A 60,948-nucleotide genomic window follows, 5' to 3' on the forward strand; every position below is an offset into this window, starting at 1 on the left:
TCAATGGCAGCATTTGGGTCAGCAAACTTGGTCTTGTACAGCAGAGTACAAGTGAATTGATTTTTACTCTTTCAGTTTCCTACTGGTTTCAGCAAGTTGTATCACTAAAAGCATTGTGTTCAGCACAGTTGTGTCAGAAGTAAGGGTTGTATCTACCCAACTCCTATGAGGTTTTTTCACTCAATGCCAGAGTGGGATAATAGTGAAGCAATTCTCTCCAACCCTTGCTAAAGACAAACATAGTACACTTGAGTAAACATAATGCAAATAAATATGATTTAACCTATGATATACTAAAAACTGAGCAAATACCCGTGACAATGGCTAGGCAGTCTAGTCCTGCTCTCTTGTTTCATGAGACAACTAATGTAGAAGTTTTTTTGCATTGCTTCAATGCAGTGTCAAAACACAATCAGTGAGGTAAAGGAGAAAAAAAGACTGTGATTAACAATAGTATTGGAATGCCCCACCACCCGAAGTGTTGATGACGAAACAAATGAATAAATTTGCAATAGGCTTGGGCATAATATGGTCTCAGTACAAAACGGTTAGAGCCATATCAAAATTAATGAACTTAAAACCAAGAGATGATGTGTATCAATACGCTGGAAAATGTGGAAGCTAGTTCAAAAAGCTTTTTACAACCTAGATAGCAATTGAGATGAGCAAAAGGCTAAGCGTGAGTGTATAACAGCTCTTCGGCTTAGCTCACAGTTGGCCTGGACAGAGCCCTTATCTCCCTCCTTTCAGGACCATGTTTTTTCATTTATACAAGAGCTTGGTCTTGAATCATCAAGTTCCTTTAGTTTCTACAAATATACCACTTTGATGTCTGTCAGAAAAATTTGCCATTTTGGGACAGAATCAAATCTCAGGCAAGAATGGGGTACTAAACCTAAAAACAATAGTGAATGCTAGTCTAGCATGCAAACCCTTTGAATATAGTGATGTTCCTGAACAAAAAGACTACGTGGAACCTTCCATGAGCATTCATTTCTAATGGACTCATGAAAAGATGAGGTGACCAGGTCGACATATATATATATATATATATATATATATATATAATTTTTTCCTCACGCCGGATACCCCGTATGGGTGGTAAATTCTGCTCTAACTCGGGTCTCCTACCAGAGACCTGGGAGTTTGAGCACTCGCCTCAAGATCTTAGCTGTTCCCAATAGCGCACTTTTTTGCAACTCACCTGAGTTGATTGCTGTTGGTATTTGGACAAGCCTCATTTTATGCGCCGGTGTTATTGCGTCCAGTGCCCCAATGACTACTGGGATTACAGTTGTTCTTACATTCCAGCATTTTTCAATTTCTTCTCCAAGAGGGAGATATTTCTCTACCTTTTCTTTTTCTTTGCTGGCTATATTGCAGTCATTGGGTACTGCTATATCTATTATAGTAGCCCTCTTGTTCTCCTTGTCTACCACCACTATATCTGGTTGGTTTGCTAGGACATGCTTGTCAGTCCTGATGTAGAAGTCCCAGAGGATCTTAGCGCGGTCATTTTCATTGACCTTACCAGGATCTTCCCACCAGTGTTGTGGTTTATTAAGGCCATACTCATCACATAGACTTTTATATGCAACACCTGCGACATGATTATGCCGCTCAGTGTATGCGTTTCCTGCTAGCTGCTTGCATCCACTGATGATGTGTTGGATGGTCTCAGGTGCATCTTTGCACAGTCTGCATCTAGGATCGTCTCTAGTGTGATAGATTTTTGTTTGGAGTTGCCTTGTTGGGAGCACTTGCTCCTGGGCTGCCATGATTAGCGACTCTGTATTGGCCGTTAAGTTTCCTTTGTTCAGCCACATATATGTCTGGTGAAGATCGCCAACCTTAGATATTTGTTAGTGGTAAGCACCGTGAAGAGGTTTCGTGTGCCAGTCAATTTCCTCATCATCAGAGCGTAGGTCCGTTGTAAAAGCAGCCGATTGGAATACAGCTAGCAACTTATCTGAGATGGCCATGGAGGCTGCATATGCTTTGATGCTTTGCTCCTCCTCTTTCACTGTCTGCTGTACACTTTTGAGTCCCCTACCGCCATCTTTCCTATCAAGATACAATCTAGTAGTATCAGATTTTGGGTGGAGTGCTCCATGCATGGTCAGCAGTTCACGAGTTGCTATATCTGTTTCTTTGATGGCTTCCTCAGTCCACTTTATTATGCCTGCTGGATATCTTATTACTGGCAGTGCGTAAGTATTTATTGCCATGACTCGGTTCTTGGCATTGAGCTGGCTCCGTAAGACCTGCCGAAGGCGTTTCTTGTATTCGGTAATGGCTTTGTGATGTACCTCGGCTTCGTGGTTGATGTTGCTTTGCATAATCCCCAAGTACTTGTACCCTTCTTTTATATCTTTGATGGTACCATTTGGCATTCTTAGGCCATCTGTGAGCATAGAATGGCCTTTCTTAAGAATTAGCCTTCCACATTTCTCAATACCGAATGTCATTCCGATGTCCTTGCTGTATACCTGAGTGAGGTGTATTAGCGAATCAATGTCTCTTTCTTTGTTAGCGTACAGCTTGATGTCATCCATGTAGAAGAGGTGGTTTATCTTGGTGCCACTCTTAAACTGGTACCCATATTGAGTCTCCTCCAGCATATTGCTTAGAGGGTTTAGGCATATGCAGAAGAGCAGCGGTGATAAAGAGTTACCTTGATAGATGCCTCGTTTAATTTGTACACTTGCCAGCTTTTTGCCATTAGCCTCCAGTTCTGTCTTCCATTTGGTCATTGACATCTTAATGAATGCCACAAGAGCAGGGTGAACATTGTACATACTGAGGCACTCAAGTATCCTACCATGGAGAATTGAGTCATAGGCCTTTTTGTAGTCAATCCAAGCCATGGTAAGATTGGTTTGCCTTCTCCTGCTGTCTTGACAGACTGTCCGATCCACCAGTAACTGATGTTTAGCTTCTCGGGTGTTGCGCCCAATTCCTTTCTGAGCACTGGTTACATGGTGACTCATGTGCTCTTCCAGTTTGTCTGCAACTATTCCTGAGAGCAGTTTCCAAGTGGTGGGCAAGCACATTATTGGTCGATAGTTTTTGGGAATCAGCCCCTGCTTTGGATCTTTTATCAGAAGTACAGTTCGTCTTTTGGTCAGCCATTCTGGATGGTCACCTTGTTCTACTAAGCATTCCATCTGCTTAGCCATTCTAGTGTGAAGTGATGTCAATTTCTTTAACCAGAAGGCTTGAATCATGTCATGGCCAGGTGCTGCCCAGTTCTTCATATGCTGCACTCTGCCCTTGATGTCCTCTTTGCTGATGGTGAGTTCTTGCTGGGCCACAGTGTGTTGATGGCTCTCTTTAAGCCTCTTCAGCCAATTTGCAGTGGTGTTATGAGTAGTCTCTTTCTCCCAGATGTCCTTCCAGAACTTTGAAGTGCTAGATCGGGGAGGCTCAGACATTGGCCTCTGCAGTTCACCTTTGAACTGAGAATACACTCTAGATGGATTATTGATGAACAGTTTGTTCATTTTCTTGTTATCCCGCTCTTTGGTGTACCGCTTCAGTCATGCCGAGAGTGCTACTAGCTGCTATTTGGCAGATTCTAAAGCTTCTATTGTGGCTTCCCTTTTTGGATGCTCCAAACTGTAGTTAGATCTCTCACTGAGCCTACTAACTTTCTTGCGCAAATCCTTGATCTTATTTTGTAGCCTCAGCTGGCAGGATGGAATGGCTTGAAGCCTTGCTGCCATTGGCCTAATATTCATCTTCTCCAAGATGACGGTTGCTGTACTGTAGATTAAGGCATTAGTCTCACTGATTGATCCAGTTGAGATTGACTCCAGTGCCATGTTAATGTCTTCTAACAGTTTCTTAGGTATGGCCTTGCTAACTCTTCGTAGTGGTACCCTGCTTCCATAATCATTAGCAGCTGACATCTTGTTGATGATATTTTTCGCAAGCTCTCTCACCCTTGGATCAAGGTCCAAGTGCATGTCTTCTTCAACCCGTGAGTCAACACATGATGGTGTATGTGTGACAGTGTGTGATGATATGCACTCCTCGTTGGTTGAGGTTACTTGGGTGAACTGTTCCCTAATTTCATCAACCTCAAGTTCCGATATGAGGTGCCGCTTGATTATGTTACACCTCTGAGCCACAAGTTGCTTAGCGGTTAGTGGCAATTCAGGGTGCATGTTTATCCACAGTTGACGCATCCTTCCCATATAGCCCCACTTTTGAGGTTCACTCATAAAGTAGCACTGCATGAGGTCTGTGTTATCAGTCCAAGTCCATTTCATCCGTTTTGAACCAGTAGCCCATTTTTCACTGCCTTGTCCTGGTTCAGCTACAGGCAGCGCGGACCTTGTTTGACCGGGCGACGTTCGAGCCGGCATGGCTTTGGTTATTGCACTCATCATAGAGATCGCACTCATCATAGATATACACTCATCATCATATATATATATATATATATATATATATATATATATATATACATTTTGGGAACTAAAGGAATTAGTAAACAATATTTAACCAACTTATTTTTGCTGTTGACATGTTCAAATAATTTATTTAGGTTTATAATTGCCTAGCAGAATAGTCTATCTGTTCCAATTTATTTTTCCCTGTTTGTTTATACATTTTCTCAAGATAAGACTTGCTATTTATTTTTTTTCGGTACCAAGAAGTGCACTACTGTTTATCAAGAGCTTTGTTTTCTACATGGTATATGTAATGTTTTATGGGCTTTTTGCAATTGTCTATTTTACAACACCGCAATGGCTACTTTTCAATCAATTATTTTTTATTATTACGAATGTAAAAAATTTACAAAGTCAGCAATCGGCAAGGTGATGTGATTGGCCAGTTTTAACAATAACTGTTAATCTTTAGGCCATCTGTTTAATGATATTTTGCCATTTTTTACGTAAATCAGTTAGTGGTTTGCTTTTGGAAAAGACCCATGATATTATTACTATGATAAACTGGTTTATTCATTGGAGAAATATTATTTCTGGTCATTATTAAAAGAATAGCATCCAGCTTGTACAATATTTCAATAATAAGGAGATAGCTAAATAGTTACTGTTCTTACAAGAGTTGAGATCCCTCCTGCTGGTTTAAGCATGTTGTATCACACAAAACGTTAGGTCCAGCGCAGATGTGTTTGAAAAAAGGTTGTCCCCAACCAACTCTTACAAGTTTGCCTCCAAAACGCATTTGTACTATCGTGGGAAATTTTTTTTACATTTTTTACCACAAAGCTATTTAAAGATATGTAAATGTAATCTAAAGGAACATATATTTTATTCCATTGATCTCACCAATTAGATGACATATATGATAGCTCAAAGACTTAGGAGTAGCAGTGATCTCTAGTTTAGGGCTTTAGTTTGTGATCTTTCAGTTTGCATATATGCACTGATTTTAAAAAGAAAACCAACAATTAAGTTATATTAAAATGTGTTATTTATTTAGTAGGTAAAACCAAACTATAAATACTAACCAGTGATTTAGCTATGAAAAAACTGGAGTAAAAATTTATCGCGACAGAATAAATGGTAAGAATATTGATATAAACATATATCACAGAGATATAAAATACTATGTTGTTATTGCTTACCAAACAAATTTTACGCAGCAAACACAAACATTTCAGGAAACGCCAGTGTTTAAAAATCAATGATTTGTTGCTAGACAACTATTGTTTGATTTAGCGAGTAAAGTGAAACCATTCAGCTTTTTTCTACAACACTTTTGGATTACTGAAAGGTAATAGCTCTCACATGCTGCATATAAGCAAAAAGCATTCACTCATGCGTTCAGTTGTGCTTACACGCGCAAACATTCATCTTGAGCACCTTGGCTACAATGAAACCAACAAGGTAAGCTTTATTCTTTATAAAAAGATAGTACGAACATACAGCCTTTTATTAGTTAGCCAGCTTAATGCTCGACGTTGCATGGGTAATGAATGTACTATTTGCGCAAGAAACTTACTGTTATTCAACGTATAACAACTTTTACATTTCAACTTCATATCATAAGAAAACTGTTTTGTTAGTTTAAACGAATTAGAAGAAAAAATAAAACAACAGTTAAAATGTTCCTACTTTGTCAAACAGCTGTAACTTTTAAACTTCATATCATAGAAAAATGTTTTGTGGAAGTCAAATAAATTAAGAAACAAAATAAAGCAGCTATAAAAACATTTAAATGTAAAACAATTAGCAAGTAATATGCTAAATTAGGTTTATTTTGCTATGATTTCAATAAAAGATGATTTGGTGATGATATAATCAATACAAACTAAAAAAAACAGAATAAAAAAGCTTGAACATGTTGACTTAATAATAAAAATTTGTGCATAAAAATGTTTGTATAAAAATATTACTGTTCCACCGGAAGCTATCTATCAAAAGTTTGAATATGATGATGCTGGTACCTCTCGATACTAGTACAAATGTAGAAATGAGATATTGAACTGTCTTTGTGTGGTACTTAGTTTGAATAAACAGAGAGAGAATGTAGAGGCTATTCCTATCCAAAATAATACAATTGTACATTTGAAAAGTGTTAGCCTCTACCGTTTTAACAATCAAACTTCATGAAAAAAACTGGAAATAGAAGTGTAACACACATTTGAAACTAAAACCGCACTTTGAAAAATTACAAATTAAAAAATAGGTCACGGTAGCAAAAAGTTAGTTTTTTAAACAATTTTAAAGAGTAACAAATATAAAAAAATTAAAATTAGTTAATAGCCAAAAGTAAACACTTGGCAGTTAACTAATGCATCATATGTGTGTACATACAATATACGCTATATGATAAAAGCGATTGAATGATAAGGACTGTACAGTTCAGCAAATAAACGCGTGGTTTGAACCTTGAAGTTTCAATCTTTGTGAGTTTGAATTTAGAACAAGCCAAAGCTTTTTGTTCCAAAAATTTCTAGCTATAACTCTACATGAGGATATCTGGTCAGACAATGACAAAGACAGACGACGAAAACGACAGACGACGACAACAACAGATGGCGGCAACGACAGATGGCGGCAAACTTTAGGATATACAGTGATAGCTAAAAAACCTCGAAACAAAAAGCTTGCTGTGTGCTAGATTTGAACTGACAAAGATTGCAACCGCCAGGTTCAAACCAAGTTTTTATCCTCTGAACTGTACATTCTTTATAATTCAATTGTTTTATCATATAGAGTATATTGTATGTACACGCATACATTGCAAAAGAGATATATATATATGTACATGTATATGTATGTATACATATACATATAAATATATATATATGTATACATATATATATGTATACATATATATATATATATATATATATATATATATATATATATATATATATATATATATATATATATATATATATATATATATATATATATATATATATATATATATATATATATATATATACTTATAAAGAGGACTCTGTTAGGGTTAGGATACTCTTAAACCATATGGCTTCAGATTCTGATGAGCTGTACATTATTAACGCGCGTTGCTTCTGCCAACACAGGTTTATAAAAGCCACAAAACTTTCAATTATGGACATGCAATGGAAATCTTTAATAAAAATGCTAAAAGACGGTCTGATATCATAAAACCTAACTACGTATAAACATCCCTGTTTTTACATAAATTAAAATTCTGACGTATTGGGTGGTTTTAGGTTGGTTATCTATTGAACTTTTTCACATTGATAAAAATTACAAATATGGTTGGGAAAATCAAAAAAATTAGCATTAGCAAATACCTGATATGCTGTTAGTAATAGCAACTAGCCTAAAACTATTATACATACAGCTGAAGTAAACATCATGAAAGACAAAGCTCCTTGATGGCCGCTTGAGTCACTACTGGAAATTAGGAATAATGTAAAATATTTATGTTCCTATTAAAATAAACGGTGTACATCAGGGTTTAACCGATATCTATGATAATTATACGTAAGTTTTGAGTAACTAACATAGTTCTAAAAATGCAGGTATACCTACCTAAAGATGCACTGTGTATGCGGTAGTTGCACTGCTGCATGTGCTAATATAAAGGCAAATAATGTACTAATATCTTTTTAGTTTCGAAATAATCTGCCCAAAAATAAAAATAGCGCGAATCATAAAAAACTCACGCATTTTTTACAGGTCAGTGTTCATTCTCTTTCTTTATATCGTAACCCTCCTAACCAAACCCTCTCAAGCAAAGAGTACCTGGAAGTGCAGTGGTAAACAGTCAGAGTACACGTACCTTGATTGTCAGACGAACAGGAGTCTTACTGATGGTTGTTACTACCTGATCCACTTTGCGCAGTACAGACCTTGTAGTGAGGTATGTGATGGAGTAGAAGTTGGGTCCAGAGATGAGGAGAGATGCAATGCTGACTGTCCAAGTAAGAAAAGAAAAAAACAATAATAACATTCTCATGTACGTCTAGGAGCAATAATCACCATGTACATGATCAATTTGCAAAGTGTGTCTAAAGATCATATGTGGTATCTAAATTAATTTAGAGTGCAAACCACTCACCACATTATTATCAGTATTGTAGCATATAGGAGCCACTGCTTAGTTATATTCAATAGTTTCTCATGTTATTCTGATTAAAAAGTTTTTATATTTGATTCATATTTTTATACAGTGTTTAGCTAGTTTTATTGTTGTTAAATTTCTCAATTATATTTTCGATTTGGAAAAAAATAATGGAAATTGTATCATTATTTTGCTTCACATCATGTTTTTTCATATTCATTTCTTATGATAACTCATTTGCCTCTGATATTAATTAACATTATCTTTTTGTTACCTAATTTGTTTTAGCAATTTATTTTGGTAGAAAATTAACTAAAAAGTAGTTTGTTAATAATATGCAATTATATGTTTCATTTTGATAAACCATTTTAATTGTATAGCAAAATATACATCTTCTCGAGATAATAAACGCCCATGTAAAACAAACAATATGTTTCAGGTTACCTTACTAGCTACTGTACAAAAAATAGCCCTAAATCTTCAACTGCAAGTTGGATAGTGCCAACTCTGAGCATGAGCATGGCTGACCAAGAAGTTACATCAACTACCCAGACAATCGACTTTGAAAACTTTCTGATTCAGCTTACGATTGGCGCACTGTCGTTTTTTTTTGTTCTGTTCCTAATAGTGACTATTGTCTCATTTGTTCTGTATAAACAGCGCAAGAGACAAAGACTCCGAAACCCTTGTCAGCATTTTGAAACTCATAAAAATGAAAGTGGATGTGTGTATAATAGTTTATTATTGTTAATGTGTTTGTCTAAAAACTAAGCTAATAATGCTCAATAAAATGGCAATATTAGTTTTTGCTTTTCCCAATATGAAATGTTAAGGAAAAGCTAGGACCCAGTAAGTTGATCAAAAAGTCACATTTGATAGAAAAATAATATAATTTGCATTGGTCAACTATGACAAGACTTTATTTGGGGTTTTCTAACTGAACCAGAAAACTCTCAAGTCATTACTATAATCAAAATCAGGGCTGGTAAAAATGCAAAAATAAACATTTGTTCACTTTAACTTTGCCCGAGATTTATGTTCAATTCTTTTTTCACATTTTAGCCATTCAGACGAAACGTGAAAGTGATGACCTCTCGTCGCCGATGTTTTCAATGGGTATGTAAAAATATGAACAGTGTTTTTTCACATTGCTGTATATTTTTCTATTTACTTTACTGGCATGCAATGCATACTAAAATTTGACACTGTTTTGTGAAAGCCCAACAAAGTTTGCAAATAAAATGTTTCTCCAAAACTGAGAAATTGTTCTCCAATTTTGGAAGCAAAAATTGTCAAACAGCTAATGATTTTTATAGCATTTTTAATATATTAACATTGCAATAGTTGCTCATTTATATTATAACTCGGACTTTAGCAGAACTCAAACTTTTTTCGTTGATTAAAATTCCTAATGTTTATTTTACCAAGACAGATAATGCAAAAAGATAAAAAATATTAGTTCTTTTATGGACCAACAGCCTAGTATTATAGGTAATGAATCTAACAAGCAAGTACACTAGTTGATACAAAATTAACTCTCCTAATAATATTACAAGTAAATATCACTTGCGGTGTTACCTATGTTTCAACCAGTATACTTGCTTTTTGATGCACAATTATATTATATGTTAGCTTATAAATTCTATAGGCTAACATATGAGGTTTGTGTATTAACGAGCAGCAGACACCAAAATCAAAAATGATACTGTCATGAAACTATAAACCTTGTGTCTTTATATAATGAATAGAGGTGTGCTAGCAATAGATGTTTATCAAAACCTATATAAATTGGTTTTATTGAAATAGTAGGTTATGAATTGTTTCACAATATTGGTAATGTATAACATATAAACTTTTACAGAGCTATCCAGATTGTATTAATTTACTTTCCTTATATTCTAAACTTTTCATTCTTCAAAGTACTAATGAGCAAAACAGTATATTATAGCAACAACTCCACAGAGTATCAATATTATTACAATAGTATTGCTTCTGGAACACGGTGACTTATTTTTAATAAAATAGACAAGCGTGTTAAGCAATTGTTTTGTCAAAAAAATGCTAAATATTTGGTAGAAGAGCAACTATTTTTTTATACATTTTAAAGAAAAGTCATTTACACAACTCAGACTAGAAAGTGTTTACCTCGTACGGTAATTTGGTAGTTCAGGTAGTTAGTGATCAATCTTAGGTAAATTTCTACAATGCAGTTATAACTAGAATGGTCAGTGTGAGGTAGTACAATTGGTTATGTTAACATAACCAAGTTTGTTAACATGTTAACAAACTTGAGCATTATGAATAAAAATATTTTTGGGGCAACATTTACCTCAAAGGGCAATATGTGTGTTAGCTTAGGTTATTGGCACAATATAAAGTCACTTTGAACCTTATTTATTACCTAAAGTGCAATCGCGGCAAAATTATATATGCTGAGATCAGCTATAACTTCTCATTAAATGACAGATTAGTGTCATAATTGCTAATGGGCAATTTTTTAGTGTGAAACCATTAGTATGTAGAGGCAATAACAAGTAGCAAAAGTATGTTGAAAAAATTGTACGGATTTCATATATTTTTTGTCACATGACCTGATTATTTAATGATTAGGAGAATAAAAATAATCTCATTCCTCAAAGTTTTTAATTAAATATTAATTTTTTATTCTTTAGGCTACCCAGTTCAGGCAGTTGGAGATGATGACACCAATCTTAAAAATGAGCAACTAGCAGAAGAGTTCAAAGCCATAATGATTGGTTAATTAAATTGAAGCAGAGACTTTTCTAAAATTTCTGTTAATAGCAAAGTAGGCTTGACAGCTTAAACCGCTAAGTTTACTTGTAACCTTATTGTCAAGCAACAAAAACTAAAATCTTTTACGCTTAATACAATCCATTTAATATGTTATGTTCAATCATGTTACTACTAATATTTCTGCATTGTGTTATTTATTCATAAAATATAAGAAAAGTAAAACATCGATACAAATATTATAATTGTACTTACAGGTGTATTATATTGTTATCTTGTGTTTACGTTACATTACAATATGATACAACATATTAGCTATATTTCAGACTAGAAATTTTGAAGAATTGTTTTGGAAAGTTCATGACTTTAAACAAAACACCCCAAATTGTTAACAAAATACCAAAACGTACATTTTTGATCTGCAAATCATCAGTGTTGTAGCGAGTGAATAGCTAAAATGTTCAACATTAGCTGCATTTTCATTTTCACAAATTATATAGTATTGAAGATCTTTATAATTTTATCTTAGACGCCTCCTGGCAACTAAAAGCAAGTAACTGTAAGAATAAACTTGGGATCCGATTGTTTAAAAAGTTCTGTCCGTACAGATACATAAAAGTGTATAGTCTGAAATTCAATTACTTACTTTATGCAATATGGCTAAGGAAAATGTGAGTAGGCCTATGTAAGAGCTTTTGACTAGTTCAATTTTATTAGTTGGGTTGACAAATATATGGCAACATCAACCTGTTTCTTGAATAAAAATTCAGCATTCTTCATGAAAGTGTTACGTTGAGACTATGCATCATTTTGCTGCATTTTCTAATATGGCAATACATTTTGGCATGTGTTTGGTTCTATATGTAAATACTCTTAAAGAAAAGAACATTTTTTGAGTGAAAGGCATTTTTTGAAAACACTCTGTAAGACCTTTGCAAAATTTAAGCAATTTATATTAAAAAGGGGCTAAACTACCAATTCATTTCGGGTTAAAACCTAGATTAACAGTTTCGTGCTACATCCAGATCTACAAAATTTTTACTCAAGAATGACATCTGTCCATCGCTGGCTGACACAATGAGCAACGCTATTGTCAAACAGCGCTGATTGTACATTTTTTACTTACCCTTTGTGTTGCCAAATTAGTATTGTAGTCCTTTCAATCAGAGCTGCACATTATTAATTCAGACTGAGTAGAACAACTTGTGGAAGAAAAGCTTGCAATATGAGCAATTTTTAAATTTCTATTAGCTATGGACTATCCTTGACAGCAAAGGTACACATGCATTATGAAAACTTTGTAACCTTTTTAAAAACGAGTACTTCTTTTGCATTTCTAAACACTATTTGATTCAGAGCCTCTGAAGCAATGTTTGTGATATTTAAAAATCACAATTACAATTATTTAAAAATCGCAATGTACATAAAGCTGCTAAAGTTTACAGAGCTTAAAATGTTGCAACTAATAAACTGTGGCTAAGCTTGCTTTATTAAGTTGGGTGTAACCAAAGGTTGTGTTGGATTAGACAGAAAGCCTATAACAAATGTATGCTAGACATTACTACCTTACTATTACGTAATCCTTCATCCTAACAATTTAAGCATGAAGGGCAAATGAACCATAAAAGGCATTGACATAAAACATAACACGTTGACATGAAACACCATTGAAAGACCAAACCATGAACTATTAACACAAGTTTAGGTTTTCAGAAAACAAGTTGATTTCCTTAATGCAATTCTAAATTATTTGGTGCTTTGATGCAAGCTTTAGTTGTTTCAGTTAAAGATTTTGAGTCTTGTTTGGAGTGCCGTGAAGTCATACCTTTCCTCAGTACTAATCTCACCATGCTCCAACTCCGTTAGGTTCTTCCTTTGTCAAATACTCCCTTTGTGGGAGTATTTGTAATACTGCTGTAAGCGCAGAACTATTTGTAAGCGCAGCTAGTAATACAAAAGTAGATATGAAAAGTAAGAAGAGCTGTTCATTAAATAATGTGATATAACTACACAGCATTTCGATACATTTCGCTGTTAATAAAAAAATAAAAAAGGAGTGATAAAATAAAACAGGAGCTGTGACTCATTTTTGGCTCCTTTTACCTTGAATGATGTAGTCTAACTGTGGAAAATGAGCTACAGTATTACTCAGCCCATAGTTACGCATAGTAATTCCTAAGCTAGTTTGTAGTGGAGTAGTGTAATATCTGGCTATTCATGTAATATTAGACACTCTAGATTCTCAAAAGCAAGATATCAATTTGCCTATAATACTTCGAATCAGTTTCTACTGCACTGACCCGTCAGTTTTTGTTAGTGTTTATAAGTTAAAATTGCTTGTATCAACTTGTTCAAATGATCTTAGTGTACCAAATTGCCTGTTCGTGCATCATAATGATAACGGCTTTGTACGCCATTAATTTTGGCAAATGCCACATACTGAAGAACTGAAAAGTCATGTTTGTATTGCTCTGTGCATCAGTGACACATCACTTTAGATACATTTATGAACTCACCTTGATGATACAGAAAGTTTGCAGACATGATAATAGAGCTTTTTCAACATCTTGTCTTAACGCAAAGGTGGACTTCCAAAAGTAAACTTCTAAAACGTACTACTGAAAAGAACAAACAAATAACATGCTCTTCCCAAAATTATCATGTGCTTATGAAATTGAAGTCCGTCTGTTATCTTGGTTTTGGTTAAAAATTAGCTGCAGTTTTTGAAATTGAAACCTGTTTACACAATTGTATCAAGATGGAAAAAACAGCAATCAAAGGAAATTATTATTGCTAAACCAAAAGAGATGCGAAACTATTGATCAAACATGGATAACTTGATTTTCCATTAAATAAAATTAAAGTTTATTTAATGGAAAGCCATCATATAAACACAATCATTAGCTTTAGAAAACATATCATACTCTTTCACCTATTTATATATTGGCCTGATGTCAGTTTGCTCTAAAACCTGTAGTCAATGAGAACTAGTGAGAGTTTTTATAAAGTGCCAATACAAAGTTACCCACTGCAGCTGCTGCCTAGTTGAAGCGTTGAGAGATTTCAAACCCAGCATAGATCAGACTTTTAGTAGGGAGTTCAATTTAAGTTTATGCGATCAAATACATTGCGGGTAAAATTGAAAGTAAAAAAGCTAATGACCTACATGAGAGTGTGAGTAACATGGAACCAGTATTACATAAATAAACTTTGATATTGATGTTGATTATAAAGCAGCAAATTTCTTGACTAAGCGTAGACATAAAAGCATTAGTACAAACATACATATAAATTTTTAAATACCCACTCTGTTTCCATGACACGTTTGATGCACATTTGGAGTCAGGCGCAACATAAGACACCCTGCAGTTAAGGGTTTTATTAGGCATTTTCACAATATGCATTTAAAGCCAGCACTTTGGTAAAAAGACTAGACTAATTTGCTAATTAATGATCCCACAGGCCAATGAATACCGACACAGTCTTGTTACGCTTGACAGCATTTAAAAATTTAACTAATTTTCAGCTGCCAATATTGAGCCACAAACAACAGAAGTATGGAAATGTTTATAACGTAATAGTTCGCATGATATTGTAACATGCAGCATTTACAACTCCAATTTTCATCATTCGCAAGCATGAAGCATTTGATATATAATTTTGTCTAGCAAAACTTGCCTAACTTCCGCATTTTTGCCATCTCAATAATGCAAATCTCTTAAGGACTTGCTCAAACTTGCGCTTCGTCTCCATAGTAGAAACATATCGACAGATAGCTATGGTCACTATATGGTCGCTATGGTCGCTATGATCGCTATATCAACAGATAGCTATGGTCAAATAGCTATGGAGCTGAGCAATAAGTGGCTATAAAATATGACTGCTTGATGGCTCTGAACTGAACAAGTTTTAAAATTGAACTAGTAATATAACAATAGATTAAGTGCAAAACATGACCTTGCCTTTTACTGCTGCTGTGGTTCATTGCCATTCGAAGTAAAAATTAAAAAATATATTTACACATCTACAAGCCCAAATACACTAACTGGCAATCAGTAGATTACAATACCTACCCACAAAAAGGTTTAATGATGAAATACTAGAATTAAAGATGAGCTAATATTCCACTTATTGGTACCAGAGTTAAATTTTTATAAACAAAAAGTTACTGTTAACAGATATTTTTATTCCGTGGTTTAATATTCTTTTGTCCCTGCGATGCTTAGGTTAAAACCATAGATATAGTAAACCCTATATAGGGTTTACTATATCTATGGTTAAAACTATAAAACGTGTCTGTGTACAGCGTCATAAAAATGCTTACAAATGTTGCGTCATATTTTCATACATATGTATATACTAAAGATTCCCCATTCATACAGCCCACGACCAAAGTTATAATGGAAAAAAGAAAGGGTAATGCTGGTTGAAAAATGCAATATTAGCAGTCAAATGGCACTGCAGTGCAATAGGAGAACTGCAATAGTAGCTGCAATGGTAGCTGTAATGTACTGGGTTTTATTAAGTACAACAAACAGCAATAATGAAAGGAAATAATTAAATATTTATATCTTACCGCTGCAATAGGACAAGTGCAATATTAGAAGTGAAATGCACTGATATTATTTGAATAACCAATGTTATTAATATAGTAATACAGTAATAATAGAAAACCAATGCACAAAGTTGGTTACATTTCAAAACCTCATAGCAACCAATAACAAGTAGTTGTGATATTTATCTAGATTTTTAGAAAATCTATTTAATAAAATTATTTAGAAAAAAATAATAACAGTAACATATTGCCTAACATCGGTCACTATAATTTTACTTGGATCTAGTAAATTCAAATGACTATTCTTAAAATTAAACCTTCTAAAATCGAATTGTTATTCTTATTATTAAACTTTGTAATAATCTTATAAAAATGGTTAAAAAATATCATCGTCATTTCCTTTACTTTCACTGCTTTGGACATCAGTTTGAATACCAAAGTACTCATTATAAGTGTCTAAAATGTCAGTTACTTTGAAATCTGCAAAAAAGAAACGATTACTTTTGAGTACTTCTATGTTAGTTACGGAAACCTTCGGCAATTCGAAAAAACTACAGAATGGTTAAATGTGTACTTTTTTCTCATGAAATGCACATGACTTAATAGTTCTACTCTCTCTCTCTCTCATGGTCTTAATTTTGATTAAAAAAGGCTTGCCAAAGTTTTAGTAGCGATTTTTGGCCAAATTAATCTGTCTATTTATGTATAATCCGATCAGATGGGTAAGGTTTAGGATATTGCCTACAAGTTTCAAAGACTTGGTACCATATTTAAATAGTTTACATGTGTTTTTATTGTTATTATACTTAAACAACTCCATTGAAAAATGGTTAAATTTGTTGATGAAATTCGGTACAAGGGTTTGCGACGGCCGTTGGTGAATAATTTTCGCGAGTTGTGTGCACACATGCATTTATCATCAAGCTCCCGAACAATCGCTTCGCTCCTGTTTGGTCGTGGAGTGAGTGTGTTAAACATGGCATATAGGATGTCAGTAAAATATAGTTTACACAATCAGCTGTAGTCTTTTTTTTCTGAATTTGAGAAACTATTTGTAACAGCCAATGCGAAAACCTACCTCTGAATTGTTGATTTACAGCTAATTTAATGTCCAGTTTCTTACAAAGCTTCTTAGCTACTTCAAAGCTTAGTAGTGATGCTGGGCAATAGAAAAGTAGACAACATTTTAGAATGGCACTTTATCAATAATTAGTCTAAACAGCAGTACTCCAAAAGTGGCTTCCCTAGTAGCAAATTGTAGAAAGAGCAAGCAAAAGAATAAGAAGAGAAAAAAGAAGAAGAAGCAGAATTGCCTGTAGAAGCAGCCAAATTATAATGGATATTCTAGTAGAATTCAGCTTTTTACTAGATGCACAAACATAAAACATTTTGCACCTATTATATACAGTCATTTAAAAATTCGGATGAAATTTTGTGCTAGGAAGCAAAGAATGTGCATACCTTAGTTACAAACTTTGTTGAGTGCTATTAAATACATAACTGTATTTAACATTTACACAAGGAATTACTCCCAATGATATAAAAAAATTGCTAAAACGACTAAAAATGACTAAAACGTTTAGGAGTAGCTCATGGAATGATGTGACATGGCTATGCAATATATGCGGCTGTATGAAGTACTAATATTAGGAAAAAAATGAAAACAAAAAAGAGATGTTGGGCAGTCCATTAAAGAATGTAATATAACACACCATAATTATGCAATCCACTGCTAACAAAAAGGAAGTGATAAAAAGTATAAAGAGCAGTGGCTTTGTCTATTGAATGATATATTCTAACTATTGATAATGGGCTAGAAAATCGGTGTGTGAAGTGGCAAGCAAATAATCATTCTTAAGCTTATTTGCAGTGCCATAGTATTACCTGGTTAATTCTGTCGTACCATACGCTGGAGATTTAATGCAAAACAAACTGCGGCTCAAAAATCTTAGATCAGTTTTCCCTGCACTGACCAGCTAGTATTTATTAGCTTGTAGTATCCTACTATCCCTCATACATATTTTAAGTATTTCAATTTTTCTTTACACAATATAATTGCTTGTATCTACTGTTTTAGGTTTTCAGTGTTTTAACCAGCCTTCTCTTGTGTTACAATATTATTGGCCTTGTTTGCTTGACGTTTGGTAAATGATACATACTTTTAGTAATTTTTTATACATCCATGGCATAGCACCGCTAAACACGGCTATGTATATAACTCGTTTGATATGGAGAGTTTGCAGACATTAGAGTACAACTTTCGCAACATTTTGTTTTAATGTAAAGGCTGACTCACAACCCCAAACTTTCCAAGAAGTGTACTAAAGTAGCCAACAGTTAACCAGTTTTTGCCAAAACTGTCATGTTTTTACAGCATGGAAGCTCTTTTGTAGCTGTTAATTCTAAATTAGCTGCACAGTCTTTGAATGTGAAACTTGCTCACGCAGTTGTAGCAAAAAACCAAGAAACAGCAGTAAAAGGAAATATTTTTGTTAAACTGATAAGAGATATGAAACTATAGATGAACTATAAATACCAGTTTATTTAATGGGAAGTCGTTATATGAACAAAGCAGTCAACATTTGAGAAAATATTTTATTAGTTTGCTCATATATTTATTGACCTGATGAGAGATTTTTTTAAATCAGTAATTCATGAGAACTGATGAGAGTTTGAATAAAGCGCAGATACAAATTTTGGCTGCACAGCTGCTATATCAATGTACACGTAGTAGAAATGTTGAAAGATTTCGAAACCAAAAAGACTTTACTTAAAGTAAAACTCAGTAACCCAGTAAAACCCAGTAAAAATCAGACATTTATTCGGAAGTTTAATTTAGTTTATGCTGTCAAATGCTGTACATGACTAGTAGCAATTAAAATTAAAAAAAAGCTAAAGAAAATGTGAGTAATTTAGAACCAGATGCACTTAAAACAATACAATTAATGAACAAAAACAGCAAATTTGCAGTTTTAGCCTTACATAAGCACCTTAGTGTAAACATGCATCTATGATCCTGTATGTGGTGAGCTATGGTTAAATAGCTGATGCAAGTTGATAGTTGAGCAATAAATGGCACTGAAATATAGTTGTCTAATGGCTCTAATCTGAACCATTTTTATATTGAACTAGTAACATGGCTATAGACTAGATGCAATGTACGGCTGCGCTGTTTGCTGCTGCTGGTGTATATTACCATACCAAGCAAAAATAAAAAGCAAATGTTTACACAACCACAATCTTCACTACAGTAGTCAGAATCTAGTGGGTCAAGAAACCGAGCCATGCAAAAGAATGATGGAAAAAATAAAAATGGCCTAATACTCTACTTGTTAATATCAAAGCTAAATGCCACCACCAGTTATAGCTATCAGACTTAACACTGTTGTTTAATATTTTTCTGACAATACTTGCTTAGGTTGAAGTCATAAAAAGCATCAGCTAGCAAAGTTAGAAAAAATGCTTATATTTTGACAATTTTTCCGTCGTCATAGTCTTTACAGATTTAGACTATAAATTAGTAATGCAATAAACATGAAAAATATTACGCCAACCAGATATAAAGTAGATGACATCCTGGAAACGAGGAGACTCTCTTACGCTGACAGGCTCTCTGAAGCTAATGTTCATAGAACTTAATGTGTTCTCCTAAACTAAAGTAACTACTTACTAAAGTACCTGTACATCTATCTAACATGGTTTCAGAAAATATGGAGCTTGGCTACTGTGTTGCATATAGAGCTATTATTGTCACTCAATAATGCCAATATTTAAATATTTGGTTATTCCTGATAGTAATTTTAAGATTACAGCTGTTTGCAAGTTTGAACTATGTTAATTATTGTTGTCAATCATTATACGGTCATTGCAGAAGTAAAACAACTTGTTGAACTCATGTCCACATCAAAGGTATTATATGTGTATTTTTGCTTTTTTAAACCAGTGATAATATTTATTATGCATTGTTGTACATTTTTTACCAATAAATAATTTATATGAGACTCATAAAATGATATATTCACTCGTTTTCTCTCTCTGAAAGATAGCCTAAAATTGTTCGCTGAATAAAATAATTATATCACAATGGTAAAAACTTACCATTGTGATATAACTATTACCGTTATAAACTTACCGTTGTGTTTTTGCCAACTATTATCAACTTAAAAAAATGCCGGAACAATAAAAAACTGGCAAAAACTGCAAAGCTGTCAGCACTCAAAGCTTTCATGTAACCTACGGTTTTTTGAGAGTTTTTATGAAGCTATAGGGTTTCTCTTAATAGAGATTTTACAGCTCTTGGCTAATATTTGTATCTCAACATTTATTTTTCATGCAGGTTCTGTTTGCTACAACGATAGCCTGAGCTAAAACAAAAAAGTTAATATTTTTTTAGGCTATTAACTGTCATGGGATTTCTTTCAAATAACTCCCCATTTTGACACATCAACTTGACACATCAATCCATCAACAATTGATATTGAGCCTCTTTGATAAAACCGCCGACAATTTTGCGTTCATCTTTTGTTTGGGTAGTATAATGATACTATACAAACCAATGGATTTGCCTATAAATAAGCAATGCAGGCATCTGCTGATCATCATTTGTAAAGAACTATTCACATTACAAACATCTACTTTAAGCACAATTACACAAGCATTCCAAGGCAAACTACCCGCTGGCAAAAGCTGGAATGGCATTTAAGAGGTAGGTTTTTTAACTTTTTGCAAATCAATGTCAATCGATAGATAAGATAAGCGCCTGAAGGGTAAACATTGAGGAAAAAAATGCTATATTGATATGCAGGTATGATTATTTTTAAGCATGAAATGTTTTAGAGTTTTACCTAGAATGCTTTTAGCAGTTGAATCCTAATGTCTAAGATAAAGTAATTAATAGCTAGCTCATAGTTTCGATACAGTGAAGTAAAGTTTAAAAAATATCAAACAAATACATACATATATATATATATATATATATAAATTGTTTTCTCGCCCCGGTTAACCCGTATGGGTGGTAATTTCTGCTTTGACTCAGGTCTCCTACCAGAGACCTGGGAGTTTGAGCACTTGCCTCAAGATCTTAGCTGTTCCCAATAGCGCACTTTTCTGCAACTCACCTGAGTTGATTGCTGTTGGTATCTTGGCAACCCACATTTTATTCGCCGTTGTTATTGAGCCCAGTGCCCCAATGACTACTGGAATTACAGTTGTTGTTACATCTCAGCATTTTTCAATGTCTTCTCCAAGAGGGAGATATTTCTCTTCCTTTTTTTATCTTTGCTAGCTATATTGTAGTCAATGGGTGCTGTTATATCTATTATAGTAGCCGTCTTGTTCTCCTTGTCCACTACCACTATATCTAGTTGGTTTGCTAGGACATGCTTGTCAGTCCGAATGTACAATTCCCAGAGGATCTTAGCGCGGTCATTTTCATTCACCTTATCATATATATTTATATATATATAAATATATATATGTATATATATTTATTAATTTATATATATTTATATCTATAAATATATATATATTTATATAGCCACCATATATATAGTATAACAACATTTTCCATTCCAACTTTAAAGCTACATATCATGAGAAAAGTGTTTTGTGTAGTTGAAATAGTTTAAGATGAAAGATGAAAGAAAATAACTGTAAATGTTTTCAAACTATGTCCAACAACTGTAACTTTCAAACTTCGCATCATGATGAAAATGCTTTGTGCAGGTAAACTAAAATAATTAAAAAACTATATAAGGCTTTAAGTGTAAATTTGAAATAAGTAGCAAGTAATTGCTAAATTAAGTTTGTTTTGTTACATTTACAATAAAAGAGGAAGCGGTAATGATATATTTATTGCCAAATGAAACCAAATAAAAATCCTGAATATGTTGAATTTAAAATAACCATTTTTGCACAAAGGTATGCGTATAAAATGAATTACTGTTCCACGAGATCCATCCACGAGATTCCATCAAACTTTTGAATACAGCAAAACTGTTACTTCTAGATACTAGAACCTCTTGATACTGGTACCTCTCGATACTGGTACAAATGCAAAAATGACATCGGACTGTCTTGGTCTGACCAAAAGTAGAGACAATGCAAATGCTTTGCTTATGTAGATAATATTATTGTTCATTTGGGACGACTTGGCTTTGACCCAAATATAGTAATTGACCCTGATGAAAAATATTTATTAACAGGAGCATCAGAATGAGAGGGCGTAATGTTAAAATAATTACCATGTGCATGCTGTTATTGAGTATACGATAATGTCCCAAAAGATTACGTTTTGTACGGCTCAATGGTTGAGCGCCAGGATTTTAAAAATAATATTTTTAAAATTATGGTGGCAATCTCTGTTAGTTCATTTCTTTTAAAAGACAGAGTATCAATTCCACGAATTTAATAGCGATAGATGGACACACACACGCGCACGCACGCGCACACAAACGTACACACATAAACATAAATACGACCAACTTTGAGATATATGTATATAAGTATACATAAATATAGAAATACATATATATATATATATATATATATATCTACAGGACAGACAGCGCAGTTGGTAAGGTACCGGGACCGTGATCATTAGGTCCTCGGTTCAAACCCCAACAATTGCACTTTTCTGGTGGTCCTTAGACAAGACCCTTGCTTGTATAATGTCTACAACCTCTATGATGAATGCAATAACCAAAGCCATGCCGGCTCGGACGTCGGCCGGTCAAACAAGGTCCGCACTGCCTGTGGCTGAACCAGGACAAGGCAGTGAAAAATGGGCTACTGGTTCAAAGCGGATGAAATGGACTCGGACTGATAACACGGACCTCATGCAGCGCTACTTTATGAGTGAACCTAAAAAGTGGGGCTACATGGGAAGGATGCGTCAACTGTGGATAAACATTTGCCCTGAATTGCCACTAACCACTAAGCAACTTGTAGCTCAGAGGAGTAACATAATCAAGCGGCACCTCATATCGGAACTTGAGGTAGATAAAATTAGCGAACAGTTCACCTAAGTAACCTCAAGCAACGAGGAGTGCATATCAACACACACTGTTATGCATACATGATCATGTGTTGACTTACAGGTTGAAGAAGACATGCACTTTGACCTTGACCCAAGGGGGAGAGAGCTTGCGGAAAATATCATCAACAAGATGTCAGCTGCTAATGATTATAGAAGCAGGGTACCACTACGGAGAGTTAGCAAGGCCATACCCAAGAAGCTGTTAGAATACATTAACTTGGCACTGGAGTCGATCTCAACTGAATCAGTCAGTGAGACTAATGCCTTAATCTACAGTACAGCAACCGTCATCTTGGAGGAGATGGATATTAAGCCACTGCCAACAAAGCTTCAAGCCATTCCATCCTGGCAGCTGAGGCTAAAAAATAAGATCAAGGACTTGCGCAAGAAAGTTAGTAGGCTCAGTGAGAGATCTAACCACAGTTTGGAGCGTCCAAAAAGGTAAGCCACAATAGAAGCTCTAGAATCTGCCAAACAGCAGCTAGTTGCACTCTTGGCACGACTGAAGCGGTACACCAAAGAGCGGGATAACAAAAGAATGAACAAACTGTTCATCAATAATCCATCTAAAGTGTATTCCCAGTTCAAAGGTGAACTGCAGAGGCCAATGTTTGAGCCTCCCCAATCTAGCACTTCAAAGTTCTGGAAGGACATCTGGGAGAAAGAGACTACTCATAATACCACTGCAAATTGGCTGAAGAGGCTTAAAGAGAGCCATCAACACACTGTGGCCCAGCAAGGATTCACCATCAGCAAAGTGGACATCAAGTGCAGAGTGCAGCATATGAAGAACTGGGCAGCATTTGGCCATGACATGATTCAAGCCTTCTGGTTGAAGAAATTGACATCACTTCACACTAGAATGGCTTAGCAGATGGAATGCTTAGTAGAACAAGGTGACCATCCAGAATGGCTGACCAAAAGACGAACTGTACTTCTGATAAAAGATCCAAAGCAGGGGCCAATTCCCAAGAACTATCGACCAATATTGTGCTTGCCCACTACTTGGAAACTGCTCTCAGGAATATTTGCAGACAAACTGGAAGAGCACATGAGTCACTATATGACCAGTGCTCAGAAAGGAATTGGGCGCAACACCCGAGGAGCCAAACATCAGTTACTGGCGGATCGGACGGTCTGTCAAGACAGCAGGAAAAGGCAAACCAATCTTGCCTTGGCTTGGATTGACTACAAAAAGGCCTATGACTCAATTCCCCACAGTTGGATACTTGAGTGCCTCAGTATGTACAATGTTCACCCTGCTCTTGTGGCATTCATCAAGATGTCAATGACCAAATGGAAGACGGAACCGGAGGCTAATGGCAAAAAGCTGGCGAGTGTAAAAATTAAGCGAGGCATCTATCAAGGTGACTCCTTATCACCGCTGCTTTTCTGCATATGCCTAAACCCTCTAAGCAATATGCTGGAGGAGACTCAATATGGGTACCAGTTTAAGAGTGGCACCAAAATAAACCACCTCTTCTACATGAATGACATCAAGCTGTACGTTAACAAAGAAAGGGTCATTGATTCGCTAATACACCTCACTCAGGTATACAGCAAGGACATCGGAATGACCTTCGGTATTGAGAAATGTGGAAGGCTAATTCTTAAGAAAGGCCATTCTATGCTCACAGATGGCCTAAGAATGCCAAATGGTACCATCAAAGATATAAAAGAAGGGTACAAGTACTTGGGGATTATGCAAAGCAACATCAACCACGAAGCCGAGGTACGTCACAAAGCCATTACCGAATACAAGAAACGCCTTCGGCAGGTCTTACGGAGCCAGCTCAATGCCAAGAACCGAGTCATGGCAATAAATACCTACGCACTGCCAGTAATAAGATATCCAGCAGGCATAATAAAGTGGACTGAGGAAGCCATCAAAGAAACAGATATAGCAACTCATAAACTGCTGACCATGCATCGAGCACTCCATCCAAAATCTGATACTACTAGATTGTATCTCGATAGGAAAGATAGCGGTAGGGGACTCATAAGTGTACAGCAGACAGTGAAAGAGGAGGAGCAAAGCATCAAAGCATATGCAGCCTCCATGGCCATTTCAGATAAGTTTCTAGCTGAATTTCAATCGGCTGCTCTTACAACGAACCTACGCCCTGATGATGAGGAAATTGACTGGCACACGAAACCTCTTCATGGTGCTTACCACCAACAAATATCTAAGGTTGGCGATCTTCACCAGACATATATGTGGCTGAACAAAGGAAACCTAATGGCCAATACAGAGTCGCTAATCATGGCAGCCCAGGAGCAAGTGCTCCCAACAAGGCAACTCCAAACAAAAATCTATCACACTAGAGACGATCCTAGATGCAGACTGTGCAAAGATGCACCTGAGACCATCCAACACATCATCAGTGGATGCAAGCAGCTAGCAGGAAACGCATACACTGAGCGGCATAATCATGTCGCAGGTGTTGTGTATAGAAGTCTATGTGACGAGTATGGCCTTAATAAACCACAACACTGGTGGGAAGCTCCTGGTAAGGTCAATGAAAATGACCGCGCTAAGATCCTCTGGGACTTCTACATCCGCACTGACAAGCATGTCCTAGCAAACTAACCAGATATAGTGGTGGTAGACAAGGAAAACAAGAGGGCTACTATAATAGATATAGCAGTACCCAATGACTACAATATAGACAGCAAAGAAAAAGAAAAGGTAGAGAAATATCTCCCTCTTGGAGAAGAGATTGAAAAATGCTTGAATGTAAGGACAACTGTAATCCCAGTAGTCATTGGGGCACTGGGCGCAATAACACCGGCGCATAAAATGTGGCTTGCCCAAATACCAACAACAATGAACTCAGGTGAGTTGCAGAAAAGTGCGCTATTGGGAACAGCTAAGATCTTGAGGCGAGTGCTCAAACTCCCAGGTCTCTGGTAGGAGACCCGAGTTAGAACAGAATTTACCACCCATACGGGGTATCTGGGGTGAGGAAACAATTTTTATTATATATATAGTATCTGCTCTAACTCGGGTCTCCTACCAGAGACCTGGGAGTTTGAGCACTCGCCTCAAGATCTTGGCTGTTCCCAGTAGCGCACTTTTCTGCAACTCACCTGAGTTGATTGCTGTTGGTATTTGGGCAAGCCACATTTTATGCGCCGGTGTTATTGCGCCCAGTGCCCCAATGACTACTGAGATTACAGTTGTTCTTACATCCCAGCATTTTTCAATCTCTTCCCCAAGAGGGAGATATTTCCCTACCTTTTCTTTTTCTTTGCTGTCTATATTGTAGTCATTGGGTACTGCTATATCTATTATAGTAGCTCTCTTGTTCTCCTTGTCCACCACCACTACGTCTGGTTGGTTTGCTGTATATATATATATATTTATCTGTATATATATATATATATATATATATATGTATAAAAATCCGCAAAGATTTGATCTCGGAACCTATTTATAAGTCGACAAGCTAATTCATTAAGCTATACAAGGTACACTTCATCCATTTGGCAGATGGTCATTATTCGAGTTAAAATACGCATAGTGCCTCTCTAGTTGGCGCAACATCATTAAAGCTTGCTCTCACGGCTCTTATTAGTAAGTTCAGCAATACATATACTAGCTTACTCAAATTAGCCATTAATGACTATTTAACCTGCTACTGTTTATAAACTGTTTTTAAAACTGACATTCGGCTATAATCTATATATATATATTTTTCAAAGTTTGTCATCGTTGTATATGTCTCGCTATTGATATTAAAATTCTGGAAATAAAATTCCGCGTTGTGGTGGATCTGAACCCACGACGAATGCATTCGCATGTTTAATCCATTGTTCGACCACTGAGCTAGATATAAAGGCATTTTGATCAATGATGTTATCATATTCCCTATACCGTATGCACACATTAATTATTTTAGTATTGCGCCTATGCGCTACAATGCCCTTGTTAAGAAATATTTTTCGTAAAGTTCAATTACTATATCTGAGGTCAAGGCCAATTTTTCGCTCGCAGACAATTATATTATCTCCGTAAGAAGAGCCTCAAAATTCTCTCTCCCTTCAGTCAGACATAGACAGTACGATCGCATTTTTACATTTGTACCAGTATCGAGAGGTACCGGTATCATTGTATTCAAAGTTTTGATGGATAGCTTCTGCTGGAACAAAAACCTTTTATATACACACACTTCTATGTAAGAATTGTTATTATTAATTCTACTTGTTCAGAATTTTTACAGTTTTCTCATTTCAAATTAATTGTATCATTACCAAATCATATTTTATTGCAATCGTAGCAAAACAGACTTAATTCAGCTATTACTTGCTAATTATTTCACATTTGCACCTGAACCCTTTTATAGTTATTTTATTTTTTCTAATTTATTCGACATGCCCCAAACATTTTCCTCATGATATGAAATTTGAAAGTTACAGTTGTTTGACAAAGTTTGAAAACCTTCGAAGTTTTTTTTACTTTTTTCCAAATTTATTGCAACTACGCGAAACACTTTTTTCATGATATTGATGATTTGAAAGTTAAAATGGCAAATGTTGTCATATGTTAAATACAAATCAATTTTTTGTGCAAATACTTTTATATAACTCTGGCAACGCCGGGTAGTACAGCTAGTATATATATATAAATCTCAGTGTTTGCAGGTTGATCATCTCTTGTTCATGTGACCAGTTATAGCGATTAAAGTCTAGCAATGAAAATTCTGCTTTGCGCTGGATTTGAACTCGTGACTCCCAGTTCTCCACAGATGTACTTTCTATTACACTAAGTGTGTAACTTGCGATACTATAGAATAATTTTACACATCATACTTATTAAACCTGACAATCTTTAATGTCAATAGGTCAAAATAGCACCCTTCACACTTCAGTAGTACGCTTAAAGATCATGATTGTGTGAGAGATCATGATGCAATCTATTTTTAACGCTGGCTTTAGAAGAACAAAGTTGACTCTTATTATAGTAACATTAAGTTCAAGTTACTAAAATTGATTAGCTAAAGAAACTTGGGCAATTTGAAAATAAATTTTCTATGTAAAAACCTTTGATTACAGGCGCAATGTTGAGCATGAAGGTAGTTAGCAATAACTTGCAGTCATCACTTCACACTGAAGCTCAACAATAACCTGCGTCAAAAGTAAAAATCTAAAATTTAAATACAGATTAAGGGCACATTTGCAATTTGGTGACATTGGCATTTTTGTAGAAAGAGGTACATTTTCGAAAGCATAAATATTGCCCTAATATGAATTTTGAAGTCAGCAGCGGGTAGCCCTGACCAGTTGAAGTGAACCTATTCTTTGTGAGATCCAATCACTGATCAGTATAAATAGCAATGAGAGCATTTGCTTCCATTGATCAGACTTCAAATAAATTTTGATTTACAAAATATATTTTGGTAACATATTGCTAATCTTTTGCAGACGTGACCTTGAACCTTGAATAAAGTTGAGCTGCCTTTTTCATAGTAATTTTTAGGCCAATATTAGACTTTTCCTTGAAAGTGTGAAAAAGATAGGGTCTATGTATTTTACTAAAATGATTACAAGACAGACGACTGTATTCGAATCAGGAGTAATCTTCACCTGGAATAATATTGTCATTTCCAATGCCTATGCATGGCTACAGAACTATTGTCATTATAGTTACAGGTATGTTAGTCGGACTTATTGAAATACTGCTATGAGCCACACAGTACATATGATCATATCTCCTTCGTTGTTGAAGGCTTTTTTACACCTTTGTTAAGCATAGCATAAGCTTTACTACACTAAGAGCCATCTTTTCGAAATCACAGGTGGATGTTGGGAAAAACATTGCCTTTTGTGGGATTTGAACTCACAACATTGAGTTTGATAACCTACACTCTAACACCGGCACCAGTCGACCGCCTTATCTTAATAATCAAGCAGATTATTGCAGCCGATGATCTTTCCAGAATTATGAGGAGGACTGTTGAGGACTGCCAGGGTAGTACTAGTGTTTATAAAAAAAAAACATTATGCAACAAACAGATATGCATTGCCAAAGATTTTACAGTATGTGTCTTGATTATCACTATGCACTAACTCAAAGATCAGCAGTGTTTAATCTATATAACTCTCAGTGCTTGTCTTTTTGTCTTTTTGTTAAACCCTGCGTCCAGTTATAGCAATAAAAGTTTAGGAATGAGAAATCCACACAGCATAGGCTTTGATCTGGAAACCTCCACATTTAGAAATGGCCAACTTAATCATTCAGCTACACAGAATAAAATGAATTTGTTGGGCAAATAGTCATTGCATTGGTTAATATACTCACTCTTAATGTGCTTGCTTAGGGTTAACAACTATTATTGTTGACCGTTATGCGTAACAATTTCTGCGTAAAGATTCTAGTAAAGCTTTCCAGGAGAGGTACTCAAATTCATTAGGTAATTATTCTATTCCTTGTGCAACACCAGGAATTTAGATAGTTTTACTATATTAAGAACAATGTCTGTCCCTCGGTCCAAAGCTAGGGTTAAATATTAGGATAAAGAAATGCTTTCAGCAGGGCTCGAACTCATAACATTCAGTTTGGTGAACTGATAGTCGAACACATGCACCAATCGACTGCCTTCTAGTTTTCAAAATAATTGTGCAGCTAGTCTTTACTGTAATAAGACAAGAGTTCATTTGATTCCATAGTTAGAGGTTTACTGTAATAAGACAAGAGTTCATTTGATTCCATAGTGAGAGGTTTACTGTAATAAGACAAGAGTTCATTTGATTCCATAGTGAGAGGTTGTAGTACAAGAATGCTTTGTACGAGATTCAAATTTCTGACATTTAGTTTATTGTATATTGTTCATTGTATTTTGAATGTCAAAGCGTGTTGCTAGCAAATTTCTAATCAGTGTCAGAGTTAAAGCCTATTAAGCTAATTCCACACTCAATGCGAGTATTACAAAATGCTTCTTCATGCAACACGAATTTTCTTTGTATTTTAGTTTTTGCTTACCATTAGTTGAATGTGCTTCGAGGATTTATATTTTTCTTTTAAATTATATCTGTTTAGCTTTTACATAGTTCTGAATTCTTTTTTGTTTTTGCTATGCCTCTCCTAAAGGTAATGCTAGTTCATATACGTGTTAAACTTATTTTTCAATCTCCTTCTGACCTCTTATCTTGAAAATGGTCTTTTTAGGCACCGCTATGACTACTTCAACTATCAATGCCAACCCATAAATATTTAAAGCGAGTGACAGTCTACCTGTAACGGATAGTAAACTTGATGACAATATCCAGGATCCAGTAAAAAGCCGAGAGATATTTGATATTCTTAGAAGTGAGTGTTTTAAAGTTAAAATTTATTAGTAGTATTCCAGTGTGGTTGTGAAAAAGGTTAAATCATTTAAAGTAACTACCATATAAATGAGCAATATACGCTGTTAAATGCATGAGTTCTTATGATGTTCAATTGTACATAGTAAAGCTAAAAGGAGTCCTATACACCTTTTAGTAGCTAATAGTGTTGAAATAATTATAATCATATTCATAATTAGTTCTAGTAGCTACTCGATCAGCTTTTTTTCTTTATAAAATTCTTTATAATAAAATTTTATGCTATTTTGTAGTAACAAATAACAAATAAGATTAATATTATAAGATATACAGTAGTTTAATGTAAAACTAAACCACAGCCTGCAGCACCCAGCTTGACAATGATCAAGGTCAATCAGCGAGCCAGTAGAAAAACAAAAGAGAAAATAATGAGTCATCGTATGCTATTTATAGAACAGTGGAGGCAAGTTCAGCCTAGCAGAAATTAAATATATAAAGATAATGTTGATATATTATTCTAAATGCAATATTAACATATAATTCTATTTTTGTATCAGACAAATTAATTCCTAATTTGCTGCAAATCTTTAAAATACTTTAATATGCCTGGCAACTTTTCCAAAAACTTTGTGTACAACTACAGCAATAAATAATTCAGAGTACCCTTTGACCTTAGAAGAGCTCAATGTCATTGAGAACTCTCATGTAGAGATAATCGCATATGGTAACAACTATGCTATATGTAATGTTGTATAAATGTGACACTTGTCTTATAAGGAAATTAGGCTTTTTAGTAGGTAATATTCACATTCGGTTATTACACTTATCAGAACTGTTTTTGCAACAGTAACAGCTCACTGGAATAAGCAGATGTTTTTTAGAAACAATTAACTTTTAGTTATATCTTGTAATGTTCATATCAAAAGTTACGCTATTAATAAGTTATATCCGTTATTACACATATCTGAGTTGTTTTTGCTACACTATTAATTCAACTAGTTAATAGTTTTTTTTCTGGAAACAGTTACCCTTTAGTTGGATCATGTATAGTTCATATGAAAAGTTACTTTATTCTGAAGTGTCATCAGATACAATTTTGTTACTAAGAAGCTAACCAGATTAACAACCAGCTAATTGTTGATGTGAAAAATGAACCCTACCACTGATAGCTGTTTTTTGTCTCCATGACATTCACTTGCAGGTGGATGACGATAATAACTATGTATCAATACATTTCTCTCCTATAATTCCCTACTGCAGCATGGCTACCCTAATAGGCCTATCTACTCAAGTTAAACTTATTAGGCATGTTATATGACACATTGAGCATGAGAATTGTAAGACATAAGTTTTGTAGAAATTCTCTTGTTGTCGTATCTAGAATCGATTATTGAGCAGGTTTCTTTTGAAAATATATTGTGTGTTTCGTCTATTTCTCTTTTTATTTTCTTTGAGTTTAATCTAGCGTTTTATCCGATAACATTGCTTTACAGGATAACGATCTTTGCTTCTTTATTTTTGATTTTTTTTTTGGAGTGTCTGTTGTAGGTCATTGCCACGCCGATTTGATTTGGAAAAATTACTCACAGCAGCCACAGTTCTGAAGATGTTGTCAACAAACAACTAGATGGCAAAAAAGACTAGCAGCAGCCTTAGAAAACTCGCAGCTTTTCAAAGTGGTCAATCAATGCTTGTTCAGAAAATAGGACACTTTTATTAAGGGTATTTTATGAATAACACCATTTATCTTCTCATCTGTTTTACATTTGTCCCGCTAGTTACCCTTTTTTATTAACACACATACTAGTGTATTTTTTACATTTAATAGAGACTTAAATTCCCATGTGAACTTTTCTTTAAATTCAATTCATTATAGCTAAAAATGCGCAAAAGTTTCCTCCAATACGTATTTTATTTTAACAGATTTTGTTGTCTGAGAATAAAGAAGTTGTTTTATATTTTGCAATCTGCCAATGCAATTTTTCAGTTAAAGTTCACTGTTGGTTTATCAGTTAAGTTGTCTTTCAACCACCAAATTTCACAATGAAAAATTCTGAGCTTATGATATTAAGAATTGAAGAGTATGTCTTCATTGCATCACCCATCCCAGTCAACTTTCAAATGATTCATTCATGACTCCATTTGATAGTAGCATTATTTGTATTAGGCGCCGCCAATGTCAGCGGAAAAGGCTCACAAGTATCCTCAGATATGTATTTCATTTTTACAGTTTTTAATGTCTAAGAATAATGAAGCTGTTTGATATTTTATTCACTGAATCAACACTATCAACAACACTAACTACAACACTATCTAGAATACAATCCACTGTATTCATTCTGTGGGAATAATTCAGCCACCTTACACTATTATAAAACCAGTCATGTTGTCTCCTCACTATGAACCTGTACAATGAAAATGTCTGAGGTTGCTTAACTCTTCAACAATTTGAAATTGTGTTTTCATAAATCAGAAGTAACACATCTATTATTTGAATTGTTCACTCAGAACAACATCTTCATTCCATTCAACATAATTAATACTACATGCGCTGCAAATGTCATATCTATGGGTTTAGCGACTCAGGGTTATTATGCTTTCTTGATGTTTAATTTTGGGGGTAGCAGGAATTAAGTCTCTGCTACCAAAAAATACACACCCCACTCGAGTTATCCCATTAGAGATAATCGCGGCGTCAACCAAACCAAAGTGCAATGGTGTGGCCTCTTCCTGGGGAATCCACCTTCTTGATCACGGATTTCCCTGTGCCAGGTACGTATGACTTGTACTCTAGACATTTTTACTGACTAAAATGGGTACAGTTTTATTTTAGTGTAATAATAATAATAATAAGGTCAAATATTAAATTTTAGACTTTTACCATAACTTAGTTGATGTTGCATAATTTGTGTGTAAACATCAAAATTAACAAGTAAACTACCTTAACTGCTAAAAATGTACCATTTATAAAGTTGTTATTCTTTGTAATAAGCAAGGGAGACAAGTCAGAATCTTTCTTTAGGGCTACCTCAGCAAAGCACCGTTGCATTTTTAGCTCCTCAATTACTAGCTCAAGTTTATCTTGCGATCGACAACTCTCCTCATGCATTGCTATTATAGTTAAATTTAACTCATTGTTGATTTCAGTTTTTACCAGTGGACTAAATTGGCTCTTTATAAAAACATTCAGCAGCTACAAACATTTTATAGGTAAATACTGGATGACATGCTTTGTTTATAGGTGTAATGAATGTAACATTTGCTACCCGAAACTGCAGTGCCTTAGTGACATTAGGTAACATTAGGTAAGGTGACATTAGGTAGTAAAAGCCTATTCATGAAATAATCTTTTAGAAAAAGATGAGTGCGGTTACGTTGAAATATTTTGCTTATACATGTACCACAAATTTACCGAAGCTAACAATTTCCTGCATCAGAATCGGGACTGAAATAAGGAAAGGCAACTCCAAAGTATGTAACAAACCATGATTATGATTGCACCAGATCTCCCCTTTTATGATTTAAAAGTGATACAAAGTAAATGCCTTGAAATGTAAACACAAAATTATGTAGAGTTTGCACGTAGATTTAATGTTGGTACTGACGGTACATTGTTGAATTTTGTTTATGCTGTTGGTTTTTATGCTTTATTATTTGGGAGTTGTTTTCCTTCTGCTACTCGACGAGTTACTAAAAATATGTTAGCTGCAATAAAAACAGAAAGTCAGCTGATGATAAATAAAAGCTGAAATAAGGAAAGAAGCGCGTCTACACAAAACGATTAGCTTAAGGTTCAATATATCCTACATTAAATACTATAGACTAAAACACAACATGGTATTGTAGTAATACTAGTTTAATGTGGTGAATAAATAAATAAGGTTGATACACTAGTTAAGTCATAGTAACACGCCAGTGAACTTTCTTGACAGGAAGCGAAAGACTAATCTATTTTTCACATAAAGTTGAATATAATGTCGTTCCACAATAAAGCCAAGGTAATACAACCAAAAGAAGACAACTACTACATCAACTACCTTAATACAAAAGTAAAAAGCTGATATAGGCATACATTACGCACACTGAGCATATAGGAGGCATTATTAAAAAAGACCAAAAGAAAGCATTCTAAACTGCTGCATGAAACAAACATAATTATATGGTTTGAACTGACCATAGCAAAATTAATATGTGTACAAACTCTAACAACTGGTATACTATCAACTTTTTACAAATCCATGCACTTTACACCTTTACATGTACGAGTGCTGGAGTGGAAGATTGATGAATGATTGTCAGAAAGTGCCATAGGTTGATGTACTATTGTGGTGTTAGATTGATTTTTATGCTTAACTAGTGCTGAAATGCATGATTCATGGAAAAGGGGCAGAGGTTGATGGTCACTACGTATATCACCAGTTGAAGTGTGTACTTCATGCGAGCGTCCTGGGAGGTTTTTAGTCACAACACCTTCTCTATCGAGATTTTTCATGTACATTTCATCACCTCATAAAAGTGAAGATAACTCTTTAGCTCTTTGATGGCTGCCAAAACTTCTCTTCATGTAAAATCTGTAATTTTGCTCTCTTAACCTACTAACTCTGTGTTAGAAAAAATTGGTGTGAGTGTTTTTGGAACAACAGCTATGGCTGATCTTAATCGGTGTATCATAGGCTGGCAAAGACTTTGTGTATAGAAGTTTTCCTATATACCAATAGCGCTCTATACAGGTTGAATGACTTGTGTAACAGATTGGTAACTCTCCGCAAGGTACGCTTTGCTTCACATTTAGCATGTAAAAATTCATATGAGCTAGTTATACTGATGTAATTGTACTTTTCAGCAAACCTTTTGAACTGTTGACTATTGTAGTAGTACTGCTGAGATATGTCAGATATGACAGATTGTGGAATACCATGACAAGCGAATATGAACTTCAGGGTTTTATTCTCAGTGTCACTATCAGTTCGATCAAGTTACATCCCTTTTATATGCCTAGAATACAAGCCTTCAACTAGTATATAGTCTTTGTTTTAACAAGGAATTATGTCTGTGGCTACACATTGTCATGGGTGGTCAGGAAATATTGATGGTTGTAACAGTTCAGTCAGTTTGAGTATATTTGGAACCTTTTACATGATTTCACCACTTATAGATTTATTAAACTACATGTATATTTATTAAGACCGAAGGTTAACTTAAATATCAGTCAATCAAAAATTTGGAAGGACCTAGCCAAAAGCAAAGAACAATATTATTGCTAGCCAAAAGTGAGTAGCGGATCAGTATTTATACCCTGCACAACATTACCGACTTGCTTTAAGCAACTGCAGCTGTGCCTTTTTTTGTCAGCATCATTTGGTCATGTAATCTTGTTTTTAAGACAAGATTTCATTTTTGTCAAATCATCTTGTCTTCCAAACAAGATGGCATGGGTCTGTTATAGATACACAACTACATGACATGTCAAACCCCCATGACATCTATGGTTATGTATCCCTCCACCCTTATCGTATTTACATTTGTTTGACTTGCACTGCTTATGACTACGTATGTCTATAGTTACACTTGGTAAACACCCTTGACCGCCATACTTTGACTCTTTCTGTGCTACCGGTCGTAAGGCTAATTCCTTATTGGTTTATTTTACATATTGACTGTTACATACCGTGAAACCTGTATTTGAAAGCCATTTCTATTTGAAGGACACCTTTATTTAAAGGTCACTTTTACTTGAGCAACACTTTGACAGTCATCAAGCTAGTTAGTAATCAAAAGTCCCTAATTAGGCATACTGTACTCAAATACCAGCGATTTTGATAGACTTTGAATTTTGTGAACCAACATTACATGCATTGATCTGCAACAAACATGTGAATAAACACTCCTGTATCGTGGTACCTGGAGGTTGAGCCTACTTTTTTGAGGCCTTGGTCTGCGATTAAAACTCTCCTACCGCATATTTTGTGTTAAACTCCCTCAGATCACTATAAGAACGTAGCTATTAACTTTGGCAAACAAGTTGAGCAGACATGAATCTGAAGATGCTAATCGTAAAGTCATTCAAGGGGTGCGGGCTGACCAACGCTTTAGACGGCTCTGAGGATAACAAGGTTCATTGTTTCTGGTCAGCCGGCTCTGGTTAAGACTGAACCGGAGTGTCTCCAGCAAGCGCGGGTTAATGCTGGCATTGCCAATAAAAATGACATTCAACTATTCGATGCTGATGAGCAAGTTCTAGAAAATCACAGGAACCCCTGCAATAGTGATGTATCATTTGATTTTCAGCATTAAACATTTCATTACATACCAGTAATCATCCTGTTATTTTGTATTATATGTCTTGTATTATATTTCTCATCTTATAATTTTATGATGGTTGTTATTTTATCGTTCGTTGTTTGTTAAATTAGCGTATAATATAACTTGATGTTGTGTGTTATGTTATAGCGCATTATTCATTAAATGAAATTTAACTTCTTAAAATCATGAGCTGCTAGTTGAAAGATTGAACTCTGCATCTTTTTATTGAACATCACTTCTACTTAAACGCCATCATAAAAGAAGGGTTAAAAAATAGAATGGCAAGGTGTACAAATAAAAGTTTTACAGTATATCAGTTTAAATTCAATATTAACATGTAATTCTATTCTTGGTATCTGATAAATTGATTCCTAATTTGTTACAAACCTCCAAAATATTTTAATACACCTGACAACTTCTCCAAAAACTTTGTATATAGTTAGAGCTGCACAACGATTATAAAAGTAATCGTGATTAATAACTGGTCTTAACCAGTTAATCTTCGATTAATCTTAGAATTAATCTAGCAAAAACCTGCATATTCAAAAGCAAATAATACAGCTACATATAAGTTAATTATATTTGAGACAATTGTTAGCATGACTACATGTTATGTACAACGTACATAAGTTACAGTGTAATAATTATTATGAGTATGAAAACAGTCTATGAAAGTCTATAATTAAGTCAGCCAAGAGTTGAGGCAGCACAGTTTATTCACATTATCTGAATAAAGAGCTACTCTCTTCCTACATACAATATTGCCAGCTTTAGAGAAAAGCCACTCGCAGGGGACAGTAGTAGTAAATATTGTCTGCGACAGCTGGTGATGATTTCTGCGCAGTAGGATGAGAATCAGTTAAATTATCTTTTAATGATGATGTGCTGTGGTGGTAGGCAAATTCTTTCTGGCATTTAGTGCACTTCGCTTTCTTGTTTACACTTCCAACAACGTATGGAAATGTGCTAGCTAGTACGGAAGACATTTTTCTGCTTTCATGTTCCAATAAAGTGTCAATCTTATATTGCTAATATTCTAAAGCTGAAATATGATTGTGATTTTTTGAAAAATGAAAATACGTGAATAATTTACTTTAAAACTTTTTTAAAAATAAACAAAAAATAGACTGTGAGATACATGTATTAAATAATACTGAAATCGCTTTTCTTGCGATTATCTAGAAACATGTACCAACAGCTAACAACATGCCCAGGGCTGATACTCCCCCTAAAAGGCCCATTAGGTTCGGCCCAAAATCACGTTTTAGGGGGGTTTCAGACCATGAGGCACTGTCAGTGAATTTGCTACTTTAGGGGTGGTTTCCACAGCCAAGCTAGTAAAAGGGCCCATGCTCATTAAGGTTTTATTCAGCCAAAGTAATACCAAGAAATTGCACCGAAATTCCAGTCTTCATTTTAATACAAATCACATTAAAATCTACATGCTTGCTGACGGGAAACAAATGGAAAAGAGACAGTCGACACTGAATCATCTTAGCAACCCTTTAGCAATATACTCAGAACGAATGATATGATATTTCTTTCATTGATATTTACTATGTTTTCCTTTGTAAATTAAAATGATGATCTGATGGTTGATGTTTGGAATCAGTTTTATTAACCCTTTTTGCAGGCTTAGTGACATTTTGTCGTTTTGCGATACTGACGCTAGTCGGCAGAGCAACTATTATGTCGCCACACCAACGGTTTTTATAAATTGATTTATGGTTAGCTAATTGCCTGTTTTTGTTTAATTTTTTACCAATAGTAAACTACAATATATCAGTCTCTGTTAGCAACAAAAAATAAGTCGTTTGCAGTAAAAAAACGATCGTTTTTGCAATACTAAACAAACAAAAAATTCGAAATAAAAACGTATCTAAATAAAATTGGGAATTTTGTTTGTAGGTTTTTTCTGCTTTATTAATGCATGAATCATATTGGATGTTTAGCAGGGCTTAGAACCTGGGCGCCCTTTAGAAAACTCCCAGTGTTTAGGGGGTGTATTTCAAATTGACCAACCAGGTGATTGGGGGTACAATATCCAAATTCAAATTGACCAATCAGGAATACAATATCCAAGTCTGGGCCTATCCAGGTGGGTGTTTCTTTCAGAGTATCAGCCCTGGGACAACATGGCCACTTATGGCTAGATCGGCGTGGCGCGTGTGCGTTGTATTGTATAAACAAGTTTAACGTTAGCGACTCACTTTGTGTTTTCATAGTTGAGTGCAAAATAATTGTGGTTGTATATAATTGGTAAGAAAGTGCTGCTTGTCATAATATTTATTTGTTAGTCAATTAAATGGTGGTAACCTGCTATGTTAGTGTTATATATTGAACAATACAAAGGAACCGCATCATGATCACCACCTCGGTTGTATTTTATTTGAAGATTAATTGGCTCAACTTAGTTAATCGTGTATTTGTATTGATCGCATTAATCATTTAATTAACGCGATCATTGTGCAGCCCTATATATAATTATAGCAATAAATGATCCAGAGCACCCTTTGACCCTAAAGGAGCTCAATGCCATTGAGAACTCCTATGTGGAGGTAATCTCATATTGTAACAACTATGCTATATGTAATGTTGTATGAATGTGACAATTGTATTATAAGGAAATTAGGCTTTTAGTAGGTAATATTCACATTCGGTTATTACACATATAAGAACTGTTTTTGCAACAGTAACAGCTCACTGGAATAAGCAGATGTTTTTTAGAAATAATTAACTTTTAGTTATATCTTGTAATGTTCATATCAAAAGTTACGCTATTAATAAGTTATATCCGTTTTTACACATATCTGAGTTGTTTTTGTTGCACTATTAATTCAACTAGTTAATAGTTTTTTTTTCTGGAAACAGTTACTCTTTAGTTGGATCATGTATAGTTCATATGAAAAGTTACTTTATTCTGAAGTGTCATCAGATACAATTTTGTTACTAGGAAACTAACCAGATTAGCAACCCGCTAGTTGTTAGTGTTTGAAAAATGGATACCTACCACTAATTGCTGTTTTTTGTTTCCATGACATTCACTTGCAGGTGGATGACGAGAATAACTATGTATCAATACATTTCACTCCTACAATTCTCCACTGAAGCATGGCTACCCTGATAGGACTCTCTACTTGAGTTAAACTTATCAGGTATGTTATTTGAAAAACAGCATAAGAATTGTAAGGTTTTCTAGGATTTCACTTGTTACCATATATAAAAAAGGTTATCTACCAGGTGACATTGAAAATATATTATACGTTGCGTTGATTTGTCCTTTTATTTATTTGAGTTTAATCTAGCATTTTACCTTATAACATTACTTTGCAAGAAAACGATATTTAACTAAGTTAACTAAAAATGTCACTCATCTGAACCGGGACTAATATCAAATAAGGAAATGCAACTCGAAAATATTCTACACAGTGCAATTATGATTGCATCACATCTTCCCTCAAACAATTCAAAAGTGATACATCAGAGACGCCTTAAAATGAAAACACTAAATTCTGTAAAAAAAATCTGCATGTAGATTTAATGCTGGTACAAAAAGTACATTGTTTTGTTCTGTTTATGCTACTGGTTTGTTATGTTTTACTTTTTGAGAGTTGTTTCTTCTCTGCTACTCAATGAGATATCAAAATACTTAATCTGCAGTAAAAACAGGAAGTCAGTTGATAATGACAAGAAGCTGAAATGAGGAAAGAAGCGTGTCTACAAAATACGATTAACTTGAGGATCAATCGCCAGACCATGTCTCTGTTAACCCCAGAGTATCCAGCCAACTCAAGCTTTTTACCAGTTACCTTAGTTTAGGCCAAGTCACTTTATAAACATCAAGCACAGATTTTTGAGTAAATATTGTACACCAAAACACCACACACCATTGTGGTAATAGCGGTTTAATGGGGTCAATATGCCAAATAGATAAGATCAAAATGCTAGCCAAGTCACAGTAACACGCTCATGAGCTTTCTTGACAGGAAGCGAAAGGCTAATATATTTTTCACGGAAGAATTTTTCACATTGCATCAATGCAATCTACATGTACAAGTACATGGCTTTCATACAGCATGTGTCAAACCAACCCTTCAAAGTTGTATCTTAATTTTTGCATTCTGTCTCCTGTGCATTATGGTTGAGTCTTGCAGCTTACAGGGCTTTTAACTTCAGAAATTACACTCCAATAATAAGTATTGATTATAACCAATCAGCTATTTAATATTTAATAGCTGATTGGTTGAATATTTAACAGCATATTTAATAGTATAATATTTAATAGCTGATTGGCTGAATATTTAACAGCATATTCCCACGACCAAACACAACCAAACACGAGCGTTTGGGAGTTTTGTGATAAATGCGTATGCGCACACAACTACCAAAAAATTATTCACCAACAGCCGTACCCAAACCCTTGTACCGAAATCTCATCAAAAATTTAACCATTTTTCTGTGGAGTCGTTTAAGTATAATAACGATACAAAACACATATAAACCCATTTAAATATGTTATGAAGTCTATGAAAAGTTGAGACAATATCCTAAAACTTACCCATCTGATCAGATAATACATAATTATACAGATTAATTTGGCGTAAAATCGCCATTGAAACCTGACAAGCCTTTTTTAATCCAAATTAAGACCGGTCAACAAAACGCCGATAAAGCCGTGCGGCAAATAGTACAACTATGAGGCAGTGTGCATTTCACAAGAAAAACGTGCGCATTTCACCAGTCTATGGCATTGCCCAATTGCCGAAGGTTTCTATAATTAACGTAGAAGTACTGAAAAAGTAATCGTTTCTTTTTTGTCGATATTAAAAGTAACTCTGACATTTTGGACACTTATAATGAGTACTTTGGTAATCCAACTGATGTCCAATGCAGTGACAGTAAAGGAAATGACGATGATATTTTTCTAACGATTCTTATAAAATTATTATAAGATTTAATTATAAAAATAATCATTCAAATTTATAAGATCAAAGTATATAGTGTCCAATGGTGTGCAATATGTTACTGTTATTATTTTTCTAAAGATTTTGTGGATGATACTATGGCTGTGCCCAATATCGTGGTACTGCCAAGCCGTTTTAATATCTGCAAAATTAAGTAATAGGCCTACATTTTTATAGATATACAGCTATTTCTATGACAACCAGCTAAAATCTGTTTAGATTTTTAAATTCAGCATAATTGTTTGGATATAAATACAGAAATCTAGCTAAATATCACAACTTCTTGATATTGGTTGCTATGACATTTTGAAATGTAAATAAAATTGTGCATTGGTTTTCATTTCTCAAACTTTAACACCAGTTTTCTCAGAACTATGTTTTCGCATTAATGGTAAACATGCATTCAGTTTATTGACCATCAAACTTGCTGTAATTAAGCTTGAATCAAATTTTTTTTGCAAAATAACTGAGAATTTTCTCTTTCTGCTAGTGTAGATAACTCTAAATCTCACACACCCGACTTAACCATGGTTTCTGTGATCATGACCCATTTTTTCACTTTGGTTACAGATCGCTGTCAAAACCATTCTACATTCAACACAACCAACTTTCAAACTGTGTATATTACACAGCAGCTTGCCATTTTATTTCTAATATTGCATTTCTCCTATTGCAGGGGAGAGATATAAACATATAATATTTTCCTTTCATTATTGCTGTTTGTTGTACATAACAACACCCAGTACATTACAGCTACCATTGCAGCTACCATTGCAGTTCTCATATTGCACTGCAGTGCCATTTGACTGCTAATATTGCATTTCTCAGCCAGCAGTACCCTTTCTTTTTTCCAATATCACTTTGGTCGTGGGCTGTATGACAGGGGAATTTCTAGTAGTATAATATTTGATAGCTGATTGGCTGAATGTTTAACAGCATATTTAATAGTATAATATTTGATAGCTGATTGGCTGAATATTTAACAGCATATTTAATAGTATAATATTTAATAGCTGATTGGCTGAATATTTAACAGCATACTTAATAGTATATGAGGTTACCTTCTCTGTGAACCCTTAATATTAAAGGGTTCACAGAGAAGGTAACCTCATTAGTATAAACCACTGCAGTAGAAGTTGATGAGATAAATCGATAACACAAAGTAGACATTGAGTTTACCCTTTGTAGCAGTACAGCAGTAAATAAAGGTACTAGCAGCTATACATGACATTAAAGAGACAGAGTTTCAGATTTTGAAAAAGACCTTGATAATTCGATTACTGACTAGAGCACTAGTGTAGATAATAGCCATCGTGTCTATGGAGACCATAATCTGTATAGTAGGTAGTAAGTAATTACTGGTGATTCTGGTTTATAGATAAGTGTATGTGACTAGTATTATTCCTTATATGGTAATTCTATTTTGTGATATTCGTAGCTTATCTATGTTTCCTATTCTATGCATATTAATTTGTATTTTACTAGCCAGCTCTGTTTTTTCTGTTGATAAAGAGTTTTCTGGCCTGATAAATTGATTCAGTTTTTACTTTATTTTGAAGTTATTTTCAGTAATTTTTTGTGATAGCATTCAGTATGTAAACATTCATAGTGAATGCGTTTTTATTTGCCTGCTGGTAATCGCTGTCAGTCACCAATTTCTTAATATTAATTTAAAATTTGATGAGTTTCGAAGTAATTTTCATATTGCTACCTGAAATACATGTAACTTAAATGTTGCTGTGGCTTGTACAAGAACAAGATAGAATTGCTTTCTGATTTAGGCTACATTAGTTAAGCAGGTGTGCTCTGTAGATTAGAATTCATGGTATAAGAGTATATTGGCATTTTCATGGTATTCACGGCACATTTCTTTTATCGGAATTGGCAGAAAATATGATAACTTAAATTGCAATTACTCACATAACTGTGACAAACATTTTAGTATTAATAATACATCACAAATAGATAAGATTCATCTGTAAATTGAAATGCAAACAAAGTAAACCAGTAACATGATTGGCTGACTATAAGAACTTATTCATTCAGAATAAAGCAAGCTAAAGTCATCATCATTCTAAAAGTTATTCACTCTTGCAATCAAAATATATTGCAGTAAAAAAATATTACAATGAAAAGTATTACAGTAAATGCACTTATTAGGTTGTGTTTTGTAAACCCAATAAAACTATCTAAAATCAATCATAAAAATTGGTATGGATTGCATAAAAGAAAGACTAGTGGTTGTGTACAAATACATCCACTGAGCTGTAATGAACATTACTTATAGATAGGTTTTCCCTAATAATGTGTCATACCTCCATACACTTCATTCATGATGACACTTTTGATCAATGCTCCAACTCTTTTGTTAGGGTCAATAACTTGCCAGTGTCTTTAGCGTTTGCCTCAGCTGTCAACTTCAATTAAATGATACTCGTCATTTGAACAGTGAGTATTTATTAGCACCTGTTTATAATAACATATTATTTCAACATGGAATGTATCATCTGTCTACTTATTTACTAATTCAATCATGTATACGCTACATAATATGTAAAAAGCTATATATCATTTGAACCAGGATATAGCTTAAATTCCTTCTTGTCAATAAGTTGCGACCAGCCAAATAACCTCATTGGTCTATTTCTATTCAAGGTTTCTTTTTCATCAATGGCTCTCACAGCAGGCTCCTAAAATAATTCTAAATTGTCCTTATTGTTTTCAGTCACAAATTATGTGTAATTAAAAATGGATTGAACAGAATAATTTTTCATCAAAAAATTGCGAATACTATGAGATTTTAAGTAAGAATATAAAACAAAATGTTATATAAAAAGAAAACTATATCAGATATTTACCTAAACCCATCAGAAACTTCAATAACTATTCTCACTGCCTAACTCTTTCCTATTCTGTTACTCATTCATCAGGTAATTTATTAGCAGTTGTGTTCTCCTGCATTACATCACGACTTCAGGCGTACTGAGTTTGCATAGCACCTTTGTATTTTTAGAAATGTTTTTCCTGAGCTGTATGTAACTTTTTTTACTGTTTAGACAAAAGATCTATTGACATTTCATGAGAATTAGCAATAGATCAGAGCTATCACTAACTTGGATGCTTGAAGATTGCAGATATTAACGGCAAACTGTATTCAACTAATAAAAAACAATAATTTAATACATTATAGTAAATTATTTTGTATATATCATATCGCACTAATCATAGCGTAAATTCAACCTGAAAGTGTATACAAAAGTGTTGAGCTTTTCTGTACCTGGTGCAAGCTACTACTACTGCTGCCTATTCTCTCTAATAAATCTAACCAATGTTAAGTTTGGATGATGAGTTTGGAAGAACATGATGTACTAATCGATTTGTATAAAATCCTTGCTTCTCGAAATTAATTGTGTCAAATCCTCCTTAATTTGCAACTTTCATGCTTTTCTTGGAAAGAGAGCTAAACAGCATGTGAAAGTCAGACTGCAAGAAATATAGACTGAGTAATAACAACTCTTACATATATATGTGGTACACATTCAGCGAATAAGTCTGCAAACATAAGCTCTGAGTTGAACTAAAAACTTGGTTAATGTTAATGGATAATGGTTATTTTTTAAGGCATGCTCGCGAGTTAAGAAACATAAAGCTTTGTTTCATGACTGAATGTGAAAGTTTAATTTTGCAAGGTGTGTCGAAAGAGTTGTTCAAAATATTTATCAAAACAAGCTCGAGTTGAAACTCTTCCGGAGTGCCGGTGAAAAGAACCCATACCTCAATTTTATGGTTGCAATCTTGAGAATTTATATTCTATGTATGATTCTTTGCGTAATCTATACATATATATTTCTGAAAGTTTTTTTTTCTGTATGTCCAGGTATAACTATTAAAATCTTGGAATTAAAATTTTGCAATATGCTGGATTTGAACTCAAAAAGATCATAACCACAGGTTAGTAATCCAATTGCCTAGCCACCAGTCTACAATGGCTTTTACGATTCATTGATTTTATTATATACTGTATACATTCTTTTTTCAATAGAACGTGCTTAATGATGTATTAATTAAAACTTTATGAATTACATTAACTCTATGAAGCGTTATGCTTTTTTGTGTTTTTGTTAACTTCTATTTCAGATTTTTTGTAAAGCTCAATTGCTAAGTCGCGTTCATGGTCAATACTTTTTACGCGGACAATTGTATTACCTCAATAAAGAATAGCCTCTACACTCTCTCTCTCCATTCAGTCAGACAAAGACAGTCCGATATCCAATTTTTACATTTGTACTCGTGTCGAAAGGTACCAATATTGTTGTATTCAATGCTTTGATGGATAGCTTTTGCTGGAACAGTAACCCTTTTTATACCCACACACTTATATGTACAAATTGTTTTATTAATTCAACATATTCAGAATTTTTATTTTTTTTCAGTTTGTATTAATGGTATTATTAAAAAATCATCTTTTCTTGTAATCGTAGCAAAACAGACTTAATTTAGCTATTACTTGCTAATTATTTCACATTTACATTTTAACACTTTTATTTTTGTTTTACTTTGTTTCCTAATTTATTTGATCTGCACAAAACATTTTTATTACGATACAAAATTTGAAAGTTACAGTTTGTTTACAAAGTTTGAAAACTCTTACAGTTCTTTTATTTTTTCTCTCAATTTATTTAAACTGCACAAAAGACTTTTCTCATGATATGAAGTTGGGGAGTTAGAATGGTATATGTTGTTATATGTTAAATAAAAATAAGTTTTCTGTGCAAAGACTTTTTATTACCTGGGCAACGCTGGATGCTCACTTAGTATGATTATATGCATGAAAGAAGTATGTTTCCATGTGCATGCTTTAGCCTATGTCTATGGGATGAAGTAAATGATTTCGTTTTCTAATTTAAGCCTTTTGCTGCCTAACAGTCATGCGCACCACTGAGCGTACAATTACTTGGAAGGAAGCTGTTGTGGCTAAAAAGAGTATCAGTTTGTTTATAATACAATTAATAAAGTTTAATGTTGATAGTGCGTAGCAACGCCTTTTGTTTTTTGTAAGTAGGAACTTTTCTATGCTAACGATGATTATAACTATTTGGCTCTATAGTAGTAATTTTAGCTGAGACTGATATATTAGCACAAGAATACAAGCTTTGTTTTGTTTATGTGCTAACCCCAGGTATTTTTTTTAAATAAAAAAGACAGTTAATACAGATATTTAGCATGCGAGAGCTTTGCATTTAACTGTAAAGACATACGTTTTCTAGGCCTTCTCTAATTCTGAAGTGTAGAAACTATTATCAAGCGGGTGACTTGAAAATATATTGTGTGTTGCGCCGACTTTTCATCTTATCTTCCTTGAGTTTAATTTAGTATATCATCTGATAACGTTTCTTTGGAAGATAACGATCTTTGCATCTTTATTGTTGCACATTTTCATTTTCTACTTTAGACCATTAGCATATCGATGTAAGGTTGATGTGAAAATAACTCCTGGCGGCCACAGTTCTGAAGACGCTGTCAATAAACAACTAAATGACAAAGAAAGAATAGCAGCAGCCTTGGAAAACTCGCAGCTGCTCAAAGCAGTCAACCAATGCTTGTCCGAAAAATAGAACCATTTTATTCAACATATTTTGTGGATTACACCATCGCTTTTTTCATTCGCTTTATATTCGTCCCACTTCTACTAGTTACTCTTTTTTATTAACGCACACACTAGCATATTTTTTACATTTAATGTAGACTTAAATTCTAATGTGGACTTTTTTTGAATTGGCCATAATAGCCAGAAATGCTCGCGTGTTGCTTCCATTTTGTATTTTATTTTTTACATAATTTGTTCTCGAGGAACACAGAAGTTCAATATATTATCCATGAAATCAACACTATCCACAAGAGCTGTACAGTATTCATACTGTTGCAATAATTCAGTCACAGTACACTATTGCAAAACCAGTTATGTTGTCTCCTCACTACGAACCTGTAAAATAAAAGTCTGAGCTTACAATGTTTAATAATTTAAAAGTGTTCTTTCATTGATCACAGTAGCTTTTGTGTACAAGTCTCATTTCTAGCATGGTTCGTTCATATAAAGCTTTTTATTTACATTAATTAACACCGTACTACCTGCGAATGTGTAATATCTCACACTCATTGATCAATCTTGTTATGGGTTAACTACTTCAATAATGCTAACTTTTTGGGAAGACGGCACAAACGAATGCAGCCTCCCACCACTATAATAAATTACACACCCATATTATCCACATATGGGATAATGGCAGACCTCAACTAAACCAAAGTACAATGGTAAGCCCTCATTCTTGGAAATCCACATTCTTGATTATCGATATCTCTGCACCTGGTAAGTACCAGTTATTAATTAATTGGCGAGTTACCCGAGTAAAATGAGTTATAATTTATTATCAAAACTTGCAATAAGCAGGGGAGACAAATCCAATTCGCCTAATTTTAGAGGATACGCACGAATGCAGTCCCTCACGACCAAAAATTACACACTCGAGTTATAGTCTGGTTGCCACTGAGCATTTTCGTGTGACCTTTTTTACAAAGTAGGCAGGACTATATGGTATAGCATGTTTTAGGTTTAACAGGTAGATCAAAGCATTTCTTACCGTTTTCATCACGTTTACAATTTTTAGTCCGTTACTTTTAATCACTTGCCGTTGTTTATTAGCTGTACAATGCCGAGCAATCTGCCATGAGCCCAGCTAGTAATCGATACATGTGACACATGCATATTGCATAATTTCACTGATGTAACAAATATCTTTACTAATAATAATGGCTAATAATCCTCTAGGTTAAATACAGAGCGATTTAGACTTTCTATTACTAAATTTCAATTGCTATAGCTTGATATACACTGACATATAAAACATACAACACACAGACTTTGAGATATATGTATTTATCTATTTTTTGCATTTTTAGGTATCTTTAACATAATTACTTCAAGTACCTGCAGCTTAATTGTTGGTGAAGCCTGTACAAAAACAATTAAGACTTTCTTTCTAAATTTAATTAAAATAGTTTAGCAGGTGTACTCTATAAAAAAGAAGTTTATGGTATATCAGTGATGCAAAATTATTTAATTTGAATTGACAAAAACATGATAACTTAGAGTGCAATGAACTGTATAACTGTAATATGTAATTAAGTGTTAATGGTATATCAAAAATAGATATGATTCCTTTGCAAATAAACACAAGACAATAATAAACCAGTAACACGATTGTCTGCAAATAAGAACTTCATAGTCGATCAAAAAAATGAAAGCTTAAGTCACGATCGTTTTAAAAGTTATTCACTCTTGCAATGAAAGGATATTGCAGTAACTGCATTATTGCATTATCAGGTTACGCTTCACTAACCTAATAAAACTATCATACATAAAAATTGCAAGCTGGGTATACCAGAAAACATAGTGGTTTTATATGATCACATCCTCTGAACTGCAACAACGATAATTTATAGCTGAGTTTTCCTTAATCATTTGTGTCATACCTCTATGCACATCATTCATGATGACACTTTTGACCAATGCTCCAACTCTTTTGTTAGGGTCAATAACTTGCTAGTGTCTCTAGCGTTTGCCTCAGCTGTCACATTCAATTAAATGATACTCGTCATTTGAACTGTGAGTATTTATTAGCACCTGTTTATAATAGCATATCACTTCAACATGGAATGTATCATCTGTCTACTTATTTACTAATTCAATTGTGTACCCCCATACTTAATATATACAAGGTTATAATATCATTTGAACCAGGGTGTTGCCTAAGTTCCTCCTTATTGAGAAGTTGCTACTAGCCAAATAATGTCACTGGGTTATATTCAGATAAAAGAATACCATTTTTATGATTAATGTTGACCATGATTAGCAAATACTTTATTTAAAAGAGTCATTAAACCAAATATTGTAAGAATGGCGTGCTAGCAGGGTAAGTATGTTACAAAACAACTTTTAAGGTGCTCATGAACTTCACCATTTGTTAGTACTGACTTTCAATGTTAAAATCACTGATTGGATGGTCAATATGAGTTCAAATCACTGATTGGATGGTTAATATGAGTTCAAATCACTGATTGGATGGTTAATATGAGTTCCTTTTGTGCAATGGTGCATTGGCAGAATTAGTTCATGCTCTTGGAGGGGTAGATAGCAGTTCTGATGGTTAGTTTTTGGTTTAATGTATGTTCTTATAGCATTATCAATGATTACCATATATTAGTTCATAATATTAAAATTATTGCAATTATTGTAAAAAGTCATCCTTCATAAAGGTAACAATTGTACCTCAACAAAATATCAAACTTGATGAGCTAAATGCAACAAGGTTTTGGTAAATCACTTAGGGTGTTGCTGTTATGTTAACATTTTTGTTTTCTTTTTCCTGAGCTTTAATTTAAGAAAACTCAAAGAGTTGTGAGGGTATAACCAACATAATACAAATCATTGTTGTGCCACTTGTTGTAGCTGTAGGCATAACAACTACCCCAAAAGCGGTATCGGCGGCCTTAATGTAAATATGCATGTGTATTTATGATTGTATAGTTCATGCAGCATTGTACAATATCATAAAGCAATATCTTCACATCTGTTTTATATCGTAATAATGTAAAGTAAAACAGACGAATTGAAAGGTAATTTGAGATCCGCACTCTATGGGTTAATGTAAAAAAATGAAAAGGGGAAAGACTTCAAGAAACACACCCTTGGTAGGTTATCACCAACTGGAGGTTTGTCTTTCTTATCATTAGCTCTCTATGCAGACTCCTGAAACAATTTTAAACCATCCTTATTATTTTTGGTTACAAATTATACTTAATTAAAATTAGATTAATTAAAAGGATGTTTCATCAAAAAATGGTAAAAAAAAATATTTTGACTACGAATATAAAACAAAATGTTGTACAAAAATAAAACTATTTCAGATAATTAGTTACAAACTCATTGTAAACTTTAATAGTGTTACTAAAAGAATAGTCATCAAAATCTTTGCTATCCTGTTACTCATGTATTAGTTAATTTATTAGCAGTTGTGCTTTTCTGTAATTTTTCAAGATTTCAAGAGTTACTGGATTCACATGGCACCTTGGTATCTTCAGAAATGTTTTATCTCCTGAGCTAGTTGAACAAATTCTGTTTACTGTTGACACAAAAGATATATTGACAGATTATGATAACTAGAAATAAAACAGAACTATAACTAACATGGAAGCATGAAGAAAGCAGTTATTAGCAACATACTGTGTGTAAATAATATAAAGAAGAACATAAATTAAAAAAATTAACGAACTATATTATAATATTTTGTATATATTACAATTATCATAGAGTATACTTAATCCAAAAGTATATCAACAAAAGTGTTGAGCTTTCCTGTCTCTGGTGTAAGCTGCTACTACTGCTGCATATTCTCTCTAACAAATCAAAATAAAGTTAACCTTGCTCTCTGAACCTTAGAAGCACTTGAATTACTAAGACATTTCTATGAAATTCTTTCTTCTCTAAAAAGATTGTGTTGATTTCTTCATAAATACCAACTTTTTATACTCTTCCTACCCTGCGCAGAGAGTTGAACAGCATGTGAAAGTCAGCCTGCAATAAATATTGACTAAGTTCAAACAACTCATACATGTACCTATATGCGCGATACATTTGCAGCGAGTATGTAAGTCTACAAAGATAAGTCATGAGCCTAACTTTAAACTTGGCTTATCTCGTTTGTTTGTGAAAGGCATACTAGCAAGTCAAGTAACTGGAAGTCTTGTTCCATACTCAAATGTGAAAGTCTAATTTTAAAGTTTTTAAAGAAACTGGAGTTTTTATAGTACATATTTTTGCCTTAGGCTTTACCTTGAACCAATGGCAACAAACTCAAAATGAAGTTTTGTGTTTTTGGTGAAAACAAAATTAAAAATATAACAACCTAACAGTTTTCCAAAACATTTAGTAGCAAATAACAAGGGTGTCTAATACAGATGTACTGTTGATTGTAAAATAGCTATTTATCAACTTTTAAAGGTATCCTTTTGGAGTGCATTCAACTCTTCAATTCTTGTTACTACAAGCAGATCAAGTGCTATAACCCAATAACTCACCTATTCTACTATCAAAGGATCTGGTCGTTATAATAGAGTTGTATTTACATAGGTTATATATAAAGTCTGTCAGCATGCCTCAATAAGAACAACTGAGCTTCACTCACCCTGACATCCTGGTTGAAGGCATAATAGAATATCGGAGTAATGAAACAGTTGAGAAGAGTTATACTGTACATCACTTCTAAGGACTGATAAGTGTATGTGAAAACATTCGTCCCCGATGGGATGAAAGTGGGCATTGTAAATGTTGCTGTTAGAGTAGTCATTCCATTAAATATAGCATCCACTGCCAACATCAGTGCAATCTACAAATGAACTGCCATGGTACTTTAATACAACATACGCCAAGCCAATCTCATAAAATTTTACCAATATCTTTGCTTCCTTTTGCCTGTGCAATCTGGTTTATTCTTGCAGCTTATAAACTTCAAAACTCCGGTTCTAACAATGAATGTAGGTATTTATATAAAATAAAGTGTCAGTTTTTGTTGTGTCTGTGTGTGTTCAGTAAATAGCAATTGATTAAAATATGCCAACTGCAAAAATACTATTGGTTATTAAAATATTGATTTTGCGTTGTTTACCGCATTACATTGGTTCGGCATATTGGATTTGTATTACTACTTCTACTTTTAGTCCCGATTGCATAATACAAGCTAACTACAAGTGTGTACTTTTTATTATTAATATTACCTTTTTCATTGGTTTTTTTCCAAAGTTTTTTTAAAAACTCTACATTCATCACCTATTTGTTTTTAAATGAAATGTGCCATTTTAATTTAAACCATTTCAGTGTCCTGTTCAACTATTACTTGCATTGACTGTCAACAAGTCCTATGGTCGATCTCTAAAAGTTGTCAACATCCACTTCTTGACACTTTTCTTTTCAAATAGACAGCTGTATGTTGCATTATTTTCAGTAGGAATGGCCTCTACATTTGCTCTCCATTCAGTCAGGCATAGAACATCATGCGCTTTTGTGGTGCCTTTAATTCCGATATCTCCTTTTTACATTTGCACCTATAATGTTGCTTTCAAAATTTTGATGAATGCCTTTATCTGCAACAGTAACTTTTATTTATACACACAGCTCTATGTACCCATTGTCATTAATAATTTATATTCATAAATATACGTATATTCCTCAAAGCTTGTCTTCTGTCTGTCAGAATATCTTTCTGTCCATCTATAGTTATTAAAATCTTGGAATTCAAATCTCGCATCCTGCTGAATGCAAGATTTTAATTCACGATTACTGCAGCCCCAGGTTTGCAATCCAATTCTCTATCCACAAGACTACAAAAGCTCTTACAAATCATAGCTTTTCTTATATATTCTATACACCCTTTTCTCGATTGCACATGCTAAGTGACACGCTAAATGAAATTCTATTACCTCTATTAACCCTATGAAATGCAATGCTTTTTCACATTTCCGGTTTTTCGTAAGGTTCAATGCTACATCGTGGTCAAGGTAAACACTTTTACGCGGACAATTGTATTATTTTGAGTAGGAATAGCCTCTATATTCTCTCTCCGTTCGGTCAGATAAAAAACTGTCCGATATCCCGTTTTTACATTTGTATCAGTGTTGCGAGGTACCAGCATCATCGTATGCAAATTATCATCGCATCAAATAATTTAAATATTACACATTGTATAAAAATTTGGTGGTGAATATACCGTACCCAATAAGGAACATAATCATCCTAAAAAACTCGTCCATTTCCTAGGTGGTGTCGAAATGGCAAAATTAGGTGTCCACTAGCTCAAACTTTCTGACAAAGAGGAAAAAATCAAAAATATAAATGATAGCTAAAATTACAAACACTTTATTAAATAGACTTGCTTTAGCTAGCTAAGACTAGTTTTAGATCCTCAAATTCATTGGGTGAAGAAGCTTGACCAACTACACTATCTGTCACAATTTTTACTTTGTTTTCAACCTTGTAGCATGAGAATTAAAAAAGTTTTCAACAGTCTGTTCTAGCTTTGCCTCGAACTTTCAAATATTTAGATTATGTATTGGCCAAAAACACAACAAAGCAGACAAACAATTTCATCTAAAAGTTAAAACGGTAAATGTAAAACATGTTAAACAAAAATTAATTTTTTTTGTACAAACTTTTTTTATTGCTCATGCAACGCTGGATTTCACCTAGTATTGAATATTAAACCAGCTGGAAGAGAATAACCTGTTAAGTATATGTAACATTATAACATGTAATGGTCCAATGAGAAGGTACATGTAACATCATTAGTACAAACCATTGCAGTAGAAGTTGATGGGTAAATCGACAACACATAGCAAACTTTTAATTAACCCTCCATAGCAATACAGCAGTAAATACTAGCACTAGCTGTAATACTAGTACTAGCAGCTGAACAAGACATTTAAGAGAGTGTGTTTCAGACTTTAAAATAGACATTGATTATTGTATTACTGATAATCAGAGTAGTAACCAGGGAGAAATGTTATAGCAATAATTATTTAATATTGATTTTTATAACAAACATTAGTTAATATTTAAGTAGTAATATATTTGATTATTTGATTTTGTAATAATAATGTCAATATCAAATGTATTGTTTTTGTATTTCCTTCGAGTGAAATACTACAACGGCTTTATGGTTCTATGTGTAATGGTTAGCCTCTGGACCTTGAGTTCAATTTCTTCCAAGGTGAATTGTGGCTGCAGATGAAGTGGCACTTCTGCCGCAAAAAACATCAAACTGTTGCTATAAAGCAAAATTGAAACAACAATGCAACCAATGGAGATTGGTACTACCATAGTTTTCTTTCAAATTTGTTTTGACAGTAACCGCGCTGTTGCAATAACGAGCCCAAGTATCAATATTCACAACAATCAGTAATTAGATTGCCGAAGCCTACAACTGTCTGTAAGCAATTATCTAATAATCAACAATAATATGCCAGTGGTTTGTTTCAATGGTTTGTTTCCAAGTATCTGCGAACTCTATCTTTTTCAAAAGGTCAAAATAACAATTGTTTTGTCAATACTCACTATCCAAAGCAAAAATAACAATACGCTTATATACTTATATATTAGTTATGGTTTTTTCTACATTTCTGTTAGGCTTGTAGTGATGGCTCTTGTTGGCAGGGGGCTGAATAAACTCCCTTCTTTCAAGGCTTTATAGTTTCCTGGCTTTTCACCTCTTTGGGCAAATTTCGTCTGCTCTGTGTTTCCTTCTAGATGAGTTGAACCTTTGCATGCTGTCTGGTACAGGCTCCTTTGGCTGTCCTTGGATTATATTGGCCTCTCTGTCTTGGCTCCTTTTTCTATGCACCCTTGTTTTGCTGCTTGGCTCGCTGTCAGTTTCTCACTCTCTGGTTCGCAGCCGGTTCCTCCTTATCTACTCATTCTCGGATCATTACCAAGCATCGTTGGGTGTCTGAGTTCATTCTTGCGGATCTTACAACATTCTTGTAATGCCTATTTTGAGTACCCTCGATGTCAACCAGCATTCGATGTCAACCAGCATCTGATATCTGACATCATTTTTATGGGATTCCATGACAATGCGATGTGATGCGCCTTTGCACCCGTGAATTGAACTGAGTGAATATTTTGTACAAGATTGACCACAACCTAAAAGCTATCAAAAGCTAATTTGTAAAAATAGACTTTGCTATAATCCTCATTCTGAAACAGTTCTAATTATTTATCGTACATAAGACAAAAGAGATATTCATATTCCATGCCATGCATTCTATAGCCATTACATCAATCTCTTTTTGTTTTTCAAAACACTAAAATTTATTCATAGTTATACAGTAATATGATTTCATAAAGTCATTTTCACTTACAATAAACAATTTTATAAACTATATCTATAAAAGTGTTGCAAAACTCAATTTGCTTATGACTGGCTGATGGTTTGATGTAGCCTATATATGTCCCTGCTTGTGCTTGTCACTCTGCAGAATAGTTTTGGGTATTTCTTGTGATGTATTGTTCTCCTTCATATGCAGTGATGACAATCATGGTTGATTAGCATATGGCCATACCACTTCTTCATGTGTAGTGATGATAATCATATATGGCCTTACATTTACTGTACCATACTTATTAATGTCTCTCACCAGCTATACTGGTTAGATGGCTCCTATGCTTGGTATTTTCGTCAGCTCATCATTTACTAGACTGTTTGTGGCAGCGGGTGGGATTGCGGTTTCTCTCAGCTTTTTAGCTTTCAAGGTTTCCTCCGCTGTCATGGTAATGCTTCAATGCTTCCAACACTGGTGTTTTCCTAGCTTATTAGTTTCTCAGGCTAACCTCTCAGTGCTTCCATCACTGATGTATTCCTAGCTTCGTAGTTTTTTACGCTTTTATTTTACCAGCTACAATTTTTGCTATGCCAATTTTAATGTGGTTGCTGCTTTTTGTTATGCTGTTTGCGGCAGACTCCAACTTTCAATGTTTCTAACTCTGACAGTTGTATACATGTAGATGATAATCATCATGCCTATCAAAACCATAATCTGTATAGTTGGCTGCCGAATCTGGTTTTTAGAGAAGTTTATGTGACTAGTATTATTCTTGATAAAATAATTATATTTTGTGAGAGCCATAATTTGTCTATGTTTCCTATTTTCTGTATAATAATAATATTCTAATGGTTAGCTCTGTTTTTTATGACAGAGGTGAGTTGTAATGGATATCATTTAGATATGAGTTTTCTATAATCGTTTGTTTCATACACCTTAGGGTGAAAATTGCTTCAACTAATGTTGTTAGGTTCAATAACCTTGCTAGTGTCTATAGTATTTGCATCAGCTGTTACATTCAGTTAAATTATACTTGTCATTTGAACAGTGAGTATTTATTAGCACCTGTTTATAATAGCATATCATTTCAACATGGTATGTATCACCTGTCTATCTAATTACCAAATCAATTGTGTACCCCCATACTTAATATATACAATGTTATAATATCGTTTGAACCAAGGTGTTGCCTAAATTCCTCCTTATTGAGAAGTTGCTACTAACCAAATAATGACACTGGGTTATATTCAGACCAAACATTGTTTAAAAAAATACGCTATTTATCCTACTCTGTTATGACATTGTTTTGCAAAAACATGTGAGCAGAAATCATATGGGTTACTAATATGTAATATGTCATAATCATGGCTTATTCCAATGCATAGTTGCAAGACTGAAAGAAAGAGTGCCAAAACGCCCATTAAAACAAGCGAGATTTAAAACTCCTCCGGTAAGACTGTGAAAAGAGTCTATGCTTTAATCTAATAGTTACAATCTAAAGAATTTATCTCTTGTATATAATTCTTTGTTCAATATGGTTATAGTTTATTAGATAAGTAAATTTTCATGTCCATATTTTGGCCTATGTCTATGTGGTAAATTATATGACTTTATTTTCCTATTGAACTATTTTGCTGCCCAACAATCAGTTGCACCATAGGATATACGGTCACTTGGAAGGCAGCTGGGGCAGCTTAAAGGAGTATCAGTCTGGTTAGAGTATGTATACTAAAGTCTAATATTGATAATGCGTAGTAACGCCTTTTGGACTTTTTTTAAGTGGCAACTTTTCTTTTCTTCTTTTTTGATATATTAGATAAAACCATGCACAGAACATTTGGCTCCAAAAGTCTTAGACAATTGCTCCAAACATAAAATGTGAACAGTTGAAACACGTTTTGGGTCTGTACCAACAATACTGGTAACTATTTGGCTCTATAGTAATAGTTTCAATTGAGACTGATTAATTAGCAGACAAATACAAGCTTTGTTTTGGCTAGATCCTAAAGGCTGGTATTTTTTTAAATAGAAGACACTCATCACATATTTTATGAAACTCACTTGATAAGGACAAAGGTTGTTTAAAAGTAATACTATTTTTAATATTTAAAGTTGACCGTGCAAATTAAATCCTTTATCTAAAAGAGTCAATTGTTTTTATTAAACCAAATATTGTAAGAATGACATTACAGCAGGGTAAGTATGTTCAAAAACAACTTTTTAAGTTTTTCATGAACCTTACAATTTGTTAGTACTGATTTTCAATGCATCCTTGTTACAGTCAATGATTAGATGGCTAATAAGACTCTTTTTTGTGCAATGGGGCATTGGTAGAATTAGTTCACGCTCTGACTTTGGTCAAGTCTCTGGTATGTCAAGATATTGGTATGACAAATTTTGGTTAGCAAAATCTTTGGTAGGTTAAGGCTTTGCCAAGGCAAGACTTTGGTAAGCCAAGACTTTTGTAAGGGACAACTAACGAAATCCAAAATTTTTGTAAGCAAAAACTTTTGAATGTCAAGAACTTGGTAAGACGAGCCATTGGTAAGTCAAGCGCTTTGTAAAACAAGACTTTGATAAGTCAAGACTTTCTCGAAGCAAAACTTAGAAAATTCGAAATTTGGTTTGGAAAAAAAATTGTTTAGCTTTCTAGACAAAAATGGTTATTACAAAGGTTACTGTGATCATTGACTATAAGGCTGAAAATAAGACCAATCAATTAGCATCTTAGTTTGTGTACCTGACTATTCTTTTTCACAACGTTGGGTCTCCGCGTTTCTCCAATCTGCTTGCGATTGCATAGTTTGTAGGCTATGAAAATGTACATCAGCGCAGTAATTGTCATGAAGGGAAGAGTGGTCAAGAGTAAGTAGAGATCATGATACCGTCCCCAAACTCCAGAGGCAGTGAAAGGCAGGTTCGTTAGCAGTTCATCATAGAAAAAGAAAAAGTCGCAAGAGCCGACTGAACAAATGGCTATCCAGATAACTGCAGCTACTGCTTTTCTCTGTCCTCGAGAGTAGTACCGAACCTTCAGAGGATAAAAAGCAACAACGAATCTCTCAATGCTGATTGCAGTGCTCCAAAAGGAACAGCCACGAGATACGGTGTAGTATAAGTAAATGAGTGCCATACAAAAGAACGGGTTTAAATAGCCAAAATATAACAAATTTAGACCTACTAGTCCTTGCATGCAAACAACAACGCCAAAGATTGTGTCCGCTATAGCCATATTGATTAACTGAATGTGTAATAACTTGCTTATGTGTTTGCCTCGGAAAATTGCGGACAGAAGAAGTAAGTTCACAATTAAGCCAAGGCACGCCTCTGATATGAATAGAGCAGCCATTTCTCTACAGTGACCATGCAGTTTTTCTTGACTTGTAGTAAGATGGTCAGAAATGTTACTCGCGGTGGTGTTCCCTCCAGACTCCATTGGATTAGAGCTGAAAGAGATGAAATCTTTTTAGCGAAATGTTTAGTATCTCTAAATGTTCTGCTAAGGTCCGTAAATGAAACACCTATCATGTGCTGTATTATACTTGCGCTTACAAGCGTGAAGAATATTGCAGCATCCTATTGGATAGCTAATAGTGTGAGGGAAGAGCATCGCGAACAGAGCCGGTGCCAGCGTGACGATCGATTGGCAGGCCGGGCCTTCCTCTTTCGCCCGGAGGCTTGGCCGGCGATAAAGGACTGGGGTGACCCGGGTCACATAGCAGCAAACGTTACAGCAGGAATATAAACTTCAAGTGGGCGGAGCCAACGAGAGAGAAGAACGTAAAAGGAAGAACACATAGGAAAGGCAGGGAGAGCAGCACAGCTCCCTGCATACGATAGACACTGTATTCCAATACTATTTATTATTTATGTATGCATGCTGGACTATTGTTATACTAATGCGAATGTATTTGTCACATAAATATATGTTGTATGCTCTAATAACAAGTCAGTCTTCGTGATTTACTCGGCTTGTGGATAAACGTGAAAGTGGCACTGTAAAATCCTCCACAATAGTTTAAAACTTCCTATGATTGTCATTCCACACACTTACAAAATAGCATCATATTTAGGTTAGAATACAATTATGTATTACTTTGAGTTGCTTCAATAGAGTTATATGCCAGTGTACATCTACAACACTAACAAAGGAAATATTTTGGAGTCTGAGACCACTATTCATTTGATAGTGCAATAAAGTTTTATATATAGATAGATACTCCTCACAAGATCGTATATAGTTGAATAATATATTGTGGAGGACGAGACAATACTAGCCATATTTTTAAATAACACTATTCTTTGTACTTGTGCTTGTGACAACGTTATTCCTAGCTAACTTTATGTGTATTTCTTTACCCAGTTACATAATACTCTGGTGAACCTGTTACGTAATACTGTATTTTTGGGCCTGCTTCGCAGGCCTGCCAACACACCCTTATATCTATTGTCTGGGCCTGCCTCACAGGCCTGACACGATACAATGGATATTACATAATTGTGGGGGGGTAAATGGTATAAAAGGAGAAGGCATAGGCCAACTCATTGGGATTATTCTTACGGATTCGATGCTGTCAAGACGAAGTTGTACATGTGCTGATATACATTAAATATACTATACTTATGCTTACGAACTGCCTACGTTTGATGCCTGCCTGGTTGGCTTCATAAGGATCCTTCTGCCAGAACTGATCTGGCTTCAAGCACGAACTGCTTTGGGGAGACACCTAAGGAAGGCTAGGGGTTGGCTGCATTACGATCGGACCTGATCAGAAATGCGATAGCATTGGAGATCAGGCCCTTCAGTAAGCTAGCCGGGACCTAGATTAGCCAAGATAGGGTCTCAGAGAGCAGGCCGTGCTAGTGTTCCAAGTGAGTCTGAACTGAGGGCAACCAGCCGCGGCCTGATCAGACCACTAGGTGTGTCAGGCAGGCCGAAGAGAGGAAGGCCCAGCGTTCAGTCTGCACTGCCTTGCTAGGGAAGTAAAGCTGGCTCAGCTACCGGGGCCAGACCTTTACAATATTGCGTTTTCGCTATTTTCTGTTAAAGCAATAATACTTACAAACTCAGTGCTGGGTGTTCTTGCAACTCAACTTTCATCACTTTAGTCTGTGCTTTCCAGATGTCATCTCACGATTTTGGATGACTCTCACGTATTCATGTCACCAATCACACAAGAAAGCTGAATTATTGACAAGCATCTATTGCTTGGTTGCCTTGTCTTTTCTAACATTAGGAGCTCCAAATGTCAAACTTTAACTGTCACTTTTATATTCCAAGCTATAATTCTTTATGTTAATGTTGGTAATTTTTATTAGCCTTTTTACCAACTTCTGTACCGTTAAACAAGCACTTAATAACTTAATGTTAGTGCCTTCAGCAGCTGTGGAGAAGCTATCAGCTATGGCAGGAGTAGCACCCAGCCAAGTGAAAGAAAACAGCTCATGAATTTTTAACAACATGGCTACAGAAAGCGCTGACATGCCTGTTGAGAAGGCTAGAATCAAACTAGCAGAAAGGTACTTTTTGAGGTGGCCACTGTAGTACCAGCTCTCAATTTTGA

General features: G+C 34.5%; 2 non-coding genes and 2 pseudogenes across 2 annotated transcripts; 2 read left to right on the forward strand and 2 right to left on the reverse strand.

Moving 5' to 3' along the window:
* The first annotated feature begins 23,757 nt into the window (after positions 1–23,757).
* Positions 23,758–31,894, forward strand: LOC137397415 (cytosolic iron-sulfur assembly component 2B-like; annotated as a pseudogene).
* Positions 31,895–32,811: 917 nt separating this feature from the next.
* LOC137397829 (U1 spliceosomal RNA) lies at positions 32,812–32,968 on the reverse strand. Its single transcript, XR_010978877.1, has one exon. It is a non-coding gene; the product is annotated as a U1 spliceosomal RNA (small nuclear RNA).
* A 3,252-nt stretch (positions 32,969–36,220) lies between these two features.
* LOC137397416 (cytosolic iron-sulfur assembly component 2B-like) lies at positions 36,221–47,070 on the forward strand (annotated as a pseudogene).
* A 593-nt stretch (positions 47,071–47,663) lies between these two features.
* Positions 47,664–47,830, reverse strand: LOC137397831 (U1 spliceosomal RNA). The gene has a single exon (XR_010978879.1). It is a non-coding gene; the product is annotated as a U1 spliceosomal RNA (small nuclear RNA).
* Positions 47,831–60,948: the final 13,118 nt, after the last annotated feature.

This window comes from Watersipora subatra, chromosome 5 (assembly GCF_963576615.1).
Source record: "Watersipora subatra chromosome 5, tzWatSuba1.1, whole genome shotgun sequence".
In the NCBI taxonomy this organism is placed as follows: Eukaryota; Metazoa; Bryozoa; class Gymnolaemata; order Cheilostomatida; family Watersiporidae; genus Watersipora; species Watersipora subatra.